General features: G+C 32.5%; 6 protein-coding genes and 1 long non-coding RNA gene across 10 annotated transcripts; 3 read left to right on the forward strand and 4 right to left on the reverse strand.

Moving 5' to 3' along the window:
• The first annotated feature begins 16,416 nt into the window (after positions 1-16,416).
• LOC107897435 (transcription initiation factor TFIID subunit 12b) lies at positions 16,417-27,024 on the forward strand. Of its 3 annotated transcripts, XM_041079681.1 has the most exons (13): positions 16,418-17,164; positions 17,963-18,169; positions 19,471-20,061; positions 20,166-20,240; positions 21,897-21,975; positions 22,514-22,575; positions 22,859-22,894; positions 22,980-23,227; positions 23,849-23,922; positions 25,593-25,660; positions 25,731-25,793; positions 26,557-26,668; positions 26,757-27,024. In XM_041079681.1, exons 1-8 carry the CDS (start codon positions 16,490-16,492, stop codon positions 23,157-23,159), a joined length of 1,905 nt encoding a protein of 634 aa, XP_040935615.1. In that variant the 5' UTR covers positions 16,418-16,489; the 3' UTR covers positions 23,160-23,227; positions 23,849-23,922; positions 25,593-25,660; positions 25,731-25,793; positions 26,557-26,668; positions 26,757-27,024. The 3 variants fall into 3 exon arrangements, with proteins under 3 accessions (XP_040935613.1, XP_040935615.1, XP_040935614.1); XM_041079680.1 differs by having other exon boundaries at positions 26,557-27,024; XM_041079679.1 differs by lacking the exons at positions 25,593-25,660; positions 25,731-25,793; positions 26,557-26,668; positions 26,757-27,024 and having other exon boundaries at positions 16,417-17,164; positions 23,849-24,167.
• Positions 27,025-27,032: 8 nt separating this feature from the next.
• LOC107897434 (growth-regulating factor 5) lies at positions 27,033-28,804 on the reverse strand. 2 transcript variants are annotated; one of them, XM_016822886.2, is made up of 4 exons: positions 28,493-28,804; positions 27,908-28,355; positions 27,495-27,802; positions 27,033-27,391 (listed from the first exon to the last, which is right to left on the reverse strand). In XM_016822886.2, exons 1-4 carry the CDS (start codon positions 28,668-28,670, stop codon positions 27,384-27,386), a joined length of 942 nt encoding a protein of 313 aa, XP_016678375.1. In that variant the 5' UTR covers positions 28,671-28,804; the 3' UTR covers positions 27,033-27,383. The 2 variants fall into 2 exon arrangements, with proteins under 2 accessions (XP_016678375.1, XP_016678374.1); XM_016822885.2 differs by having other exon boundaries at positions 27,908-28,358; positions 28,493-28,802.
• A 6,344-nt stretch (positions 28,805-35,148) lies between these two features.
• Positions 35,149-37,000, forward strand: LOC107897432 (protein NODULATION SIGNALING PATHWAY 1). The gene has a single exon (XM_016822882.2). It carries the CDS (start codon positions 35,235-35,237, stop codon positions 36,870-36,872), a length of 1,638 nt encoding a protein of 545 aa, XP_016678371.1. The 5' UTR covers positions 35,149-35,234; the 3' UTR covers positions 36,873-37,000.
• A 427-nt stretch (positions 37,001-37,427) lies between these two features.
• LOC107897433 (E3 ubiquitin-protein ligase SPL2) lies at positions 37,428-39,857 on the reverse strand. The gene is made up of 6 exons (XM_016822884.2): positions 39,347-39,857; positions 39,149-39,250; positions 38,823-38,993; positions 38,564-38,685; positions 38,113-38,232; positions 37,428-37,931 (listed from the first exon to the last, which is right to left on the reverse strand). The coding sequence occupies exons 1-6, from the start codon at positions 39,701-39,703 to the stop codon at positions 37,643-37,645; spliced, it is 1,161 nt and encodes a 386-aa protein (XP_016678373.1). The 5' UTR covers positions 39,704-39,857; the 3' UTR covers positions 37,428-37,642.
• Positions 39,858-44,225: 4,368 nt separating this feature from the next.
• On the forward strand, positions 44,226-45,446 carry LOC107897431 (transcription initiation factor TFIID subunit 9). Its single transcript, XM_016822881.2, has 3 exons — positions 44,226-44,434; positions 44,564-44,837; positions 45,027-45,446. Exons 2-3 carry the CDS (start codon positions 44,580-44,582, stop codon positions 45,294-45,296), a joined length of 528 nt encoding a protein of 175 aa, XP_016678370.1. The 5' UTR covers positions 44,226-44,434; positions 44,564-44,579; the 3' UTR covers positions 45,297-45,446.
• Positions 45,447-45,716: 270 nt separating this feature from the next.
• Positions 45,717-49,765, reverse strand: LOC107897430 (probable GTP diphosphokinase RSH2, chloroplastic). Its single transcript, XM_016822880.2, has 6 exons — positions 48,516-49,765; positions 48,245-48,430; positions 47,250-47,710; positions 46,754-46,912; positions 46,313-46,664; positions 45,717-46,206 (listed from the first exon to the last, which is right to left on the reverse strand). The coding sequence occupies exons 1-6, from the start codon at positions 49,230-49,232 to the stop codon at positions 45,898-45,900; spliced, it is 2,184 nt and encodes a 727-aa protein (XP_016678369.1). The 5' UTR covers positions 49,233-49,765; the 3' UTR covers positions 45,717-45,897.
• Positions 49,766-59,293: 9,528 nt separating this feature from the next.
• LOC107896116 (uncharacterized) lies at positions 59,294-60,489 on the reverse strand. The gene is made up of 3 exons (XR_001683600.2): positions 60,192-60,489; positions 59,690-59,787; positions 59,294-59,586 (listed from the first exon to the last, which is right to left on the reverse strand). It is a non-coding gene; the product is annotated as an uncharacterized lncRNA (long non-coding RNA).
• Positions 60,490-71,501: the final 11,012 nt, after the last annotated feature.

Here is a 71,501-nt window from a genome sequence, read left to right on the forward strand (position 1 = left end):
ACCATCGTTTAATAATTTACATATCTAAAACATTAGGAAGAAAATTTAGCCCAGTTAGTTTACTTAACAATTTAATTTTAGTTTATAAACAAATTATATTTGAATTTGCACTAATAATTTTTACTCAATTAGATTAGTAATTGCTTAACTTGTAATTAACTTAATAAACACATTTACCCACTTGGTAATCCCTTGGGTTCGATTCCTGGGAATATTTTATGTTCCATCGAAACTATAAATATTAAAATCAACACCATATGCTTGTAGTTAAAACCTCTCTTCAAAATATTTTTTCCGAAATCATTTGTTTTAATGGGCATGAGCACGGATAGTCAAGTTGTTGGTGCCGTTTTTAGGGATTGCGATGGTGTAAATGTGCAATCAAGTTAGCTACCTTTGAGGCAATATTAGTCCAAAGACAAAGAAATTATATAGTGCTTTTTTTTATTTCATTGTATAGTGTTCTATTTTTGTGATTTTATTTAGTTTAATCATGTTTAATAATAATGGATATAGGTGGTTGAAAGACCAATACAATTATAAAGATCAATCGAGTTCAACGAATTGAGATTCGACAAACCATTGGAGTTATGATGGTGATTACTGATGGTAAAAGTATTTATACGAGCATCCTTATGGTTCATATAGATATGCATCCGAGATAGGTTGCTACAATCAAGGGTGGTCAGATAATTATCTAGAACAAGATTCATATTCTTCATATTACTATCTAGAAAGTAATATAGAGAGTGATGAGTACATGGAAAATCCATCCCTTGTCACACGGGCTGGAATGTTAGAGGAGAGCATGTATTCATTACAAGATGATTTATCTTCCAAGTCCAAGATGGTGGAGCAAATATTGAAAGCCGTCCAACGCAGAACTATATGAACACTTCGACAGAAGAGGTCGAGCATGATGTTCCCGAGCTTAAGGACGAAGATCAATCTACCGTTATTGAGAATGATAAGTTGAACATTAGTGTTCAACAAGAGTTCGGAGTTGAAGACCGTGATGAGATTGTGAGCAACAAAGAAGATGTTTTCACTCCAATTGACATAGGAGTAGGATTAGGAATAGGAGTAGAAGTAAAGTTAGATGTAGATGTAGATAAAGAGCTAAACCGGGAACTAAGTGAAGGTGTAGAAGAGCTAACACATTTTTCAACTATTATTGAAGAGAAGCCAACTGACGAACCTAACAAACATATCTACATTCAGTTAGAAACAGAAAGTAAAGCTTCGGCCCAGTCTAACCATATTAATTTTTTTATAAAAAAATTTAAAAATATATATAATACACCAAATACACTAAAAATATTAAAATAAAATTTTCCCAATAAATTGAAACCACATTAAAAAAAGTCTTTATACTGAAATAAGAATGAGATAAGTGCAATTTAACAAACAAATACCTCTAAAATAGTATCAAAATTAACAATAAAATAAGTATTATACAATATCCAAACATTAACAACAAAATAGTACCAACATAATAGTAAAATGGTACTAAAATAGTGCCAAAAAGTACGAAAATAATAGGATTTTTTTATTTCAAATTCTGGTCGAGTTGGGCCCAAGCGAAGAAAACCTTACCCGAGGCCTGACTCATTTTCTAAACGGGCCTTGCCCAAATCTTCCCATTTTTTAAACAGGCTTTCGGACCGGGCCATTGATAACTTTATAGAATGCGTACCCACCTTATTAGTGCATTTATGTCCCATCATCATAAAGCATAAAGATATAACTTACCCATTTTCTTTTACTCACCCGAGCATGAAAAAAATTGTATTTGTATCACCATGACGCATCCATAAAACCTTTGCCTACTATTTCCAAAAGACTTCATTTCCAGGAAACAATGAATTTAGCTTCAAAACCTCATTGTCATTATTCCTTACAGAACGCGCCCTGGACAGATGATCCTTTAAAGCCTTGATATGTGTAATACCCCATACCCGTACCTGAGACCGGGATAGGATACGAGGCATTACCGAAATTTTCAGAATAATTTCAATTAATTTATATTGTTTAGTATTCATTTTCATGTTTCATGTAACATCCTTTTCATATATTCAATTCAAAATATCATATAAAATACGATACAATACTTAAATTTTCATATTTACATGCTCATTCAGGGTATCCGAACCTACCTGACTAAATTGCAGAAATACCAAGATTTAGGGGCATATTAGTAATTTACCATTTTCCCAAATTTCACCCAATCTTAAATTGATAATTTCATTCAATTTATTAATTTAGATAATAAAACAATTTATTCCCTTCAATTTAGTCATTTTTGACATTTTTACAAAATTGTCCCCTAAAATTTTACTTTTATTCAATTTAGTCCATGAGCTTAAAACATGCAAATTAGCCATGCTAACTGAATATTCATATATATTTTTCCTCCTCCTCCTCTCCATTCCACATCCTTAATGTATATAACATTCTTGTAAGTACGATTTCACAATTTACTTATTAATGCTCACATCAATCTGTTCACACGAGTCATAGTCACTCAATTATTTATAATTCGAGCTACAGAGCTCAAAATTAAGATCCGTAAATTTTACCTAAAACTAGACTCACATATCATTCCACCATAAAATTTTAAGAATTTTTGGTTTAGCCAATTAGTACAGTTTATTCATTTAAGTTTCCCCTATTTCACTATCCAACAGTTCTGACCTCTCTTCACTAAAAATTAATTATATCATAGTACAAAACTCGGATAATGTTCCCATTGATTTCTATTGAAAATAGACTCATTAAGGATTCTAAGTATATAAATTTGAGACTCTAATTAATTTTCTCCAATTTTTGGTGATTTTCCAAAGTCAAAACAGGGGAACCCGAATTCATTCTAACCTTGTCTCACAAAATTCATTATATCTCATAATTTACAAATCCATTGCTTACACCGTTTCTTCTATGAAAAACTAGACTCAATAAGCTTTAATTTTATATTTTATTCATCTTCTAATTAGATTGATACAATTTATGGTGATTTTTCAAAGTTAGTCTACTTCTGCTGTCCAATATTGTTTTAGTTCAAGATGTTTATTACCATTTTTCCTCTAAATTTCAAAGGTCATATAATTCAGTCCTTGCTCAATTAGCCCATCTATTAAGCTAATTTTTCTCAATTAACATTTTATTCCATCATTATAAACTATTACACAACCTTTGAAAATCATCATTTTAACACTAAACCTTAATTCACAACTTTTTCACAATTAGGTCCTAAAATCAATTTCTATTGAAATTACTTGATAAAATCATCAAACAACAAAATCAAAGCTTCAAATTCATTTTATTTCATCATAAACATCCAAAACTTATCATTGATATCTTTTAATTTTGTTCATAAAATAAAAAACTAATGAGTTAAACACTTGGACCTAATTGTAAAAGTCACAAAAACATAAAAATCTCAAAGAAAAGGGTAAGAATTGAACTCACATATGTCAAAGTATGAAAAACCAGCAGCTTTCAGACCTCCCATGGCGTTTTTGCTGAAGAAAAATGATGATATCTCTAGATTTTTCAAATTTGTCTTGTTTTATATGTTTAATTTGCAAAATTTCCCATTTTGCCCTTGTTTCTCCTTGTCTTGTCTTTTTTGCTGATTTTCTTGCCCAACCGTCCAGCCCATACAATTTGGGTCCAATTGCCTTTTAAATCCCTCCTTTTTAATCACTTAAACTATTTAATCACAATTTAATAAATTTTGCACTATTTTAATTTAGTCCTTTTTAATTAATTGACTAACCAAACGTTAAAAATTTCTAACAAAACTTTAATACTAACTTAATAACACTCCATAAATATTTATAAAAATATTTATGGCTCGGTTTATAAATCCGAGGTCTCGATACCTCATTTTCAACCAAATTTACCTGATTAATTCTTTTAAAATCGTAAAATTTACTAATTAAAAATAATTCTTTTAAGTTCGCGCTTGGCCTATAATTATTATTTGTTAAAATTTCTAAACTTACTCGTCAGATTTAGTGATCTCGAATCACTGTTTCCGACACCACTGAAAAATTTGGCTGTTACAATATGGAAGCTAAAATTACCCTTAACGTGATTTTCCATTGAGAGAGAGAAGCGATATAGTTACTTAACTTAGTAGAAACAATTCCATTCAAAACTTTCGACCAAGCTTCAGTAACAACATCAAAGAAATTGGTTTTGCTAAGCCAAGAAATTTCAAACTTGAACCGATGAGCCTTGATTGTTGAGAACTTAACTCTAGCCACCAATTTGGTAAGAGAATGATCCAAAGTAGGACATACAAGGTTAAAAAGCTTATGAAATAAATAACATTGCACCCAAGCATCATTCGTAAAAGCCTGATCGAACTATTCCATGATAAATGAACTGGCCCCCTACCCCACTTCCAAGTAAAAGTCAGCCCAATTAGAGGAATCTTTAATAAATTACAATTCAAAATTGTATAACTTACAATCTGAAATACAAATTTGAAATCCATCAAACCATGATATGGGATAATCAATGCCATTTTTACTATCATTAACTAACAACAAAAAATTATTAAAATTTCTAAAACACATCCATGGAAAGGAGTTAAGTGAAGCCAAATATTGAAGCAAAGACCAATAATCACATTTTTTTGTTTAATTGTAGAAAATCGTAAAAAATAAGTGAGTCTCCATTGAAACCCATCGTCTAACTCAATAACAACATCAATGTGATTTTGAGGATATCCAGAAATAGAGACATCAACAGTAGAATTCTAAAAAAAAACCTAAGCTACCACTACAACCAAGACGGTCCATACATAAGCAAGAGTCAAATTGTAAAAAAAATGCATAATTCTTCAATTTAATTGTAATTTACTAAAGTTTCAAAAAAACAAAATACTAGATTTATTTGATTGGACAAGCTCTATGAGAGTAGGTACTACACGGGGATTACCTAGTCCCTACAAGTTCCAGGCAATACAAATCATGGCTTTTAATGGGTCTCTTCTAGGAAACCATCTGATACAGAAGATTGAGTAAATGTAAAGATGTCCAAAATATTAACAGGTTGGGTCAAACTATTTGAACTAGGCCTAGGTCGATTCTTCTGCATCCATAACTTTGCTTTCTTTAGCATGTTATTCATATCCTAGAAGCCATCTTAACCAATCGACAACCTAGTCATTTGCTATTCACCCGTAACTTTTTGGCCTCATTCGTTAAACTCACCAGTCATTTAAAAGTTTACTATTTTAGATAATTAATATATCTGTTTTGGATGCAAGATTCGTTTCCTTCACCCTTGGATTCTTGTGACTCGACCTGATTTGTCATCCCATGATTATCTTTCCATCTAAAATCATGCCTCCATTAGAGTGACCTTTTCTTATTCCAACACTGGACCTCAGTTCGTATCTTTTCCAGCCACCCCCTTACAAGCTCCCATTCTGGTTAATCAAGTAATTGATTTTCAGCTTGAATCACTATGACCTATTATCGTGCACAAACAACATACAAGGGAAAGCCTCTTGTAACTAAATTTGACATTAAAAAAAAACCCCTGCTTTCTCAATTTCTTTTTGCTCATCAATAGTTGATGAATGTCTAAACGAACACAAATCCTCATAAAATTACTAAATACATTCATTCTACTACTAGCATCATAATCTAAAAAAGAGCCCATAACATTAACTAGATTCCTTATCAAAGGTTTTGATGTAAACCTAGATGGCAGATCATGAACTTGGAACCAAAAATCTGCATAATGAAAATTGAAATCCTCAAAATTCTTCCCATAAACCAGCTTATGAATAAAGAGACAACAATTGTTAAATGACCACAATTCGCTTGTTTCAAATCCACCACATGGAAAAATTGAATCAACTATAACCCATTCCCATTAATTAGCTTGATGCTAGTGTCACGAGCCAAAGTGCAAAGCTCGTGACCATGGTACAAGATGCGTCCCATAGAGGTCTATTGATAAGATGGGGAACATTAGCCCATGTGGATTGGCCCGATTCAAAGAACTGTTGGAGAAGCCTATCAGATTGAAGCCTCGTTTGCCCGAAAATAAATATATGACAACTTAGGTTATTTTGGTAACTAATCTTAGAATATTGATAGGAATCATATATTGTAAATATTAGATTAGATTTGATATGACATATCTTGTAAATCCCTAAAATCAAGGGATATGGTTAATCTCGTCTATCGATGTAACTTAATCTTGTCCGTCAATTTTAGGGGAGCTCAAATATAATTAGAGAGCCCCCTCACTTGTAAATCATGGATTGTTTCACTATTCTTAAAAGTAATAGAATATTGAGAGCATTTGCTCAAACACATTGCGTGCGTTCTTGTCTGTGACTTTCTGTTATTTTATTGTGGCTTTCTTTGTTTTCTTATGGCTTCTTTTGGCATAGTTTGCTTCCGCTATACAAATTGGTGCCTTGGAAGTATTATAAAGGAATTCTCATTTAAGTAAAGGCTGACTTAGGCGAATTTGGACGAACGGATCACCTAAGGCCACACGGATTGCGAGACGAAAGATCTAGCCTCTTGACAAGTGATATCAGAGCTATTAGTTCGAAGGCACTGTTGGGATGTTGAAAGAAGTTGTCGGTCAGAGTAAGCCAATGGAGACCCATGAAAGGGCCAAAAAAGTGAGTCAGTCGAGGGATTTGTTGTCAAGTTTGGAAGATCGAGTCATCACATTCGAAGAGTTTATGGGTGACATCAGGGAGAAGATCAACGATGTCGATGATAGAACCACTGATGGGTTACAAATGATGAAGGAGCAGCTCAGGGAATATGTGTGGGATACTATCGGTTCCTCGGAGAATAAGCTAGCTGGAAAAGATAATGCTCTCGAGTCTATGGTGACAACTTTGAAGGAAGATATCAATGAGCTTAAAGGAGAGCTCAAGATTTTCAAGGCTGTTGTAGGTAATGGAATGTTGACTTTAAAGTCGAAGCAATGAGCAATGGATGTGCCTAAACTGGAAGCGTTTAAGGGGGCAAGGTCCGCAAGTGAAGTGGGCAACTTTCTTTGGGCTATGGAGCAATACTTTCATGCGATGAGAATTGATGATGATGCCACAAAGGTAAATACTATTACTATGCATTTCACTGACATTGCTTTATTATGGTGGCGACGTAGGTCCATAAATGTAAGACGTGGTGGGACTGAGATTGGGACTTGAGAGGAGTTCCAAAAGGAATTCAAAGCATAGTTTTACCCAAAGTATGCGGAGGATGAAGCTCGAGTAAAGTTATAGAGGCTTACGCAACGAAGCACGGTTAGGGAGTATGTACAGGAGTTCAGTGAACTCATGCTCCAGATTTTAGATTTGAGCAAGAATGAAGCATTTTTCTCCTTCACGAATAGGTTGAAACCATGGGCAAAACAAGAGTTGCATCACCGATGAGTTCAAGAACTTACCAACACCATGATGGTAGTGGAGTTCTTAGTGGAACTTATTCCGAGAATATACAGGTTTGAATCTTTTAAGCCCAACGGGAGGGGCAATGGTGGGTATCATGAGGAAGATAAAAAGAGACATAGCGACGATGGAAATGGTAATAGTAACGATGGTGGCAATGGAAAACCACGAAAAGGGAAGTGGAGCCTTAACAGCCCGAAAGAGAAGAAGGGAAAGTTGAGATGCTACCTTTGTAAGGGACCGCATATGAAGAGGGACTACCCAAAGGTATCTTCGATTTCTGCTATCAAGAGGAATGATGAGTGGGAAGAGGCAGGGCCTCTTGAGGGAAAGACATCGAGAGAGTTTGGTGAATAATGTAACCTATTTGTTTGGTGAATAATGTAACCTATTTTGTTGAATAGTTAGTGACATTGATTGTTTGGTGAATAATGTAACCTATTTGTTGACCGAAAGAATGTTTAAAATATTTAATGTTACAGAGAGATCTGGATTTAGGACAGCAAAGGTGGCTTGAACCGTCGAAAGAATTTGAGTTAGAAACTGATTTTCATCCAGGGAAAAATGATTACAGTCATAGATATATTGAGCAGGAAACCTTTTTGTGTTTTACGAGTGATGAATACACGATTGATCTAATCAAATAATAGACAGATATTAGCTGTGTTAAAAGCATTCAGCAAATTTGTGAAGTTCATAAATGTATCAGTGAATTGCAAGTTAAAAAGGGATTCAACGTAAATTGACTCATGATTTAGAAATTTTAGATTGGAACCGATGATTGTTTGTTGTTTCATGATAGAGTTCGTGTACTGAGAATTCTAGAGATTATGCAACAATTGTTACATATGGCACACAGTGGCAATTATTTGTTCATTCGATGAGTAATAAGATGTACAATAATCTAAGACAGTTGTATTGGTGAATGAGTTTGAAACGTGATATTTCTAACTTTTTATCCAAATGTCTGATCTATCAACAAGATAATGCTGATCATCAAGTGTTTTTTAAACTATTATAGCATGTGTTGTTATCCGAGTGGTAATGAAATATAATTTCGATGAATTTTCTAAAAGACATATGTTATCTGAACTATTGTTAACTATTTGAAGAAGTCTGCATATTTTATCTATATACGTACGAATTTCTCTTTTGATAGATTAGCTGAGCAATTCATATCAGAGATTCTCAGATCACACAACGTGCCAGACTCCATTATTTTGGGTAGAGTCCTGAATTCTATATTGTGATTTGATATAAAACTACAATAAGCTTTAGATAAATGGTTTCAATATAGCATCGCATTACATTCTTCAACAGATGGCTAATCTGATGGAGAGATTCAGATTCACAAGGTAATGTTTCGTTATTGTGTTTTAAAATTTGAAAGCAACAGAGAAAGACATTTACTGTTAGATAAGTTTGCGTATAATAATAGTTATGAAATGAGTATTAAGATAGCATTGTATGAGTATAGTATGGTTGCAATTACTGAACTCAAGTTTTATTGAATCGAAATTTTGATAAAAAGAATTACGGTGTCGATGTGATTAGAAAAACTAAAGAGAAATGAAAGTAATTCATGACAGTCTAAAAGCAATTTCAGAGTGGCAGAAAACATTTGCAGGCTTGATACATAAAAGCTTTGAATTTCAGTTAGAAAACTGAGTATTTGTGAAAGTATTATAGTGGGAATAGAATTTCTCAATTTAGCTATAAAGAGAAGTTGAGTTCGTGTTTTATCAGGCTGTATGAGATTATTGAGAGAATGAGACCGTATGATATTACTGTCAGAACTTAAGAAGATCCATAATGTGTTTCTTTTATATATATGATGTGATGATACATATAAGATCCTTTATCTATAGTATCTCTTTCAGAAGTAGAAATTCAGCTTGTTATGACGTATAGCAAAGAACAGATTAGAATTTTAGCTCGTGAGATTGAAAAGTTCAGAAATCAGAGGCTATGTGAGAAATTGATGAGGCTAGTGAGAGCAAATTACTAATCTATTCTCTGATAAGATTTTCGGGGACGAAAATCCCTAAGGGGGGAAGAGTTGTAACAACCCGTTTTTAAGGTTAATCAGAATAGTGGTTTTGGGACCACAATCCGAAGTCAAAATATTTGTTTTATTATTTTATTAAGTTTTGCAGTAAGATAGAATGTTCGTGTGAAAATTTCAAAAATAAATTCTACCGTTTGAATGGTTAATTCGGTAAAAAGGACTAAATCGTGTAAAGCATAAAAGTTGAATTCTATAAGTTAAATGTATTAAATGGCTATGAAATTAAATAATAGGAGTCTTTAAGTGGTAATTATCCCATAAATGTTGATAATGGAATTCTATGGCTTGGTATTCTTAAAATTTATGATGTTATTAAATGTTAGTTTTGTAAATTGGTTAATAAAGATTAAATAAATAAAATCAAAGTCATTATTTTGTATCCATCATCTTCTTCAACCGTTTCTAACCTAGAAAAGCCATGGCTACATTCGACCAAGCTTTAGAGCTTGATAGGTGAGTGGTTTTTGCCCGGTTTTTAATAAATTCTACGTTTTTGAGATCGTTGCAGCTTATCTAGCTAGCCCGTATCTCCGTTTTTGAGACTGTTATAGATTTTGAATGATGCCATTTTTGAATGCTTGGTTATTTATATGTTTTATGATAATTTATTAGTGTTTGAAGCTAGATATACAAGTTTTATAAAGTGACTTTTGACAAAAAGTGCGAATTAAGAATTAAATTGAGAAAAGTATAAAATTCATGGTTAGATGTATGAATAAACTAAAAATATGGGCTACTAGTAGTATGGGTAAAATTCGGCTAGCGTGGGCTTGTCCTTAATTGCATGAATTTGCAATTTTATGTGATAAGGACTAAATTACAAAAATGTGTAATAATAGGGGTAAAAGTGTAATTTTACCAAAATGTGTAAATTATGTTAAATTGAATGAATTAATGATTAAATAAGTAAATTTTGTTATTATATAGATTGAGAAAAATGAGATTTGGATCTAGAACGAGGGAAAATAAAGTATCGGACTAGTCGATCCGTTCCATCATTTTAACGATGGAAGTAAGGTTGTATACTAATAAATGTATTTAAATTGTGTTACAAATGCTTATTTATTATTGAATTGAATTGAAATATATATATGCTTATTTGTCATTGAACTGCTATGAATGTCAAATGAGCAACTACGAGCTAGAATCGATAGAGTTATGACATCCGAAAGTCCCATATGAACCTTAGGAATAGTATAGGATACAAATTTCATGACATTTAGATTATCGAGATGAGATTATATGTAAGACCATGTCTGAGACATTGGCATTGTATTGTGATTACGTGTAAGACCATGTCTGGGACATTGACATCGTTATATGATTTCGTGTAGGACCATGTCTGGGACATTGGGATCGATATGAGATAACATGTAAGACCATATCTAGGATATGGTATTGTATGAACTTTATGTGATATCCGAGTATCCTTAGCAATTCCGAAGGGTTCAACGGGCATAGTCAAGACGAGAATGAAAATACAATCAAATTAAGTGATACAGGTACATACAGAACCTATATGAGAATCAAATGAAGGTAATTTGGTAAGTTCTTAGTGTATCATGTATATGAAATGAGAAAGATTTACGTATAAGTATGTTTCATGCCAAAATGTATTTATTTGGCTATAATGATGTATGAAATGAATGATATGTTAGATATGAGTTATAGTTGTTTTAACTAAATATACATATGGCACATAGTGTGCGAAACACTGTTATTTGATGATATTTCACATAATTCACTTGGCTAAAGAAAAGGTGATGAATATTGAATTGGATAAAGTTTATATATATAATAACTTATGCATATAAAAATATGAATGAATTGAAAAGAAGTATTCAAACTGTACGTGTTTTGAATGAATAAACTCATGAAGATCTTGATTAACTATGTGCATGAATTCGAGATAGAATGGTGAAATCATATAAATTATATCATGTTTTGAATAATTGTTTAAAATGCGTTTATTTAATAATATGAGTTTATCACCATACGAGCTTACTAAACTTTATAGCTTACTTTGTTTTCTTTCCAATGTTTATAGAATTTCAGAGATTTGCTCGAGGTAGAAGCCATCGAAGATCTCATCACACTATCCAGCTATGGTTTGGTACTTAAAAGCTTTGTGATATTGGTTATGTGGCATGTATAGGCTTAAGTATTTTTTATAAAGGTTTTGGTGATGTATTTGGCCATTTTATATGGCTTATTAATGACTTATGTTTGATGTGTAATTTGCCTTGTGTAATGGCATAATTTGGTATGGTTGGTGATGGTTCAAGATGATCATTTGGTCATTTGGTATATGTTGAGAATTTACTTATGAAAAGCATGAATTTGGACTTAATAAATGAATGCTTAATAGATGATTTATGAGTCAAGCTTTGTGTGTGATTGATGGTAGTAAAATTACATATTGAAATAGGTTGTATTGATGAGTATGATATGTACTTTGGTATATGATTGAATAGGTGAGTATTGAGGAATGAATCATGCTAGTTGGTATGTGTTTGAATGTACAAATAGTATTGATTTGAGTAGTGAAATGGTTGAAGATGAAATGGCATGATTTGTATATGAATTGGCATGTTTTGGTTTCCTATAAGTGTATTAAAATGGTATGAAATGATGTGATTTAGGTATGCTTGAGGAGAGTGAGAAACGTGGCTTAAACTAAGCCTAATTTCACCCCACACGGTTGAGTCACACACCTTGTAACTTAGTAAAACAAGTCAGAGAGTTACACGGCTTTGACACACGGGCGTGCCAACTGACCGTGTGTAACACGTGGGCTAGCACATGGGCGTGTGGCTGGCCGTGTGGCCAAGTTAGTAGACCCTCCAGATTTCACACGGTCGTGGCATACGAGCGTGACTTCGGCCGTGTGATGCAAGTCAGTATGTATGCCCTGTTTCCACATGGCCTGTGACACATGTGTGTCTGGTGGTTGTGTGAGGCACACAGCCTGTTCACATGGGCGTGTGATCCCTGTATGCATGAAAATTTTTCTATGTTTCCCAAAGTTTTCAAATGTTATTGGTTTAATCCCGAATCTTTTCCAAGCATGTTTAAAGGTCTTGTAGAGCCTTGTAAAGGACAATATGATTATGTTAGATTAATGTGTATGTGATATTGAATTCATGTATGTGAAATGTATGTTGTATGCTGTAATTGATCTGTAATGCCTCATAGCCTTATTCCGGCGACGGATTCGGGTTAGGGGTGTTACATACTCACCATAGATTTGTTAGCTTAGTTAATAATCCATGACTTATTCAGCCATTATTTCAATCCATTTGCATTATTTCTAGTAAAAAGGAAGAAAGTTAGTTTGATATTTTTATTTGTTAATTTAGATACAGCTCAAATCTTATTTTACTTGAATTTGCACTAATAGTTTCCGACTCCATTAGAATAGTAATTGTTTAACTTGTAATTGATTTGATAAACATATTTACCACTTTGACAATCTCTTAAGTTCAATCCTTGAAATACTTGAAGTGTTCTATTGTAACACTTATAAATATTAAATCTAATCTATCACACTTCAGTAAAACTACTAAATATTTAAGTACAATAATGTTGGTTCATAGCTCAGGTGCACGCACGTCGAAGCGCAACCAACAGACAAACAATATGTGCATTCTAAAACAAAGAGACAAACTAGAAATATTTAATTTATTTTCCTACACTTAAAAGAAGACGTATGTCAACATTTGAATCTTACTCTTAGAGTCTAAATTTTCAATTGCAATAAAAGAAATATAAAAAGAATAAGTAAAAAAAGGAGTTGTTTTACATATTAGAAATAAAAGAAAAGAATGACAACAACAAAATATGAACCCTAATATTCAGTATGACAAGTAGAAATTTAACCACATATCCCCAGTGATGTTGGCAACAAAAGTTGAGATATACAACAGTCCGAGTGTACTGATATCCACAAAGAACTTAATTGGTTTTTTAATTATTCTCGAAATTTATTTAACATTTTAGCCTTAAAAAATTAACTTGAAATGAATTTACATGTTAGTTGAAACTAATGCACCAAAATCCCTAAACCTTCAATTTTACCATTTCAGTTCAAGCTTAAACTTTTTCATAAAGATATATTTTTACATAAACTTTCATAAAGTGCCCTGACAAACCAAAAAAGTTTAGCACGCCATCGGCCCATAACACATATAAATAGTTCACTAAAAATTGCATGCTGTCTGAAAAAAGGAAGAAAAGAACATATACAAATATTCTAAAATATATAGATTAAATTCTGCCATTAGTCCCAGTATTTTATGAAAGTTTGGGATTTAGTCTTTGTAGTTCAAATTGGTCATTTTCAGTCATTGTACTTTTAAATTTTTAAAATTTTAGTCATCACCAAATGATAACTATTAAATTCATTAAGTTAAATTATGGTGTTTCCAAAATTTGATGTGGCAAAATATTATTTTGTGTGCAATACTATGTCAACTTGTTATTTCTATATATTACTCCCTAAAAAAATTACATTTAATGGACTAATGATTTTTATTTTTGTTTAGACTAAAATTTCAAAGTTCGAACAGGATAAGGACTTAGAAGGATCCAATTGAAGAATACGGGCTAAATTTACAACTGTATGCATAGTATAAGACTAGTATTTGAATTTGACCAAATAAATTTAACTGCTATTATTTGGGTAAATACTAAAATTTAACTCAAAAAGTACAAGGACTTGAATTCACCTATTCGAAATTGATGAAATTAATATACATAGACTAAATCAACAACTTTAGTAAAGTACAATAACTAATAACATAATTTAACCATAGACATAGCATGTTTTGCCTTTTGGAGTAATGTTGAAGTTGAACTTTTGCGTGTGAATTAACCAAATTTCCCACTAAGAAATTTTTTTTATGATCTCTTCTTAGGTCGAAGCCGAGCTCTCAACTGCTTTGTGTTTTGGATTTTGTATCCAATTTTAGAAAACAATTTTTAAGAAAAATAGGAAATTATGCAAGTAAACAAATTTCATTTGTGAAAAATATTTTTTTTAAATAGCTATTATTTCTAATTCATCATAAAACACGAAAAATAAATACAAAAAAATTACTGTATTTAGTATTTGCGTTGCTTAATTTTTTAAAGTATCAAATTTAGATACTTCCATCTTTTCAAGGTGTTTGATAACTAGTCAAATTCGATGTATTTTTAATAACAGGTGGAATAACAGGATTTCAACTTGTATTACTTGGCTTTAATTACTAATTTACGATTAATGAAATATTATAATAAATAATTATAGTGTATTTAATATTGTTGATGTAGTATATTTATGTTTTCAATTTTATTTATTTAAATCACAATTTAATCTAATTTTTTATTTTAATATCATACATATTTCATGTTATTATGATTAATTAAATTTAAATCATATGTTTTATTATTTATTGCATATTAATTTTAAACACACATGTATGTTTTAAATTAAATTAAATTTAATGTTTATCTTTAGATTAAATTTAATATTAAAATAATTAAATTTTATTTTAGTTGAACTCTCTAAACTCTCATTATATAAAAAGAGCATTCCATATTCGTGGTATGTGAATTCCATCTAGCCATTCAAGTTTATATGTTTCGCATCCCAAAACTACTATCACTCGATAGGGTCCTTTCCAAGTAGCTGACAACTTTCTTCTTTGTCCAATTGGTTAATTAGTTTCTACATTTTGCATCACTAAGTCTCCACCTAGTATTGCCTATTGTGAACTCTTGAATTGTTGGATTGTACCACTTGTTGAGCTCGTATTTTCATCCAGATAGATGCTTGTTCCCTTACTTCGTCTAGGAAATCAAGTTTCTTTCGGAGCTTTGCTTCATTGGTTTGATCTGCATAACAAACTACCCAATGTGTGTCTAGGCCAATTTTTGGTGGTATCACAGTTTCGGTGCTAAACATAAGATTAAAGAGGGTTTCTTTTGTCCTTGAGTGTGATGTGGTTCGCAAAGATCAAATGATACCTAGCAGCTCATCAATCCATCTGCTTTTTGCATTTTCTACCTTATTTTTTAGTCAATAGAGGATTTTCTTCATGGTGGCTTCTGCTTGACCATCTGCCTCATTCTTAATAATTATATACACAAGAAGCCTAATCTTATTGCCTTACAAAATGCACCAGTTTGTCAGCAATTAGGATTGTCCGCTATCATTACCAAGGAAAAAGGTCATTTTGGAGTTGGTGGTGCATTTACCATCGTCAAATTTGATCGTGTAATCATAAAACAAAAAAGTGATTGTTACACTAGTTGGGATCTCACCTTATTGAAGCTATATAAAAAGTATAAGTATTAAAATGAAAGATGAGTTTTCACTCCATCTAATTTGATCCTATTCTAGTAACACTAGACATATTATTAAATATTGATAGAATCTAAGTTTAGTGACTAAAATGGATATAATTGTCAAAATTATAAACTAATGAAAAAATATAAATATTAAAATTAACCTAATTACTAAATTCATGGGACAAAATTAACATTTCCCTCTAATTCAATAACTTAATTAGAATGAATGTATTAAAATTGGGGAGGAAGGGACGGGTTGTGGAGTGTAACTAACCTAGATAAAGGTCGTAAAGATTCGTGTCTAAATTCGGAAATTGGAGCAGTGAAAGCGAACGAGATTCATGCAACATTCCACAAAAACGACAGTGCCTTAGATACCTTAGAGTTAGTCACACACAAAAACCTTTGCTACTTCAATGTTATACAGTACTTTAGACCCATGTTTTTGACTTTTGACTGCTTCTGTCACCCAATCAATTCCTTTTCTTTTTTTCCCTTACGTGTACGCTCCAGATTCATTCTCTTCGTACACGTCTTTTCTTTTTCTTTTTTTTTTAATAGGAAACGGAATTCCAATTTCACCTTGAATTAGCAATTTCAACTTGACGCAGAAACCATTAAAAATCACCCAAAAAAGAAACCCGGGAATGGCCGAAACGACTGCTGCTGTTGCTACTACTACATCTTCTACGCAATCTCCGAATCCCATGATGATGGACCCTTCACAACCGTCATCATCGGCGATGCCTACACCTGCACCGCCGCCTCCCACGGCGGCGACTACGACTTCAAGAACGTTAACGCCTGCACCTTCAACGAATTCCTCAATTCTTCCTCAAAACAACAACAATCCTTCTCCTTCTCCTTCCATTGACCCTTCTTCACTGCAAAATCAACAGCAGCAGCAGCAGCAAATCTCGCAAATTTTGTCTCCACCTCTTCCCCAACAACAACAACAGCAGCAGCGGCAACAGCAAACACAGCCAAACGTTGCAGCTTTATCAAATTTCCAAATCCAGCAATCCCTTCAAAGATCTCCATCTATTTCACGCCTTAACCAACTCCAACAACACCAACAACAGAGCCAGCAGCAGCAGCAGCAACAACACCAGTCTCAATACAATAATGTTTTAAGGCAAGGGTTATATGGGCAAATGAATTTTGGTGCGTCAACTTCAGTTCAAGCTAACCAGCAACAGAACCAGCAGAATCAACAGATGGGCAATCCCAATTTATCAAGGTCAGCTTTGATTGGGCAAGGTGGTCATTTGCTCGGTGGTGCAGCAGCTCAGCTTAGTTTGCAGTCTGCGCTTTTAGCTTCGGTATGAATCTTTTTAGAGACTATTCTGGGAAAAAAATTAAAATTTCTAGCTTTTGAAGGCATTTTCTTTTCGTTTATTCAGTGATTAGAAGTAAGAAATTTAATGAATTTGTTGCTATTGAAATCAACATCTTTTTGCTTGGAAGTGGGGAAGTAGTTTAGAATTATGCAGTTGCTATTTTGATTACTAGTTTGACCTTGAATTGGATGACTTATTGATGCTAAATCGTTTCTTCCTCTGATGATTGTTTTTTCTTGGATATAATTTTCAAATTTGGATGCAAGTTCCATATTGATTTTCTGAACAAATTTCAAGGTGCAATTTGCATTTTAAAGCGTTTTTTTTTTGTCTTCTTTTGCTTTTCCTTGGCATTATGTTAGTTAATGTACTTGAGATTTTATTGTCAGCGAAAGTTGGGCTTAATTGATGATTGATGTTTACTGTTGGTTACCGTCATGAATCTTGGTAACTCAAGTTTAAGTGGTGCTCGCGAGTGGTTTCCTTGCTTATTGATGGTTACAAATGCACTATTTCTACTCCTTCAGAATTTTGGAGTAGCTAATGGGTCCAGAGCAATTTAAATTATGTTTTAGTCTTTTAACCAGCTAAAGTTATATGATTATGTTGATGTCTTGGAATAAACTTAGTTTTCATTTTAAATTTGTAGTAATGAAAATTTTAATGGTAATAATCTAACCATTGCAGAGTGTATTACCAGATAGGGCTTAATAGAGAAAGTTCTAACTAGTTTCATGTTTATCTTGCTTATTCTAAACTCAAATGAGTTTTTTGATGTAGCCGAGGCAAAAAGCTGGAATGGTGCAAGGATCTCAGTTTCATCCTGGAAATCCAACTGGGCAATCTTTGCCAGGGATGCAGGCAATGGGGATGATGAATTTGGGCTCACAACTAAGGGCTAATGGAGCTCTTTATGCACAACAGCGGATAAATCAGGGACAGATGAGGCAGCAGTTATCACAACAAACTCAACTGACATCTCCTCAGGTATTGTCTCTTCTGATAATAATGTATTGACCATTTTCCCTTTAGTGAGTAGAGAAACTAATGCTTTTTCTCTTTCATTTTCTTTGTTCTTTATTAAGTCATTGTCGTTGGTAGGTGGCATGCATTTTGTTTATCTAATGACATGAAGGTTAAATTCCACACTTGTATAAAGATTTACTATTTATTTTAGTAAAAGAATCTTTGTGATGTAATTTTGAGACTTCAATTCGCTTCACAAGATTAGTCTTTTTGCATCATGGTGGTCTTTACTTTTGGAAAACATTTCTTTTCTATTCTTAATATCTGCTCAACTTGGATCAAGAAAAATTCTAATTATGTGTTCTTGTAACTGGAGAATTTCAGATTTAGGTTGTTTATACTTTCTGAAATATGTACATGAATAAAACCTAAGAAGTGAAACAGAAATTGTTTCATCTCCTTGGATACCACCATGACAACAATTTTTTGAGGTTATTCCAAATTGGGTTTTAGTAACTGTTAGCAAAGTTCCACTATTGTATATATTAATAGTAACTATGTTTAAATTCTCACGGCAAACAAGATTTTTCTTTTGGTCTAGACTTTAGACCTTGGAGGTAATTTGAACGACCTATGAGACATACTCCTTCACTTTTTTTTAATGGAAAATGAGATCTTCAGTTGTAACTTACAAAAACGGGATTGTTATGACCTTTCATAACATTCATCTGAACTTTCTTTCCCTTTACATGCAAAGATAATTGAATGTGTAAGTAAAGGTGCATGGGCTTCATCATTTTTGAATATCTTGGCTGCTGGTGAAGACTTGGAAATGAATGCTATAATTTTGAAGTTAAATAGCCATTCATATTGTTTGATACACTTCTTTCTATTGTAATTTGGCAGAATTAGAATCTTATCTAAGATGTTTTAACAGCTTTTACATTTTCTGCAAAGAGATTTGGGTGTTGATAAATGATTGCACATCTTTTGGTGTATGATTAATGATTATTTGTGTTTGATTCCCTCAAAATGCTTTTATTGGAGATGACCTAAATTTCTTAGGCTATACTGGGGAAATGCAAGATTACCTATGGCATCCTATTTTAACTGCTAATAAGCTAAAATAAAACCAAATATGTTAGAGTATCCCTTTAATTGCCTTTTATTTTTGGACCTGTCTTGTTATGCCATTGCCTCATTTTGTGAAAAATTTCCGTGTGTAAGCAATATTTAAGTGGTTCTATGATGAAGTTTCAAAATGTCTTCAATTAATTTGCGCGCGTTACCTCAGTATGCAATATCCACTCTGTAAACTACAGGTTCAAAGCTTACCAAGAACTTCTCAAGCCTTCATCAACTCTCAGTTATCAGGGCTGGCTCAGAATGGACAGGCAGGTATGATGCAGAACTCTCTCTTGCAGCAACAGTGGTTGAAGCAAATGCCGTCCATGTCTGGCCCAGGCTCACCCTCACTCCGCCTTCAGAGGCAATCACATGTCCTCTTGCAACAGCAACTGGCATCTTCTTCTCAGTTGCACCAGAATCCTATGTCCTTGAACACTCAACAGTTGTCTCAGCTCGTACAACAGCAATCACAAATGGGGCATCCTCAAATGCAGCAGCCACAGCAACATCAGCAGCAGCAGCAACAGCAACTACTGCAACAACAGCAGCTACAGCAACATGCTCAACAACAATTACAACCACAACAACCACCATTGCATCAACCCCAACAGCAGCAGTCTCCTAGGATGTCTGGACCAGCAGGCCAGAAAACTCTCAGTTTGACAGGATCACAGCCTGATGCAACTGCATCCGGTACAACCACACCTAGGGGAAGTTCGAGCCAAGGAACTGAGGCGACCAATCAACTTCTTGGAAAGAGAAAGATACAGGATCTGGTTTCACAGGTTTTTCCTGCCTTTAACTTTTTGTTTTTTCATTCTTATTTCTTAGTTCAGATGGTTTTCTTCTTTTGTGGTGAACTGTGACGTTATCTTTTGGCTGTGCTTAGGTTGATTCGCAAGGTAAGCTTGAACCAGAAGTTGAAGATCTACTTTTGGAGATTGCTGATGACTTCATAGATTCTGTAAGGCTCTACTTTAAGGCTTTATATTTGCCTTTCTTCGTTTAGGGTCATGGCTTGGGTATATGCATCTGTCATTCATAGTTTTTAGTTTCTAGTGGTCTTAACATCAAATCATAAAATAAATAATGCCAGAGGCTCAGCTGTTGTAAGTATAGATGACACAGAATTGGAGCAAAGAAAGCGGAAGAAAGATCAAATTCAAGTTGTTCGACTCGAAAAGGAAAGATTTGGATCTGATCCGAAAATGAGAAATAAACAAATTTAGTAATAAAGAGATTGAAAACAATAAAAGAAGAAATTTAAGAAAAAATCAAAAAATAAAAAACATAAATAAATTAGAAATACAAATTAAAAAAAAAGTGAAAAAATATTCAAAATAATAATTAAATAGTGAAAATATAGATTAAAGTAAAGTGGAAGATGGAATGATAAACCGATGGATATGATGGATAGAAGGATAAATGTCCAATTGAACCATTTGAGATATAAATCCTAACAAACTCAATTAATAGCTCTAATCAATCCATCAAGAAAATAACTCAATTAATGGCTCTAATCAACCCTCCATAATCCTTGACAAATTGAAAGGTGAAAATGAATCAAGAAAAAAACTACTAAAAATCACAAGAAAGGAATCTTGCATAATAAACAAATTTCTAGAGTTGAAAATTTTATTAATGAAAAACAATTGTCCAAATTGTGTATAATGCAAAGGCTTATATATAGGTTAGCTGAGCAAATCTAAACTAAACTTTCTTGTTGACATAAAACTCCTAAATAACTTAAAATACTTAATAATTATAAAAAAATTCGGAATAATAAAATAATAAAATAATAAGAGCTGATAAATACAATATTGAGCTCATATATAATAAAAATTAATTCTAAAGCCTGAACCCAATATCATTTAAACTCGAATTAAAAGTCTGAAACTCGTAATTCTCTATCATAACTCATCCAGAAAGTCTGCTCGCGCAATCTTCATTAGAACAGTCATAACTTGAGCTCCCGAACTCAAAATCGAGTGATTCAAAGTGCGTTTCGAAGCTAAGAGATAAATTTTTGAACACCATGAAGACATCTTAACCAAGAAATGTCTGGATCCCATCCAAAATGTAGTCGCAAGACTGATGATTTCCCAAACTTGAAAATTGGTAGCTTCTATAAATGGAATTTAATAAATTTCACCCCATCTATGCATGTATTGATAGACATGGTTAGCCTTGGGGTATTGTTGACATTAAATGTAGCTTGAATATTTTTGGAACATCCTTTAAGAACTCCATGAATCTCTTCCTGCAATATTTTGTGCTTAGCCTGAAGAGAAAATGTTTGGGCTCAAAGTGGATGGATTGGGAGATATTGAGTTTATCTAAGTTATTTTATTTCTATGAATAGTTATAGTACGGAAATAGTGTTTCAATTTGTAACTTTGTAATCAAATTTTAGCTTTTCTATCAGTTAGTGGCAGCTAGCCATTACTCACAGCTATACAATTTAACTGTCCATATGCACTGTTGTCTTATTCTTTTTCCTTTTCAGTCTTTCTTCTTATTCTTCTCTGTGCCCTCCTTAGTCCTTCCATTCAGTACGTTCATCAGCTGTTAAGTAATAATCTTCTTTGTTTAGAGCTTACACCTTTTCACTTGTTTTCAGGTGACTACATTTGCATGCAGTTTGGCTAAGCATAGGAAATCGTCAACATTAGAGTCCAGGGATCTCTTGCTACAGTTAGGTTTGTGCTTCACTATTTCGCATTTAGTTGGAAGAGTTATGTGTTGATGTTGTGATATTTGGTTACTGTTCTTACGTTTTATTAGATGGGGTAAATTTTGGAATATCTAGGTTTTGCATGTTTTGAGGTTGCCATACATAACATGTCATATAAGCTATTGTTTGCCGTGATGAACCTTTGTTCTCTGATTTCTCTTTTTTGCATAATTATGCAAAGTTACTTTGTGTTTTCATATAAGTCAGAAATCACAAGCTTAAGCTTACACTTACAAGTTACAACTATATACATCGTGTTGCTGGTGGTCAGTAGAATTTCAGATAGATACTATAATCCATGCTTAATCTTTTCCTTCCAAGAGTTGCTTCCAATGCACTCTTATGTAAATTTTGATAAATTATGTATTACTTTACTTCCAATAGTGCAGCATGACAAAAGAGTTTAGATGTCGAGGCCCCATAAGATAGCCTATTTTAGTTTCTTCATACTTTAAGTGAAGCCAATGGAGCTATAATGGATGTTATACATGGGATATTTGCAGAGAGAAACTGGAAATTGCCTGTTCCTGGATTTTCAAGTGAAGAGCGGAATCAAACAAGTCCAGTAAGCATTTCTGTTTGTTGTTTATGAGATAGAATTGTCCTCAATGTATGTGAATTCCAATTTCTTTTTCAGGGTTAGGAACTCTTAGTTCAACACCTTTCTTTGGTAGTCAAAATATAGTTTCTGGATATTTGTCTTTCACATTTTACTTTGCCCGTTAGATTGAAACCTTTTGAACTATCTTCTCTGGCGCACTTTTTGCTTTATATGAAAGACTTTGTTTATTTGCAAAAGAAGAAAGAATACAATTGACGATGCTGAATTTTCTTTTTAAAACATGCAGTTATCAAGTGACCTGCACAAGAAGCGTCTTGATATGGTGAGTGAAATTTTTGACAAAAGCATAAAGTATGTCTTACTCTCCTACAGCATTAAAACTTCTTTTATGCAAATTACTTGATTAGGTACGAGCGCTTATGGAATCATCACAGCCTGAAACAAATACAAATAATCCTAAAGAAATGATACGGCAAGGGCTTGGTAACCCAGTCAGTGCGAACCATTTATCGAGACCTTCGCCAGGTTCTGAGCAGTTGGTTTCACAAGCAGCTGGTTCACTAATGCTGCAGCAAATAACTCGGTAATAACCGACAGAATTTGTCATTCATAATGCGGACCCAATTCAACCTGCCTGTCTATCTGGATATCATAGGTGAGTAATGTGATTCACTTTAACTAATGGTTTGGTGTCTCCTCTTCCATTTGCCAGTCTCCAAATAGGTATAATGTATATTGCTATGATGCTATACATGTTACTATTTCCAATGGAGCTATGACTGAAGGAAAAATACAGGCATGGTATGATAGAAAATGGGCTTGTCTTGCCTCTATCTTTCCCGGGATTCTTAAGCCTAGTTCAATTGTCTTGTCTCAATTAACTCATTGAGTAGTGATTCTAATTGAATGAGTGGTTAAGCTCATTCAACCAGTCAAATGGGCTAAACTCTGATTTTCTTTCGAATGAGGGGATTTGGCTTATCAGCTGGCCCTACTCGTCTTTACTCACAATTGTGACAACCTGCTTGAAGCAGTATTAGTAAACTCATTACAATGTCATCTTTTTAGTCTAATGAACCAGATAGAGATTAATTCTGAATCATGTCTAGCTGCTGATCTTCCCTAAAGACATGGTTCGATGCTGTCTTAAATCATACTACGTCAGTTCAATTCTGTCTTAAATCCTACGATGATGTCCTTAAATATTCTTGTCGATATAGTCAATTATTATAATCATTCATTTCGTAACTAGCCTTGTGAACTGCCTTGTTTGCAGGTTATAATATATAGTTAAAACTGAAGCTTTTAAGCTGTAGTGGATTGACAAAAAGAAAAGGTTGTAATTACTTGGTAAGTATCAGAGACATGATGGAAGTACAACTGTTAGAATTGATTTACACCATTTGATCATCTAATTTATCATTTCTATTCATGATTTCTGTTGGTAACTGGGTTTAGGTTAGTTTTCATGATTGTAGTTGATCCCTCATTTGGGTTTTAGACAATATATATATAGGTTGTCAAAAGCACATTGATTCAGTGATTGAGTTTCCATCTATTGGATTCAAAAGAAGAAACGGTTTTTTTTTTTGGTCTCCGACCTTTAGTTATCTGGTAATCACATTGGTCCTGATTAAATCCAAGTTAAGCCAAGTCAAACTCCTAAATGGGGAGCTAAAGTTCTTTCAATGTTGTTTTCTTTATTTATGGGACTCAAACTTGAAACTTTGAAAATGTTAAAAAAAATATTAAGCTTGTTAATAAAAAACGATATTATTTAATCACGTGTTATTCTTAACGTGAAAATATCGAATTTTAAAAAAATTACTCTTGTACGGTCATTTTATTTTGAATAAGGATTTTTATGCAAAATGATACCTGTCGGTAATTATCAGTTAGTAAAAAAACCATTCGAACAGTAAAAAATATTTTTTCTTGATGATTAATTGTTGAAAGTCCTGGCGGGAAGCCAACAGTAACCTCCAAAATTATCATCACTCAAAGAACATTAACTTATTTATTTAAGAAGAAATCATTTAAGTTTAATAAAATGTGATAATCAAACTATACAAGTATCGCAGTAGAAACCCAACAGTTTGCAGAAATCCAATAGTAATTCAAGGTTTGTTTTATTTAGGGATGTTAATGGGTAGGACGGGCAGATTTTTACCGCAATTCTATTTCGACTCTTAAAAAAATTCTGTTTCGAACCTGAACCAAAATTTAATTGGAGATTAAATTATTCGTTGTCTGGATAGTCCTTTAAGAAGGTGAGCTCATAAGTGATCTTATTTATTCAAGCATCTTCTAAATTTACCATATGTCTTGTCACGAATGGAAGTATGACACATATCATACAAGACAAAAACGGCTTGAAGTTATAAAATCAGGCATCTTCTAATTATGTTTTGAATGGCATTGTTATTAGTTCTAATTACACTATGTACACTGTAATCGGGAGATCCTTTTTGCTTTGGCAATTTGGGCTTTCTCATTGAACTCTGAGTTTCCTGACTTAATTGCTTTGAGAAACAACTGGTATTCGGATATGGTATTTTAGAATTCGAACTTGTCCAGATGAATGGCTTCAACAGTATTTAAAGCAATTGCTAACCTGATGAACTTGTTTTGATGGCGCACTAGGTAGTTTAGCTTGCGCAAAAGTAAGTTGCAATTTTTTTTTATACATTTTCTAAACTGTCCATCAACCTCCAAATCCTAATAATTATATTGGAGGAATATTACACAGACTCAAACCCCAACTTTCAGGAAGCTGCTGCAACAGCAGCAGTATTCAATCGGCATAAGTTGTACGGGTTTTAGTTGGTGGTGCAATTGGAGTTTTGTGATTGTGCTTCACTTGAAACACTCTTAGATTATGTTCTTGAGTATACTTTAGTCCAATCTTTCAGGTTTTCTGTGTGAAAATAGTATACACTATCCATTTTTTGAGCTATATTTTCTCATTCAAACTCTTCTTGCATGTAATGGTGGTCATAAAATGTAATGCATCTCCACAGATACCCGGAACTGACCTATTTGCTAAAGTAATCGATTTTCTACGTTGGCACTGCACTCGGATACCTTGGTAATCTATTTTCATCTATACTTCAATCTGTTGCTTGCAAAGTACTAATTTCTTAGCTCTTGTTTTGTAGTTAGTGTATGTCAACAGCGCCTTCTCACCGAACGCAGATGAATTGGTGATTGACCTATTTAATGTAAGTTGTACTACTTAGATACTTCCTCTTGCTGATGTTAGTCTTAGGATTAACTCTTTTAGAGTCTTTATAGATTCTTTAAAGAGGGAACTGACTTGCATATTTACTTTCATGACTAGCTTTTTCTCCCTGTAAACACAAACCAGAATAGGAAATAGCAAAGATATTTATCTTTAGACTGTATTCTTTTATGTGAATATGTCATCATCAAAGACGCAAGATGGTTTTCATTTAGACATGACAATGACAAAAATCAATCTACCTCCTACTTCAGGGCATTAAGTTGGGCATATATCATATGCTTTTTCTAGATTTTTGTGCCTTAATGTATAGAGATAATTGTTTATCAACTCTGCAACCATTACCTTTTATCTGAAATTGACATTTGGGCCCATAATGGCAGAATCGAATGAATTTTCACATGAAATGGTCCATTATTTTACAGGCTCAGTAGATTGGTCTGAGTATTCTGACAGAAATGGTCATTGCATTGAAAATAGATTCTCTTACACATTACATCAATTGTATTCAGTATCCACCATTTCTACATATCACCTATTGGACAATGGAATTGAGATGATGAGAGTTTTTCTTCACTTCTTGCATGATCACTGAAAAATGAAATGAATTCTTTTTCTTAAGTGGATGCCACCCCATTACTTGCTTGCATCTCCTGACAAATTTTCAAAATACACAAACTACAGAAATTTCATTGTTGATGTTTATCTGTTACTATAACCAGATCTGCGTTTGCATTTTTCAGAATTTTGGTTTTGATGGTAAACTGGTGTTTAATTATGCCTGTTCTATGGCATGGGGCTAAGTCTTGAGACTATGGGATCTGCTGAGAGTCTGATATAAAAGCTGTCAGCAATGTAAAATATACTCACTCATTTGTTTCCTAAAATTCTTCATTATGCATAGTGTTTTCAGAACCATCCTTTTTAATATTGCCTTTTCCAGCTTTATCTCTGAAACAAGGGTTCTTCTGTAGCGGATACTACTTTCACACAAGGAAGGCAATATTATTGATGGTACTCAAAATCAGCTTATGTTAATGGTTCAACTCATTATAGTTGGTTTGTAATTCAAGCCAAAGGGTTTCTGTTTGTAATTTTATTTAATATTTATCTATTGCTAGCTTATCTTGGTTTCAGGAAAAGTTTTTAGCAATAATTGTTATAAATTTCAGTGCTGGGAATATATGATGAGCAATACAATGTCCATGGCATACAGTGCTTAGAAACAAAGTTCTGATTTCACATGCTTTATGGGCCATAAAGCAATGGAATTTATTTTATAATACAAAGCAGAAACCTAAAAGGAAATATCTTACTTCATAAGGGCGATTCTGTAGTCAAAGAAACGAAGTATTACATATTCGAAACATGTTTCCTCCAGGGAAGAAGATAAAAAGTAGGTTATCAGAGTGGGTGACAGCAACAAATAGATAAATCTTCCACTGGCCCTACATTGTTTGGTTTTTCACAACTTTTTCAGAACAAAGCAATCCTAGCCACAATTTCAACAGCTAAGGTATTGAAATTGACCCTTCATTCAAGTGCTTTTATTGATTCCATTATTGGGACCTCAACTATCTGCAGGAACCAAAAAGATCCGGTGTGAGCAAATGGACAAACAAACATTTGTACTAGATGTGAAAAAAACCAAAAATGATGGGTGAAATTGAAAAAAAATTGCCTGATTGGACCCTGGAATTGGATGCAAGATCAAGCCAAGAACCATTGTTGTTCCCTTGTGTCCAATCCCCTAAAAATTGGTGGACTGGTTTTTGAGTTCCTTCATCCTTTTCTAACTTGATTGGCTTAGCTGACTTGATATCAGTACCTAAAACGAAGCATTGCTGCCCCTGCTTTGAACCATTGTTGTCACCAAAGCTTTGGACCATTGTCAGTGGCTGATAAGAATCAGATACAACTCTTACACTCGCTGAAGCTTCGGGGAAGAAAGATCTTTCATCAACACCTTCCCTTGTTCCATGAACATACCTATTTATAAAGAACAAAACAACTTTTTACTGGTATTACAGAATGATGGCCAAGTAAAGAAAAAGATTATTCAATTAATCTACTTTTAAGCTATAAAAAAGAAACCTGTAAAGTTTATCAGTCTGAGGGTAATCAATTCCAGTTCCAGAGTCTAGGAAATGATGAGATGGAACTGATAAGCCTGAACCATGAAGTCTCGTAGAAGAATGAGAATAAAGAAAGGGGTCGAAATGGGTGAAGTTTTCAGTAGCCATAGGAGAAAAAGAGAGAGAAGAACTTGAAGTGGGAAGGTTACTGTTGATTGATGGGAAAGATGGTGAAAGGATGGAAGCTGCTGCTGTTGTTGGTGGTGCTGGTGGTGCTGTTGATGATGATGAATTAGCTTCCACAGGCTTTCTTGAACGGTTCCTGCCTCTATGCATGTGCCTCTCACAGTACTTGGAGTCTGGGTAAGCTTCTTTGGAGCATCTCCATTTTTTTCCATCAGTTCTCCTGCACCTCCCCGGCTCTGGGTCTGGTTTTCTGCCAAAACCCACCTGAAAACAGCCCCACCCTGCTGCAACCACCACAAGGCACCATCATTTTAATTTTTTGACCAAAATCATTCAACAATAAAGGTGTAACTCACATACAAAAAGTAGTGCAACTCCAATTTGTTTTTTTGTTTTTTTTTTTTTTGCAGATACTTACTGGGTTGGTGAGGGAAGAGGTGTGAAGCCAAAGAAGAATCAAAGCTTGTTTTGACAGAATAAAGGAGTTGAGGTGGGATAGGAACTCCTGAAACCATGTATTTGAAGATGAGAGCTTGGTGTTCAAGCTCTTGCCATTGATTTGGAGTGAAAAGGTACTTATTTCTGGCACTAATCATGTTTAAAAGTTGAAAAAAACTAAAAACGAACCCCAAAAAAATTATTTTATCTTATGATTCTCTGATGGAACAATAAGAAGAACAAACAAGACCCAATCTAAAGAGCTCTCTGAAATAGGGGGGTTATTGCTTCTGCTTCTGCTGCTGTTGCTGCTTTTAATCTGTCTGACATCTTCACACACAAAAAATCTATAAAAGAAAAAGAACAAATACAGAAATACCAGTAATATTATGATATACATTATTAGTGTATAAAATTGATGTATTCATTGTTAATTATTAATATTATTTATTTTTAAGAATGATTATTGGGATATTGAGGATTTTTAATAAAATGTTATTCTGTGTTTCTACATTTATATATCGATGTATTAAGTATAAATTTATCGTATTATATTACTGTATATACGTAAAGGAAAGAAGGTGACTACTGAGTAATAGTACTGACTTCATGCACGCACATATGCCCTTTTGCTGTCTCCACCTCTTTTCTCCTTGAAATGGGTGCCCATCTCATTTTGCAAAGCTGCTAAATATTTATTATTTTTTTCTTTTTTAAGCGGGGGTTTGGTTGATAAAATCATATTATATAATATTTAAATTTTAAGTATTTTCATCATTTCGTAATTTTACTTTTAAATAATATTAAGATGTTGTGATATAAAAGGTGTTTAGTTCGTCGAATCTTAAACAACGTTTAGAATGTAAAATTATTTGTAGAATATAATTTTTTTATTTGATTGAAATGTAATATGTTTGGTTAATAGAATATATTATTATCTAGAAACAAATTTTATTAAAGTGTTTGTATTAAAAAAAAATTAATTTTGTAAGTTAAATATGTTTTAGTTTTAAATTGTTCATAAAATTATAATAATTTAGAAAATTCATTTTTTATTATATCATTTTATCATATAAATTCAATTCAACAATAATTTTTTAGTTTATTTTGGAGAATTTGATTTGCTTTTAATATAAAAAGAAAAAGTGAAAGTAAAATAATAAAATGGAGCTTTAAATTTTATGTTCTAATTAATATGATTTGGGGTTCCCAAAACCCAATTTGGGTTCTTTTATAAAAATGTTAATGTTTATGGCAATTTGGATTTTGTTTAATAATGTAAGTTATTATAGCTTTATTTGTAAATTTTGTAAAGTTATTTTCTTTATATGTTTTTTTTTTGGAAATAAAAGCCTCCACTTTTTATTATCTTACATAAAAGTTTAATAAATAAGGTTAAAATAGCCTACATTATTACCCAACAAAACCCAGATTGACATAAATATTAACAATTTAAAAGGAACTCAGACTATTTGGAAAATTATATTATGAATTTTAGTTTCACCTCTCTTTTCATATTAAATAAACTATCAGTTTAATGGCTGTTGAATTGAATTCATATGATAAAATTAAAGTGTAATAAAATGAATTTCTCAATTTATTATTTTTTAAGAAAAATTTAAGATTAAAAAATGTTAAACTTATAGAAAAAAAACTAAAAATTATATAATAAAGACAATTTAGTAATATTTGCTTTTAGGTAATATTACATTTAATCAACTAATCACATGAAGCTTAAATTATAGTTAAATAAACTAAATAAATTAATCTTATATTCCATCCGTAATCTTACATTTCTATAATCTTATTACAAGACATAATTTAATATTTGGTAAACCAAATACACCCTTAAAACATAAGAATTAATCTTCACTATAGTTGTTGGATCCGGACTAGCTGATCGAATCATTTAGACCAAGAACTGCTTGGTATAATGATTCGAACAAAAAGATTGAATCGATTGCACAATGAATCACTTCGAATCAAGTGTATATTATGCGTGCATAAAAAATTAGAAGTATTATAAGAGAAAATAAATGTTAAAATTTATCTTTAACTAACAAGTATCAATTATAACTGTAAGTTACATTACATTTTTAAGAGGAAGATTCGGGTTTAAATTTTAAAAATAATATTATTAAGAAAAACAATTATAAATATTGAAAGGATTAATATTCATGAAACGTAAAATGGATATGAAAAATATATTAATTTGAGTTAACGATTTTTTTGTTTTTTCTAATGAGAAAAGTTTTACCTTTCCTCAAATTCACTACTATTGATATGCTCCGAGATAAGATTATACTTTTTGAGTATAATTTCATTTGTTTTATGTCTGAGAATATTTGTGTTGAGGATTATTTCAACTTTGTTTATATGGAAGATTGTTAGTGAAAGGACATTTCTTCTCATTTTGCTTTGGATTGAGTTATGGTTAGGCTATGGATCCTAGTGTATATGTTGTTGTGCTCGGTCTTATGAACCACCTTAGGTTTGGGCCTACATGCTTTTATCGCTGGATGTTACTTGAGCTACATGTACGTTACAAGGGTTATGATGAGTCACGGAGTACGTGACAACCTTTCATTAGTTGTTGTGATTTTTGGCAAACGTGCAGCGGTGGTGCTCAAGTCATGCACGGAGTGGGTGTAGAGATCCCCATTTTTTCTGTAAATAATGAACTTTGTTTCCTTCTCCTTCACTTGATCGGGTTTCCAAATATCTTAAAAATATCCATTTTTGAAAATTTTATGGTGTTTTTCTTTTTTGGTTGCTTTTTTTAATTATGGTTTTTTGTGGCTTGAGGGTAGTGAGATTCCTATGGGTTTTTTCACGTTGCTTAGGTGAGTTTCTATTTTTGTAAGTCGAATACTGATTTTGCACTTTGAGTTGCTCCACGGCCGGGGGGGGGGGGGTGAGTGGTGGTGTCGTGTGGAAGAAGAGTAGGTGAGTTATTTGTCAACGACGATGCCTTTGATTCTTTGAATGTATGATGATGGAGGAAGAGATGAAGGTGTTTCTGGGAGATTATGAGTTCTTGGGGAGAATTTGTTGAGTGCGATTTTTATGCTTGTGTATGCCTTTGAGGTCGGATTCCACCTTCATTTGCACCCTGCGTTGCAACAATTGGTACAATCTTGTAGCGTTGCTTTATCCGACAACCCAAAAATCTATTTAAATTATACTAAACCCCTAACACTCGACTTCACAAACAACTTTCCGCCTCAAAAAATAGCAGATTAGCAACCCTTGGAGTAGAGGCTTATTCCGCCATATCCGCCAGTTAATGGACTGCTCAACCATTAGACTTGAAAATCACTTCCTTATACATCATATCCCACATTCAAAAGACATAACAATCCGTGTCATTTATGCATCGTTATATATTATTCTATGGCTTATAAATTTTATTATATTATATATTTTCTTCAGAACCTTCATATATATTATTATTTAAAAAAAAATAGTGGTTGAATCGGTGTTAACTAACTAAATCTTGGGACTAAAAACAAGGATGATCATGCATCCTGTGATATAAGCTTAAAAGTAAATTATAACCTCTATTCCTGGCGCCTGAGATTAGGCACTTATCGTACCCTTGATGCTCTTAGATGCCATTCATCCACATCTCCGGATTGCACTACAACAATTGCTTACATCTGTAAAATTGACAAGCTCGAAGGCACGAGCTAAGAAGATGCCAATGTGATATTTTCAACACTTGTGCATGCTAAAAGCATTGACCAAGGTCTTCTAGTTCCGATGGAATTGGTTCTACCCATCACTTGCCTAAAAAAGAGACAAAAAAACTTTAACGAAAAAAAACTAAACTTACACTACCACAGTTTTTGTAATTTCAAATGTTATAAAAAATGTTAATTTATTGTGTCTTAAAATGATATGACAAAAAATGCCACCCAAGTTTAAGAATACTCTTATTTTAGTTATTAAAAAAATAATAATCTCAACTTTGTTACCATTGTTTAAAAAAATTTAAAGTTGTAGCCATTCCGACATTAAAATAAATTTGGTCCCATAATTTAATGTTAATGTAACATTTCATCTTAGTTTTAAAATTTTTAATAAATTTAACCTTAAGCATCTATCTATTTTATCGGTTCGAGTCTTTGAGCTTATTAAGAGTTACTATCTTTATTATCATCCCAAAACTAAAATTATTCAAACTGGATTGAATTCGGAAGTGATCATAATACCAATCTAAAGAGAGACATTAAATAGATTAACCTACAATCCATATAAATTGATTGAATCAAACTAATAAAATTAATTGAATTAAATTTCTATTTTTTGAATTTTTAATAATTTATTTAATTAAATTAGTAATCGCTACAAACGATTCTACCACCTAACTTTGGGCCGACATAAACAACGAGAAGGATGAGCAACCTAAGGTCTATGCCTACCGTTATCCGATCTTTCTCACAATCCTTCACAGTTATGTAACATAAACTTTATGAAAATAATTCCAAGGCAACACATTTTGTGAAGGAAACAGTTTCTCAACATCTTTGCCTCAACGTTATATTTTGTTTCTCCGTCGTGTGTCGGAGTGGGAACACTTCCCGGTGCCGTTTAACCAACCTATTGGTGCCATGACACCTTTCTTCACCACCATTTTCGCCTTTTTAAGCTCCTTTTAAGGTAATAAAATTTATTTCGATCAAATTAAAATAAAAATGATGATGGAATTAACTATTATAGTAGTGAGATTGAATACGGTAACAGTGAGATTAAAATCAATAGTAAAATATGTATTTAGATTCAAATGCAACGGTGAGATGAAATTAAAATTAAAAAAAAAAATTAAGAAACTTAAATTAATATATATATCCATATATAATAAACAATTAAATTTTTTTATTTCTATTTATATAAATTAATAAATATAAATTAGAAGTATTTATGTTAAATAAAAATTAAGACATATTAAAAATATATTAAGTAATAAAAAAGATATATTAAAACTAATTAAATAAATTATAGGAATGTTAAATAATAAAGTAAAATAGAAGTGAGGGGTAAATTAGATTTTTTTTCTCTTGCCATTCAAATTCAAACTCAATTGGTTAAATTGGTTGGATAGTAAATCGATGACGATATCAATCTAGAAATTAATATTAAATTAACTAATTTAAGAATCAATATAAACCAATTGAATTGAACCAAAAAATCGACTGAATCAATAGTTGAATCGAATTTTTATTTTTCATGAATTTATAATAATTTTTTATACTAAAACGGAGAAACCGATTTGTTTAATTAACCATTACTTAATTAGATTCCAATCAACCGATCCTCCGGTGCAAATGGAGGCTCTAGTGTGTTTAAATTTTCAAGTGGAGTGAAATTTAAAGTCACTTTTGGTTAGTACCAATTCAAGTAAGAAGTAATTAAAGACAATATTTTTACTTCTCGGGATCTGGAATCAGATCGATAAGGTCAACGGGTGAATTCAAGTGATTTAAAATAAATAAATTATTTAAAACTTCTAAAAAATAAAAAATTATAAAAAATAATTTATTTATTTTTTAATTTAATTCAATCAATTTATTCGGATTTAATGATGATCGAAAGAGCATCATACCCAATCAATCCAATCAAGATAATATTGTTGAGTACCCAAAAATAACTAAAATTAAATTATTCAAAAAAAAAGTTCAGTCACCAAAGCATTTTTTAGGTTTAACTTTGCCTCCGTAATTACTTTAAAAATTAAATGTAAAATAACTTAAATTACTTTAATAGATGGAATATTTTGATGAAAGCTGTCGTTCCCTTTTTTTTAACAAATTTTAGCTTTAATCTCTTTATTTTTTTAAAATTATATAATAATAGTTAAATTTCAATATCTATATTTCATTCAAACTTCAAATTAAATTTTTATACTTTAATTTTGATATAATTTGACACCTTAATTTTTAAAATGTCATTAGTTAATTTAAATATTTTATTTTAATTAAAATATTAATTACAATGTTATTTTTTTTACTCGAATACTAAGTGGATATCTTTCTAATTTAAAAATGTCATGTCAGCACATTTAATAAAAGAACTTTAACAGCGTTAATAAATAAATTTTAAATTTTAAATTAAAAAATAAAGGAATTAAATTTTTAAAAATAAAAATATAGAGATTAAATTTTAAATGTAGAAAATATAATAAATCTTAATAAATTATATAACCTTTAGGTTTTTATTTTATAATTTAATCAGAAAAAAAATTATCAAACTTAATATAAAAAGTAAAAGCGGAATCAAATAATTTAATAATTTTAATAAAAAGCAGAAACAGAGTTTGCCGTCTCTCAATCTGTCATTTCACTTGTTGATATCAACAAATGGTGACATTGATCCAATAGAAAATGAAAAGCAAGACATAGACAAAGCTCCCAACATTTCTTACACCCTTAATTAAACAAATAAAAAACCTTAATTAATTACATTAAACCCAAACAAAGCATCGCATCTTCCAAATAAAACAGCACACCAGACACTTCAATATGCCCTTTACCGTCCACTTCCAAACCTGCATCACTGCCCCCACTAATTATTTTTTTATTTATGTTTTTAACGATGTCATGAATGAAAGACAAAAGTATAACCATCGTTTCTCTTTCATTTGGTCAATGATCATCAAACAAACTCCATATCTCTTCAACCCTTGTCTAAACTGAGTTTTTCTTCAAGCTAAGGATTCATATATGACACTTGAGGAATCAGCAGAACCAAATCCATCCCAAGATCATATCTTGGATTGGCTTGAGGATTCTGCATCATTACTTCCATCTTTCTTGGATGATCCGTACAGCCCAGGCGACATCAATGGCTGTCAATGGTGGGATCCCAATCATGATTTCGGTCAAGATCTTATTACCATAGGTGCTGCTGTAGCTTCTATTAATAGTCCTGCCATTGCAGCTGCTGTGAGTAATGTCGATGCCGGTCTCGTACAGTCCGATTCTGCCATTGTTAATCCTCCCGTGCCATTGAGTTCGTCCAAGCGAAGGAGACCCACTGATAGCATCGTTCCGAGGATGTCGAAGAAGAGCTCGAATGGTAAGAACGATGAAAACGAAGACGGTAAAGCGGGGGTTGAAGAGGTTATGGGCAATAAGAGGTCAGCTGGAAATAAGAAAAACAAGTCTTCAGGGAATAACGGTAATAACAAGGAAGGAAGATGGGCTGAACAGTTATTGAACCCTTGTGCATCAGCGATAACCACCGGTAACCTCACTCGTGCTCAGCATCTATTGTATGTTCTCAACGAGCTTGCCTCATCGACCGGAGATGCCAACCACCGGCTTGCGGATCATGGCCTACGGGCCTTGACGCACCACTTATCGTCATCCTCTGCCTCGACTGCGCCTGTTACTTTCGCTTCCACTGAGCCGAAGTTCTTTCAACGATCTTTACTCAAGTTCTATGAGGTTAGTCCTTGGTTTGCATTCCCTAATACCATAGCCAACGCTTCCATACTCCAAATTCTTGCTCAAGAGCCTGATAAGACCCGTAATCTACATATCCTGGACATCGGTGTATCTCATGGTGTTCAATGGCCTACGCTCCTTGAGGCGCTGTCTCGCCGTTCCGGAGGTCCCCCACCTGTGGTTCGCATCACCGTTGTGGCGGCCACAGCTGAAAATAATCAAATCACGGACACCCCTTTTTCTATTGGTCCACCCGGCCACGATTTCTATTCCCGACTTCCCGGTTTCGCCAAGTCCATGAACATCAATTTGCAGATAAATAGACTCGAGAACCACCCAATACAACACCTGAATGCACAAACTATCAACAACTCACATGGAGAGACCTTGATAGTTTGCGCACAGTTCAGACTTCATCATCTTAACCACAATAGGCCTGATCAAAGAACCGAGTTCTTGAAAGTACTACGAAGTTTAGAACCAAAAGGGGTGATTCTAAGCGAGAACAACATGGATTGCAGCTGCAGCAGCTGCGGAGATTTCGCAACCGGATTCTCACGGAGAGTAGAGTACCTATGGAAGTTTTTGGACTCAACAAGCTCAGCATTTAAAGGACGAGAGAGCGAAGAAAGAAGAGTAATGGAAGGAGAAGCAGCAAAGGCATTAACAAACCAAGGAGAGATGAACGAAGGGAAAGAGAAATGGTACGAGAGGATGCAAGGCGTGGGGTTTAGGGCAGAAGTGTTTGGAGAGGACGCCATTGACGGGGCTCGAGCATTGCTGAGGAAGTATGACAGTAACTGGGAGATGATAGTTGAAGAAAAAGAGGGTTGTATTGGGTTGTGGTGGAAAGGGCAGCCTGTATCATTTTGTTCATTGTGGAAGCTAGATGTCAAGGTAGAGGAAAGTTAAAAAAAAAAAAAAACAGTTCTCGATATTGCTTTGTTTTGCTTTTGTTTTTGCTTTTTCATTTTTCTCCATAATCTCTATGTAAATTCTTAAAAAGTATAAAACTATGTGTGAAGGATGGCTTGCAGTCAGTTTTGACAATTGGTATAATCTTAATCAAATTCAACTTGTGTGCAAACTAAGAAGCAATTCACTATTTGAATTTCACAGCTCAATCACAAACATATGAAATGCTCCCTCAAGCAAAGCTAATGATACCAGTTAAAGAATTGAGGTAGCATTATATCATCATAAACTTCCATCAAAATAGTAAACCAATAACTAAACATATTGCCATATTTTTCATCCGAACCGTAAACCGATGACTAACATATCATCATATTGTTTTGTTGAAGAACTTAGCACCAATCTCAGAGCTCTAAAATCATTTATAGGAATACGGAATTTTACATTTTGCTTCAGTTCTTCCCTAGGCATATACATCATAGAACGAAACTAAAATTCAAACAGTGTTAGAAGTCTTACCCTGAAAAAAGGATTATAGACAAGAATCTCCAGTTTGACTTAATTCCATTCATATCACTATAACCCCGCTATGGAGCTAAGCCAACTCCAGCCCTTTCAATGTTATGGAAGCCAATTAGCAATGCTATAGTTAATTAGTATCATAGGGAATGGTATAAACTGTACCTAAAGCTTTTTCATGACATCCTGGTGTCAATATCTTGTTCAATGATTACAAAAATTCAATACAGTAACCATGTTCTTGCTAATTAAGATGCGTATATTCGCACTGAACTTCGGATCACCATGCGGCAAACAGGGCACTTTGGCACCAATTCCCGTTCGACCGATACAGCACAATGTTGGCAACAAACCAGGTGTCCACATGGAATAAATGCAGATCGTCTTCTCCTCATCAAGCAAATCACACACAACTCTCCATCTGGAACATCACTTAACTCTTCATCCAAATCCATCTGCAAGGTGGAGTCATCAGTGGCAGCATTGGCTGCTTGCTGAAACCGTCTTAGCCTCCTTTCTTTCCATTTATTCCAGTTCCTGAAGGCAATTCATTAAAAGACATTATGTTTATCTTTAACAAAGTGAACAAGGCAAATGTGCATAACTGCTCTGTTTTTTTTTTGGACGGTCTGCATATTTTTATAGGAATAAACCAAATGAGCCTTTCAGCATTATGAGGAAGTGGGGAAAAAGGGATCATTAGACTAAAACAAAATACCTTACAAAAGCATAGCCAAGAATACCAATAGAAAGTGAACCAAGGACGACACCACTCCAGAACAGTATTTTTGTCTTGAAGGCAAGATCCAACAGCATCTGATCTTTTGTCATGTCAGTACTGCAGTTGCAAGCGCAAAGAGGTTTGTAAGACGACCAATTCAAGAAAGACAATCACATTTAAGGTTAATCTGGGCTATGGCCATTTTCTACTCCTTTTTCTTTTTATTCTTGCCAAGTAAATAACAAAATGCAACATGAAGGTTTAAGAAAAATAGGAAAGTAAATTACTAGCACTTAAAAGTATCAGGAAAGTCCTAATGGAAAAGCAATAATTTTGAGACTAAGCTACGCTCTCCTATTTCAGATTATGAGCATGCAAGCATGAAATTTCCAAGTCCTAAAAGTGAAAAATAAAAAGTTAAAATGAACTTCGTCTCTAGACCACTTACAGGAAATAGGGAAGCTCCTTGCATGCCTTAACTTCAGGCACTCCATTACTAAAACCGCAAATGCCAACAGCACTGATATCCTTTCCCACAGGAAGAATTTTCTCTTCATCAAGCAGACCAACCTTAAAAACAGGTAAAATTATTATTTCTCATACAGATGAGCTTAACAAATGATGCAACACTACAATCAATAAGCAAAGGAAATCTTCAAATTTTAGCTTCAAAGGTAGTGATAAAATCTCAAATTTTCTTAACTCACAGGGTATTCATGACCGAACAAAGCCTGAAGGAATGTATAAGGTGAAGCATTTATAGGATGCAATTGATGATAAACTGTAGTAAGAGGCAGGGGATGCTTGGAGCCATTCATGTTCACAATGACAAAATCAGATTGTGGCCATTGACCACCTTCAACCAAAATGAAAGGAACCTGCGGTACATTAAAATCGAAAACAGAACAAAATTCTAATGAACATAATAAACACTCCAAAAAGAAGTTCTAATTGAAAGCATAATACGACAAAAACAATTAAGCATTAAAGCAATCAATTCAGAATTAAGGGAAAATGGAAACTTTTAACTTACTGTTCTCATAGAAGTTGACTCTTTTTTATTCCAAGATCTCCCAATAATAGCACGTAAATCAGAAGTCCATCCAAACAATCCCCTCCATTCATGATAAATATACTTAATTTTGAAAAATAATAATAACAAAAAATTAGAACTTCAACAATTAGATTATATTAAAAAAAGAAAACAGTTCTTTATTGTTTAAGTCCTTACAGTTTGTGTTCTTTGGATGATAACAGCTTTATCACCAGACTCTTGAGAGACGAGAACGTTACTCTTAAGGCTCTTCAAGCTCCGTAAATCGGTAGCCGATCTAGCCTCGACGGCGCCGCGAATCACGACGATAGGCTCTTCGGGGGAATCCGACCTATCCTCTTCAAGGAGGGAACGGAGGTCGGCAACACGCAAGTACGGTGCACCACGAATTTTTCGTAGGGCAGTGGAGGTTGCCTTGAACCGGAAGATTGTGCGCAGGGCGGCATAGGCTAGGGCAGCACCTAAAACGGCGCCATCGAAAGAAAGCGCTAGTTGTGAGATTAAGGAGGCTACAGCTTGTTCATGTGAGGACATTTTGATAACTATTTACATCAGCGGCCACGTTATCGGCGTTAAAACGGAAGGCAACCGGCGACTGGAGAAGAGAGACTGATCGAGCGCACGAGAAATGACTGAGCGAAAGAGAAAGAGGTTTTTATTTTTTATTTTGGTTTATAATTAGATTACATAATTAGTTAATGTTAACCCATTATAAATATAAATAAGGAATAAACACGTTTTAATGCCATTCAATTTACATTTCTTTTTGCATGGATAATAATATTATCATCAGTTGAGTTAAGATTAGAGTTAGAGCTTTTCGAAAAATGGAATTAGGTAAAATAATAGGGAACATTTAGAAAATAAGTTAGGCATTAGTTACAGTTTTTTTTATCTTAACTCAGACCCTACTTAGCTTAAATTTAATTTTTTATTTTTATTTGTCTATTATTTTTTCATTGTTTTACTGTTATTTTTTACTGTTTTGCTGTTATTAACACTATTACGTGTTTTTATCTTGTTATTATTATTTGAATTTTATGTAACTCTTACTTTATGGTTAATTTTATTATTATTTTAGAGACATTTGTTTAAGTTGCTCCTATCTTAGTGTTCGCTACTATAACTAATTTTTTTAATTTATTTTTAATTTATTAAAAAACATTTATTTAATGTTTTTGGTGTTGTTGGCGTATTATATTTTTTAAAATTTTTAAATAAAAATTTTAAAAATATAATACGAGCGAGTTGAACCTGAACCTATCAATCAGGCCTAAAATTTTATTAGAATCTGATTTAAATCTAGCCTGATCATGAACAACTCTATTTTTTTATTTGTTAAAAGAACTCAAAAATAATACTACGTCTACTATAATTAACATAAAATCATAAAATGAGAAAAAAAAAGACACATGATTGTTGTTTAATATATTTGTAAAATTTATCTAAAAAATATCTTTGTGAAATTTTAAAAAAAATACTATTGAAACAAACAATTTATAATAATTATGTTAATACAGAAATATATATATTTATTATAATGATATCAAAATAAAACATCAGTTTCTATTTATTTATGTTATAAATACAATTTATCGACTTAAATGTTTAATTTTCTTTCAAATAATTAGTTAAAAGTGGTAAAATTAATAGAGAAATTTTATTTTATACTCATTAAATACTAAGAGTCATAACTTATTTGAAGCAATAAAAATATAAAACTTAATTTAAATTATTTACTAAAATTTAAGGGATTTTTTTGTAAATTGAAAAAATGTTGAAAAATTAAAATTAATTGTTTTTATATATTTAATTTGCTTGCGGAGAATAGCAATGTGACCGGATTGATAGATTGTACAAGACAATGGCTGTGTACTGATTTATTATTGTCGAACGATTTATTTATTTTTGTAATTTTTTTATCTTAGTTTAATTGGCATAAATATTTTAGCAGAGGAGATGAGTTTTAGTAGACTAAAATATATTATCTTACTATTTATAGGTTGATGAGGGACTATGAATAGTTCTAAACATTATGTCAAAAAGAATATGTATAATCAACCGTTAAAATAAAATTTATAGAAAATAGAACTTATCCTTCTAAGAGAAGTAAATTTCATTAAAATACCCAAGCCAACAGACACTCAAATTTAACTTCTTAATTTTCATCCAAAATAAAGAACAATCAAACCTATAAAAAAAAAGATAAATAATAAATTTAGAGTAATTTGCATAAAATAAAGCCGCTCGTGTTAAAAGATGAACTGTATTATTAGTTTACCTGTGAATTCAACTGATGGAAAAAGATTAAAAACAGGAACTAATATGAAGAAATCTTCGATCAACAACCTCCAATCTAAAATATCTAAACTACCATGGCAAAAAACATACCAAATGCATCGACTATCAATTTCTAAACAATATCATCTACATGCAACGACCTAGGCCAAGAAAAGGCTTCAGGAGCTGCAAGGATTTCGGCCATGAAAGTATCCAAATTACTCTTCATAGAACCTGAGATACAATGAACAAAGTCACCTCTGTCGTTCCTCACAATCGCTGCCCAACCCATAGTGATGCTGTGAGCAAAAATAGCACCATCAATATTGCATTTAAGTTTATCCCATGGCGACGTACACCAATGATAATATATGGGTAAAGATCAACTTAGTCTATTAATCATAATCCTTTGATTTAATTGTTTTTTATATTTAAAAATAGTTTATATATCAAAAAAACCCTTGAAAAATGTAAAAGAAAAAAAACCAATTAAATTTCTGTATTAAATTCGCACCCAGTTGAGTCTTTGACTTTAATTAAAATAATCAATTAAACTTCTCCATTAACAAATTCGTGGTTGACTACATTGTCTGCTAAAATAAATTGATAAACCAATCAGATAGTGATATATGACAACTTCTAATTTAATCTAATATACAAGCATTTGTTCAAGATAATTATTTCATATTCAATTTAAGTGCCAATAGTGACTTTCTTCATCATCAAGGGATTGGTGATGATCAATTTGTTGTTGACTGATGATCTTGCTGCTCAGTTTGACCAAAATATGTGGGACGTATCTGGTCTGAGAGTCAGGACATTAAAGCATTCGAGCTTGAACTTACCCATGCTGCACTCAAACAATCAGAGGAATGTTGTTATAAAAGGTCACTACGCTTCTTCACAAGGTTGTATCTTTCTTTCCCTTTGATCTTGGTCAGTTAATACAGGGGCAAGAGTTAAGTAGCTGATTTAGTTGTTGATTTGCCTGCTCATGGATTTTTTCTTTACTAAAGAAGATAGTTTTTTTTTTGTTGTTGTTGTTGAACATGAAGCTTGTTTTCACAACTTCTTTTCTATTAAGGGTATTTTGACACCTTAATCATTTCAGGAATTCACAATTAAATCCATGGATTAAAGAAGAGTGTTGAGTCTATTGTTTTTGCTTGATATATTGCTAAGATGTTGAAAAAGTTAGAGGGAAGGATTTTGAGTGTGAGTTATAATTATCGACTACAACTCCAATTACAATTTAAGGAAAAGTTGACAATATATTATAATTTGTTTTATTTGATTGGTATGTTTTGATTAAATATATTTGTACTCTTATTTGTTTATTTTTGAAGACTTTAGAGATTTTACCTGCAATAATTAAGTAAAACTAATTCAATTCAATCTTTTGATGTAGTCGAAATTTTTCTAAATAAAAAATTTGATCTTGATGATTAGAAAACTATTACTGAAAATATACTTTTTTAAGTATCTATTTTAAAGAAATTAGATATAGATATTGATTATAACTGAATATGAGAGATGTAACACTTTATTTATTTAATTAAGCATTGCTTTTATGTGCATAAATGGTTAGGGGCAATGTTTTAAAGAGAGAATAATATAATATAAGAGTGAAATCACAACTTTATAAATGAGTTAGATTACTCTTTAAGCAGTATCCCATAAACATAAGCAAATTTCAACATTGCCCAAACAAATTGATTATATCTAATTTTTTTAATTTTATAAATTATTTCACACCGTTGCAATTGAAAGAATATCTTGCAAGTCAACATCAATGAACTTTTGGTACACTCTTTTTCTTTCCTTCTGTTTTTTTCTTTTCATTTATTGGTTCACTTGGTTGTTTTTTTTTTTTTGACCTTTTTCATAAAAAATAGTTTTTTAATGAAACACAATTTTCATAAAAAACAAAAAAACTAATTTAAATTAACTTAAATTATTTTTTAATTTATAGAATAATATAATGTTATCGATATTATGAATCTATTATTAATATATAAGTATTCATTAATTTACTTACCACTTTCAATGGTTTTTTTTATTAAAAAATCAATTAAATGGTTTTCAGAATTTGTTATAAAAAAATAAACTATCAAAATTTTAAATTTCAATTAATTAAACTTTTTTAATAAATTATCAAATATAGTTTTAAGGATTAATATTTACTATAGTATTGACAATCTGTATCTCTTTTATGCTTAAGCCTTTTTTAGATCTAATTAATATCTAAATTTGAAAATTATGAATTAATTTAATATTTTTTTAAGTACATAACTAACACTGTTAAAATATGTTGATGTGGCACCGATGGCTAATAGTATGGTAACATATGACAATTTCATATTTTGAAACATGACAAACTTTTTTTTTATAAATTTTAAATATTTTTAAATTTTTTATTATATATCAAAATGTTAAACTATCACGTGTTATCATGTTATTAGTTATTGATATCACGTCAACATATTTCAATAGTATTTATCAAGGACCTAAAAAAATTTCAAATTAATTTATGATTTCTAAATTTAAATACGCTTAGGTACCAAACACAAATAAAAAAGAAGACAGGAGAAATCTTTTTAAAATCTTTATATAATTGAGTGGTAAAAAAATTGAATAAAATTTACATACATGATCTAATAAAATTTAAGGTAAATTTATTTTAAATTAAATAAGAGAATAACTCATTTTAACGGTTTCAAACTCACATGTCGGAAGGATTTAATCCGTAACTTTAAGCAATTTGTAAGTTTATATAAATTTTTTAAAATATCCTAAGAAAAAGTAATGATAAATTCTGCTAATTACTATCCATAAGACCCGACCCGAATAAGTCGTCGCCACCGCATCTTGTACCCAAACCCAGTCAGATTTCGAAGTTCTTTAAGGTTTTCGTTTCTCTCTTCCTCTCTCTCTCCTCTCCGGGAACTACTGAAATCCCTGCCTATAATCAATCTCTTAGCAAAGGTAATTTCACATATCGTTTCTCCACTTAGGGTTTCTTTTTCTTTTTTTGAATTTCGAACTTTTTTTCGTTAATTTTATTTGTTCGAAAGCTGAGAAATTAAGATTTAACTTTCTGATATGGGATTAAAGGGCCAAGCTATAGACAATGGCAGAAGGCGAAGAGGATCTGCCGAGGGATGCTAAGATTGTCAAGTCACTGCTTAAATCAATGGGCGTGGAGGACTATGAACCTCGCGTTATCCATCAATTTCTCGAGCTTTGGTATCGCTATGTCGTGGATGTGTTGACGGATGCGCAGGTGTACTCTGAACATGCCGGCAAGCAAACCATCGATTGCGATGATGTCAAACTTGCTATTCAATCTAAAGTCAATTTCAGCTTCTCGCAACCCCCACCCAGAGAGGTAGATACTTTTGCTTAAAAATGTTACCTTTTTACTACTTACATTTAACCAAATTGTTTAAATTCTATGGCTTTTAGATCAATTTTGTGCTGAAATATCATAAATCTTGTGCTTTCTTGAATGAATGCAATATATGAGTTAAAGATTTTTGTGAAATTGATTATATTATATTATATTTGTTGGTGTTAGGTGCTTTTGGAATTGGCAAGAAATAGGAATAAAGTTCCATTGCCAAAGGCAATACCAGGGCCTGGGATTCCCCTTCCTCCTGAGCAGGATACATTGATAAGTACAAACTACCAACTGGCTATCCCTAAGAAGCAACCGGCACAGGCGATGGAAGAGATGGAAGAGGATGAAGAAAGTGTTGAACCTAATTCCTCGCAAGAGCATAAGACCGATGCACCGCACCCAACGTCTCAAAGAGTATCGTTCCCTCTCACTAAGCGCTCTAAGTGAGGTTTCTGCTTTTGTAAGATGTTTCAATAATCCATTTAGGTAGGGTAATATATATGCTTGAAGATTTTATCATATTCATGAGAATGAAGGGTTGATTTTTCTCATGATTGGATGTAATGAATCGTTGTAATAGAATCAAGTTTCTGCTTCTCCTGTTAGTGTTAAAATGTTAAATGTTGTTCACTCCTAGTTCAGTCAGTTAACTCTTTGGCAATTTGAACACTGTTTCCCAATATGCTTATAAATTGAATGGGACTTGGCATTAGGGCACTGTTTAGAAACTTGGAGAACTCCAAAACCAGACACAAAACATCCAATTCTTTTACATGCTGTTGCCTTTTGTCGGACTTTGGTTTTTATTAAAAGGTTTAATAACATCATCTGAGAACAAATTAAAATAGAAAGCCTGACCAAATAAGGTAACTACTAAGAAATCAAATAGTTTAATTCATTGTTGAATCCAGTTAGTCAATGTTTCTTAGTAACAGAACCATATAGCTTTGTCCTGTACAAATATTTTTTCATTTATAGACAAGGAGAAACTGTTGCTTCTTTTTTGCCCCTTTTTGGGTTTAGCATAAAAGAAAGAATTGAAGAGGCGTCAACTTCTTGAAGCAACCATGTTACTAGCAGGAGGTCCAGTACTGGAAACACAGAGACCTCGGTTATACATGCGCTGTATCTCTTCCCTGTACTCTGTCAAAGACTTGTCTGGAATGGCTGGTGTTAGCTCCACCACATCACCCATCTTCAGCCCGCATGTAGCATCGCTTACCGGCTCATGGTTCAGCCTTGGCCTCAATTCTTCCTTCACTGGAAAACCATACGGAGACCATCTCGAGTTACCCCGCCCAGCTCTTTCCAGCAAATCCATCATTGTTGAGTTTGCCGGAAACTCTTGCACCGACATCTGCAACATTCATAGACCCATAAATATTCAGACCAAATTTCCAATCCCAAAGCATGACTACAGGCTCAACCTGAAAAAGCAATGAAGTGCTGTTTAAGAAACATACCTTATCATTTTCAATCATGATAACATAGACAGGTCCATCCTGGCTGCAGTGAGGCTTATAAGAGAACGGGCAATCATCCGAATGAGTAGGGAAGGTGCAGGGTGGCTTGACAGAATCAGTGTAGCATATTGATGATTGGTCCTTGCTCATTGTTTCACAGTGCCAAGTCACAACCCATCGAGCCCACTCAACCATCTGAAGTACAAATGAAGAGTACTTACAGTCACCCTCCTTGTATCTCCAGTGAGCTGCAAAGCCAAACTCAGCTTGCAGATGCATCTCCTTTGTTCGAATTTGAACTTCAAGTGGAACTGTACCTTCACTCGTCACCACCGTGTGCAAGGACTGATACCTGCAGATTAGAATGAAGTCAGAAGGAAGTTCAGCATTTTTTAAGATTCCATCTAAGAACGATACCAAACATGTTATGCCATAACATACCCATTAAATTTAGGGCGACTTATATAGTCCTTCAGCTTTCCGGGCACTTCAGACCATAACTGGTGAACTACTCTCAAAGCCTCATAACAGTCTTCCTCATTTTCAACAATGACTCGTAGTCCATGAATATCATGGATTTCATCCATTGCCAACTTTTTCCTGCAAAAGACAATATAATATCTAGTGTCAACAATGGCCTACTCCTTCACACTTCGCTTAATCAACTGTAGCCAAATTCTAGGAAAAAAATCCTGAAAGCCATTCCTAGTCTTCTGAAAAAAATATGACATTTTTAAACTAGGTGGACATGTAGACAACAGCATGTGTGTGCGTACACTTGTGCAAATGCTGTGTGAATGTCTCTCAATGTAAGTCATGAATAGGAGTCAAGGTGCATGTGAAAGAATCTCTCCATGTTCCTCTGCCTGCCATGGGTGCTTATGTGTGTATGAGATATATATTTATATATATAGAGAGAGAGAGAGAGATAACGTACTTCAACATCTTCGAATAGATGCTATATAAGCTTTTATGTCGTCCAGAGAGAACATGATAAGAAATATTTTTATCCTTGAGAGCTCTCTCGAGTTTCTCTATAGCAGAAGTGATCATTGCCTCATCAAAGGAATCCACAAGCCTAGATGAGAGTTCACTGTGCTGCTCCGGATTGAGATGCTTGAAACATAGATTCTCCAATTGCTCCTTCCAACTAGAGATTCCTAACCGATTGGCCAAAGGTGTAAATATTTCCAAAGTCTCCTTAGCAAACCTCTGTTGCTTGGGCAGAGGCAAAGCATCTAGTGTTAACATGTTATGCAACCGATCTGCCAATTTAATAAGAACAGCCCGTGCATCTGCCATGGCAAGGAACATGGTGTGAAGGCGATCTGCTTCAACAGTTTTGCTTGCCGTATTATTTTCTCGTGCTAGCTTACTCAGATGGCTAAGTTTAGAGACCTACATGGATGGCATAATTATAACATATTTAGAATATTAAAATCTCACAACTTCATTCAAAGGAACATTGATTGCTATAATGCAATAAAGGAATTTAAAACCAACCAAGTGGCATGAATGAATATGCTAGCTCTGCCTATAATGCTATAAACCGGAAAGCGAAGTTCAAACTAAAACTGCAAACTGATACATTAATTGAATTACCAAGATTATGAATAAAAACAACACATGCTGCAAAGACTATCAAACCACCTTGTATTTGGTCAGTATAACCTCATCCACAATCATTTATATGTAGCAACCATAATAAAGCTACAGCTATTTATAATCATATGCATGTTCGAGTCCTATAATATGACAAATTAACTAAATATGGCTTAGCAAGTAGTCTTTCATGCTTGCACCATTAGATTGCTAATTCAATATACCAAAATTTCCAAATTAATACAAGTCAATCCTAATAGTAAAAACGATTCGGGTTAGTAACAAAATCAACTATTAAAACAAGATACAAAAGAAATTAATGTCTCTTACCCCTTCAACTAGATCAGCAACCCCGGCACCGAATGTCCTAAAGATATAGTCATAGCTCAAGAATGCATCGTCAAGGGTGTCATGTAAAAGCCCTGCTGCAACCACCGTGGAGTTAGCACCAATGGATGCCAACAACACAGCTGTTTCTACACAATGCTGCAAATAAGGATCACCGCTCGCACGCATCTACAGACAAAGGACTTCATATTACACTTAAAACAATGATAGATAAGAAAGCTTAAAACTTAGCATTGATTTCTCTTTTTGTTACCTGTCCTCTATGGGCCTTCTCGGCTTCATAAAATGCTTTGACTACAATATCTTCGGAAAATATTTTGTGCCTCATTTGAGCGCCTAAAAGCAATTCCTTAGCATATGGATCTGAATCCACTTCCTCCATGAAATTATCCTCCATAGTGAAGGGTAATTCATCAACACAACTACCAGTTTGCACCTCAGAACTCGGGGAATCATAATGAACACAAGATCCCAATGCACCCCTAATGAATCCATTGAACAATCGATTTGTCCCAACACGAAATGAGCCCTGAAAGTTCGCATCCCCACCTTTTTCGCGAAGAATTCTCATAGGAGGGCTGCTGCTACTACACGAAACAGGGCCTTGAAACACCGATATTGGGCTCTGGTTGGTTTTCAAAGAGGACCCCCCGAATTTACTCGATGAGTAACAAAATGAACTGCTTAGTTCCTTCAAATCGTCTCCCCTATGGGACCCTAAATCCTCTGCCCCACCGCTAGAGAAGCTCGATTTTACCGTAGGCGAGGAGAAGAGGCATGACAGGCCACCCACAATAGGTCTCTGGGAAGAAGCGGAAGCCGTTGTCGAGGAAGTTGATGAAGATCTCGAATTCAAATCGAGATCGTAAGAAGCGTGAGAATTCATGCTGATCTGGTGAGGCGTGGAACAGACGGTGCTTGGTGTGCTTCTCGGTGGACTAGCGTAAAGAGCTATTGTTGAAACCGCCATGGCTTACGAACAACCCCAAAGATTGATCCCAAAAAGAAATGGTTTTTATATTTTGATTTTATGTCAAAAACCCAGAATTTTCCTTCAAAGAAACAACAATTTTTTCTCACAATTTCTCCAACGATAAAATTAATTTTGATTTACCCCTAAACTCCCACCCCTTTTTTCCCCCTACAATTGAAAGCCAATGAATTTGTTAAAAGGAGACCCAATTGAGGAATCCAACGAAATTTCTACCCGTATATTTATACCACCATATGTATAAACAAACAGAAATAGAAGAAAAAAAAATCAAAGAATCAAAAGGAACTGTTTGATCTTGAGCTACACTATTTACAAATATATAGAGAGGGGGGGGGGCAAATTTTCTACTAATAAATTGACAAATTAAAGAACACGAGGATTTTATTTTTTTTATTTTTGGAAATGAGGAGTCAACAAAGACGCTCAATTTTTGGAAATGAAAGCTTGAAATTGAAAGACAGAGAGAGAGAGAGCTTTCCTTTCTTCTTATTTGATTTTTCTTTCTTTTTCTCTGGTAACTCTTTGCAATGGAGTTTTATGGGGAATGGCTTTGCGACCATGAATAGGAATTATTAAATTACGTATGTACCCTTGGTGATTAACGGAATTAACTGGATAGGACAATTTCCAACCGCTCTGGATAATCTGGATTTTTGGTTAATTTAACTGCTTTCATTTTGTTTTAAAGGATATTTATCGTAAATAAATCATGAGAGGTCTAATTTTTCCAACAGTCCCTGTAATCTCTAAAAATTTTAATTTTAGTCCTCTTTCAGATAAATTCATTTTATAAAATTGTTAATTCCCTTTTGTTAAGTGAATTAATTTTAAATCAAATCTTTAATTATTAGAACCTCACATATTCAAATAAATGAAAACTTTTTAATAATGTTGTCAGCTAAATTTTATTTTTTAAATTAGTAAATAGACTAAAATTTTTAAATTTAAAAACAAAGGAATTAAAATTTTAAAGTCCAAGAACATGGAGAATGGGGCAAAAGCAAAACAATCATGAAAAAAAAATTCACATAATTTTTATATGCTTTTAAAATATATTTTAATGTCAAATAACTATAACTGGCCAATTGTGAATATTTAATTATTAACTACTATTTTGTTAAAATAATTAATTATGTTTAAACTACATTAAGTCCAAGAATTTAGGGAATTCAAAATTCCAAAATTATAGTGACCAATACCTGTTATGTATATTTAAAAATTATAATTGTATTTTTAGTTAAAACTAAACATTAAAAAAAGAGGAAAATGACAAAAAAAACAATAATTAAATTAAAAGTCGTTAAGCTAAGAATAGATTAAGAGAAAAAAGAAAACTAATCCTAGCTAGGGGACAACTTACCCCATATCTAGGAAGGGATTGGTTTCAAATTTTAGAAATTTTATTTTTGTTTTAAATAAAAAATAAAGTTTTAAGAAATAATTATTAAATGGTTTGAGAATTTGAAAAATTAAATTGTGAATTCATTTGAAATTTTAAATATTAGATAAAATCTGAACTAATAATAAAAGTAATTAATTTAAATTATTATGATTTATTTTTTATTTAAAGGATAATATAATCTAGAAGGTAAAATAATGTTTGATTAAATTAAGTGAAAAGTAGTCCTTAATCTATTTTTTTTAAAATTAATAAAATTATTTAAAAATTTTATTTCTAATGAATTGTCTTCTTCTAAAATTATCAAAGAAGCCACCTAATCTTATAAAAATTGGTTTTCTAATCATTTATGTTGGTATAAAACTATAAATAAAAGTATTGAATGAGTTTTTTAATTACAATTATTCAATTAGAAAATTAAAAAAAAACATTAAGAGTATAAATTAAAATTAGATATAATAATTTATTTGGTCCCTAATTGTAAAATTATTTTTAGTTTTTGAATTTATATTTTTTGTCCAATCACTTCAAAATAGAGGGAAGAGTCAATGTTTTTTAATTTTACTAACGTGACATACACATAGATTTTTACGTGGATGATACACAAACATTTTATTAATTTATTAAAATTTTAAAAATTCAAAAAAATATTTTTAAAAATCATAAATTATTTGAAAAAGTATAAAAATATTCTATAATATTTTTAAAATTTTAAAATTAATTAAGTACTAACATGTCATTCACATGTATGTTATGTAGGTTAACTTTTCCATCTATTTTTTAATAATTTAATAAAAATATAAATTTAAGAATTAAAAGAGACAAAATATAAAATGAAAAGCTAAAATAATTTCTTTTATAAAAAAAACACATGTTTATAAAAAATATATATTATTATATAAAAATAAAAATAAAATTGTTTTCTAATTTGCACTCACTAACAATTCCATTTGATGTTAAACCATAAATTTTAAGAGAGAAATTTATTCTTATCTCTTTGATTTGTTTTAGTGTTGGAATAGCAATGGCATTGGAACTCCAAATCTTATTGCTTTACAATAAAGCAAAGGAAATCAAAGATTGTACGACTTTAATATCACTAATACATACATACCTACATCATTTCTTTCTTCTTCTTCTTCTTTTTTTATTTTATTTTTATTTTTTTGTTTATTCGTGTTGTTGCTTTTGGTGCACAACTTGTAATCAATGTGGTCCTTTTTACGGATTTTTATTTTATTTTATTTTTTATGGGAATCTTTTTGTGGTGCATGATTGAATCAATTTTAAAAATCTAGATTCTAATTTCATTTATTTTATAATTTATTTATCATATCTCATTCTTTTAATAATATAGATTTTCGTATTGAGTAATAAAATATTTTTTTCTTAAATTTAATTTTATTAAATTGAGTTACAATCAAATCTAAATTTTATATTAAATCTGATAATAAAATTCAAAACCATTTTTATCTTTTTTTAACACTAAAAAAAATTTACTCTTTAAAAGATAAAGCATTTATAGTGAATAATTAAAAATTTTACATATTTATTTAGTTTATTTTAATCTAAAAATATTTTTTTCATATTAAAAGCTAAAAAAATAAACTTTTTTTGGAACTTTCTAGTCTTAAACTTTAGACAGCTACATTCTCAAATAACTCTACAGGGCAGGCCTAATTGGCAGAGTTTTGAGTATTAAAGTTCAAGATATGTAATTATATGTGTCTTTAAATCTGGTTATTTTAATGTTCTTATGTCTTAGTTAATTAATTAATTTTAAATTAAGTTATTTTAATTTATGTTGTAATAATTTAATTTTACACTTCAAATCGTGGTGAATTCCTCTCAAATTTCACTTTTTTCTCGTGCAATTTTTCCTTTTATCCATCTCTAATTACAATTTTTTTTATTTCTTTAATAATAATCAATGATTAAGAAAGGGCAGAAGGGGAAATCTAACTTAGATAATCGTGATAAATCTTTCAACCTTCGAAGAAGCTCGAGAATACACTCAAGTCCACGATAATGACTTCTTCCCTCTTTCTTTCCCTTCTCCCATTATGCGTTGTTTTTTTGTGTCAAAAACATAGGTTCCAAGCTGTTCGGTGGAGGCACGTGGCTTGTCACCAGCACCCGCCGTGGCCTTATGGTCAGCGTGTCGGGCCGCCACTTGTTAATTATGCAGACGACGGATTCGGTTGGATCTGGAATTCAGACGGGAAACGGTCACCGTCGTGACATCCTACCACTGGATGGTATCTCGTGTGTCGACTCAGCTCTTTCAAATTAGTGGCTTCCTTACAATGGTGTGGATCCTGTTTGAGCGGTGCGAAAAATAGGAGGAATCATGGACCGCTAATTTGTTGGTGGTGTTGTACTCATATGTGATTGTTGAATATTCTAGTTTTATTCAAAGTCAATCTGGCAAAGATACTCAACCTACTACCAGTATGTTCAAGTTAAATCAACTTTTTCATCTACAAGCAAAGGTTTCACTTATAGTTTTCTTAAGTTAAAAATATTTTTCAAATTAAATTTTTAAGCCAGTAAAAAAATAACTTGGTTCTAATTCACCATTAACTCAATTTAGCAAAGTACATTTAAGTGCATTTTTCTCTGACATAAAGACTTTAAAAGTTATGATAAAAGTATATATTGTGACAAAGAAAACATTGGTTTCATCTTTTTAAGTTATTTTCGATATTTTGGTAACTATTATACTCCATAACAATTTTCACATTCTCATTGAACCCACAAATCCTTGTATAGATCAAGATCATTAGAACTTTTTTCTAGAGTTAAATCATTACTATTTTCACGAGTTATTATATTGTAATTCTTGCCTTCACTACTATTTCCACCTTCACCGCAAATGTAATTATAAATATAATTATCATTGGAATTGTCACTACCACTTAAAATGGAACTATCAATACAGATTTGAGAACGAAGATAAGAGTCAATACAACTATTAATGTGAATATTCCAACCATAGTTAGTATCATTATCATACAAGTTAAAATGATAGTGGGGCTCATCAATTTTCGATCCATTATTCATATGACTAGAATTATGATAACTATAATAAAAAACTTTCTAGTTTGCTCAAAAAAGAATGATCATTGTTAAGCTCAAAAATTTGATTTTCACTATCAAATATATGGAACAATGGTCCTGATTACTATCCCTAAATAAAAATGTGTCATCAGAAATGAAATTCCGAATGCCTTTTGTAATAGGCTAATTTTGGCCTGGGCCCCAAAAAAATAATAACCGAATCCAAAAGATGCAATTGGTCGAAAACAAGCCAAAAAGGACCAAATTGAAAGACAATCATTAAATTGTGGTCAAATAAAAAAGATAGAGAAAGCCAAGGAATTACCAAAATTTGTTGACTTGGTAAAAGACTAAAACTAGGAAGATTTGATTTTTATTTTTTATTTTATTTTATTATTAAATTAGTTAAGCTATTTTTAGTAAACCACATGTATATAAATAGGTGTATTTTGTTCTTTGAAGGGAGAGACTTTGGATGAATTACTTTTGTATTTCTACTTCAATTTGAAATTGGATTATTCTCTTTTTTCCTGTTTCCATTTGAATTGAATTATTTTCTTTTCTCTTTCAATTACGTGAGAATTTTGTCAATTTCATTTCAATTTCTTTGTTTTTTCTAAATTCGTCTAATTGCTTTTAGCCCTTCTTTTTTTTATTGTTTTGCAATTAAGTTTTTTTTTGCCCTAAAATTTGTTTTGACTGCATTTTGGTCATCCTTGAAGCTGTGCGTTTTGGAGGGTGGAGATTATTTACCTTTTGGTCCCTCCTTGTTATTTGCATGTTCAAATTGGTCCATTTTCTTTTATTTATTTTCGATTTGCCCCAAAATTTTGCTTTAATGTTCAATTTAATCTTTTTTTTTATTTTCGTTATTTTATTATCAAATTAACTATTTTAATATATTATTGCTATTATTATTATGTTTCTATTTGTATTTATTTTTTTATTCTAATACTATTATTATTTATCTAATTATTATTTATCTATTTATATTTCTACTATTATTATATTTCTATTTATTATATTTTTATTTCTATTTATATACTAATATTATTTTCATTATTATTTTTCTCATATATGTTTTTTACTTTTGTTATTAACATTCTATTTATTTATTTATTTATTTATTTTACATTTTTTGTTATTATCTATTTTAACTTTTTATATAATGCTCATTTCAAATTTTTATACATTATTTATTTTAATATTTTCATATATTATGTATTTCAAACTTTTTTTCACACATTATATATTTTGAATTGTTTATATATTATTTTTAAAGAGTTTTATATATTATTTTATCTTGAATGGATACTAATTTTTTTAAAATTATTTTATACACTTTAGATCACTTTTATAATATCCATTTTAAATTCTTTTTATGTATCATTTGCTTAGAATTGTTTTATATTTTATTTTAGATTTTCTTACTTTGTCTTTATTTGTTATTTGTGATTCATTATTATAACATTTTGTTTATGAATTATTACTTTGCGTTGTACATTATTATTCCATCGCATTTTATTCGTTTAAAAGGTCATGTTTTAATATCGTTTAAGTTTTAAAATCATTTTATTCAAAAGTTTTCAAAATAAGGCAATACTCGGTATTTGGCATCTTTAAGAAGATTGTGCCCTAACTTACTGGATCCCGATTTTCCTCATTGAATCTAAGTAACCGAGTACCCCTTTTTCAATCAAAACGTATAAGTTTCAAATAAAAGCTTATTCTCAGGAATTTGAGGTGTTGTGTCCTAACTCACTGGAATGACATTTTGTATCTCGAGATAAGGATTTCTAAAAAAATAAAGGCAATGTTCTATATTTGGAAATTCGAGAAATCGTGCCCAATCGTGCTGGGTTTCGATTTACCGTTTGACCAGATAGCCAAATATCCTTTTGAAATTTCAAATGCATGAGTTTTGGAAATTATGAGATAATCTTGTACCTGGGGTTCGAAATGTTGTGTCCTACCGTACTGGATATGATATTTTGTTCATTCTGAACGAGAGAATCTCAATATCCAATTCAAGTTATCCAAACACTTTTAAAGGAATTGTATTTTAAAATCTTTTCAAGTTTTCAACATTAGGGCGTTAATTGATCAATACGGTACTAATTTTGGGCGTTGCGAGGGTGCTAATCCTTCCTCGCGCGTAACTGACTCCCGAATCCATTTTCTAGCTTTTTATAGACCAAAAAAGTTGTTTTAATAAACCAAAATGCTTTATTAAAATGATCGATCACAGGGTGACTCGATCACACCTAAACAAAAAGGATTGGTGGCGACTCCATCTTCGCTTTAAAGTCGACCCCCTTTTTTCAAAATAAAAATGGTTTCGACACCTTTGACGTTAACTAAATGATCAACCTTATTATAATAACTAGAGCTATCACTATAATCATGAATGTTTTTACTAATCTCTTACTGATAATATATATTTTTCCACACATTTTGACTTGTTAGTTAACTAACTAAATTACATTGTATTTATTATAAATTATTTGTACTAATTTTAACTAAAATACATAGTATTTTTATTAATTATTTATACTTGTGCAATGACCACTCAATGATGGCAATGAGTATATGTTTAATATTAAAAGAGAGAATAATCCAACAAATATTAATTATTAGTAATTGTATTGTCAAATACTTGCTCGGAGTAACATATCATATTAATTACATTAATATTTTTTTAATAATTAATATTCTTTTTAAAAAATTAAAACTATATAATCATATAATTACAATTAATAGGGAATATAATGATATAATTACACTTAATCAACCAATTGAAATTCTTTATAGTTATAAAAAGGTGTAATTACTAGCCTAGTAATCATACTTTTATCTAATTTACCTTGGGCTAAAAGATTGAAAACATTATTTTAAATGAATCCACCTTATTTCAAAGTTCAAACTCATATAAATGTATGAATTATTTTGTTTTAATTTTCAAGTTTCTATTATAGAAAAATAAACATCAAACATATATTTATTTAGGGATTGTATTTTTAATTTAGCAAAAAGTAGTTTTGTGGGGGAAAATAAAAAATATTTTCAAAGACTAAATAAAGACTTCTTTTCTTACTTTATAATATCATATTTAAAATAATTTTATCTTTTAAAAACAATTTTTTACAATAATGCTAAATCATCTTAAACCAAAATTTTCAAGAGTAACTTTCAAAAGTAATGCTAAATTTACTACTCTATATGTTAATTTTAGTCGTTGATTTAAAAATTTTATTTAAAATTTTATTTATATTTAAATAAAAAATGATGCTATATGTATAGTTTTATAAATTATATATTTGTAATTTTTTCTAAGAATAATTGTAAACTTTTAAAATTATTAATAAAAAATTTTAAATTTTTTTTACAAAATATTTATATCTTTTTATATTTTTTTTCCAAAATTAGTAAAGATGTTTTTGTATCGATTTACTTTATGCTAAGTCGGAGTTTTGGTGTCATTAAGTTTATTTACCCGAACCAATCGATAATTGTTTAAGAAAAATAAAGTGCATAAGTGGTAACCAAAATGGTAGCAAAACTGGGCATTTCTTATAGCACTATGTTAAACAACAACAAAAAAATAGGGGACAAGAAATTGTTTACTCAGTTCAGTTTCTTTACGTTTGTGAAGCTTAACTCAATGAGAAGAATTCACTATCTTTGAACTCAATACAACAAGTGACCTTAGTTCCATCACTCCCCAGTATAGTAACCTCAGTTTTGTATCCAAAAACTAAATCTTTCACCTCTAAGTTCTCCTGTTGAGAACTTAGATTGTAAAACCAAGAAACAAACAATTTTACTCTCTCAATTGCACTATTACAAAAATGTTCCTCATTGAACAAATAAGTGTCATAAACTTATACATGTCTTTCAATATATAGAAATTTTTCAAATTTGCTAACATACTAGAGATCAATTACAATTCAAATACCTATTAAACAACAACTAAAATAGCTAAACACAATATGCTAATAAAGACCAATATAAAGTGAACTATTGAGAGATATGTCTTCAATGCTTCCAATGCAGTCTCCACAAAGCAAGAGATTTGATATGTATGACCCAATCTAATCATCAAAGATTTGTTGTTCTACAAGATGGATCTTCAACTCAACTAATTTGGTTCAAAAGATTTCCAGCTTCAAATGAGGCAAGTTATGTTGCCTATCGAAGTGGCCACTTTCATTGGCACTTTGACAACCACTTAAAAAAACTTGCCCTAACAATAAAACATCTATCAAGGTTGAACAAGTCTTTCATATTTAGAACACGAATCTATCTTCACAAAGTAACCTTTGATCTATCTAAATCTCATCAAATCAATTTATCCGTAATATAAGGGCACAAAAGATCATAAAGTTAACTCAATCTTCTTGGATTGCATGCCTCACTATACTAGGTAAGTATATCACATAAGAATCCTCCAAAAGTATTTTTGCTTGATTCAATCTCTTCTACAATGATGAACACGAGGTTGGATGCACAAAAACCTCAAAAAATGCAAGCAAATAATCAAAATATTTCGGTCAAACATGCCAACAAATAAAGATAAATTATGTGTGGTGCAGTGATAGTGGAAGTGGCCACTTCCATTGGCATTTTGCGAGCCGTATCAAAAACTTGTCTCAATAATCTCCTCATTGGCATTTTTGACCAAAAAGCATGCAACCAATTCTTCAAGCAATGAATGTAATACTAGCATCATCAAAATCAAATTCCAACTCTCCCTTAAAACTTTGTTTATTCTTTTCCCTTTTTTAAGACAAAAATCTAAAAGAACTTTTAGCAAATGTAACCGAAGAAATTTCTCCATAAGCTAAAGTTTTGTCAACCACACAAAGTGATAACATGTATGTGACATCATGAATAAAGAAAACAAATAATAACAATAAGAATGAAAAATAAAAACTCCCTCTTAGTCATACCATCAACACACTCCCCTCAATAAAATGTTTCAGCAAGGGGTACAATCGATTCTAACTCATCAACAATTCCATATATAGGAGATGCAAGTAGTGGAACAACAAAACTCTTTACCACGAGATCTAGAAAGAAATATATTCATCTTGATTTTTCATAAGTTGTTACATTAGTTATCGCTTCAGGTTTTACTAGTACATCAATCAACTATTGATCTTTTTTCACTTATATTTATTTTTGATTGAATATTGGTTGAGTTGCAACTTGCTTTTTAACATTTCCCCTTCTTAGATCTTTCAATATCTTATAACAATGTGGTTTGATATGACCACCCATGCTACAATAATGGCATATAATCATTCTGTTCTTATGTTCCTTCATTCAATGTAATGGCCTCTCATTTTTTCTCTATACAAATTCTTGCTTCTGGCCTTGTACCTTATATTTTAGGTACCACTTTTTTGGTGCCCAACACGAAGATATGGAATGAGCCCTTAATTCATGCCTTATTTAATTAGGATGAGGGTAGCTGCATTATTTGTGTTTCTGTTTTGAGACTTATCAGGTGAATAAATACATTGGTTTGGCAGAGAGATAATAGAGAGTAGTATTCTATTAGAAATGGCTACATAACTCTACTTATTGAAGACTAATCTCCTAATACTAATAGCCAAAATAATTTAAGCCACGTGACTAGGAATTTCTACGTAAGACTATGGTAAATTATAGCGTCATCAAAGATTAAAATTACAACATGGAGACTTTTTTAACAATTATTTACCTACTCTTCACAATCTTTACATAAAAAAATAGTTGCTACTAATGTCATTTGCCCATGATGTAACTCCATACCAGAGATTACTACCCATGTTGTTAGAGATTGTGCCTTCACAAAGGGAGTTTGGGATGTTCTCGTGATAATATGGGCTGCAAATTTGAATGACATTGGGGATTGGTAAACTAATCTTTGGTTTTCCAAGAATAAATTACTTCATAAGAGAGTTTTGCAATCTATACAAAATGTTGTTACCTTTGTTCAAGCTTACATCCTTGAACTGGACACGTTGAGTGCTACAAATTCCGGCTCTTCATCGTTTCAATTGGGAAGGTGGTCTCTTCCGGTGAACCCTTTTGTTAAGGAAAACTTGATGTAAGTTTTAAAACAAACACAAAAAATCTAGTACTGGGTCACAGTTAGAAACTACAAGGCCCTTGTTATGGCATTGTGCGTACACGAGAACATAAATTTATGTAATTCATTTGTTGTTGAGGCCATCGCCTATATCCAAGCCTTCCAATTTGTAACGGGTTTGTGGTTTTTAACACGTTAAAATAGATGGAGACTCATTTTAAGTCATCAAGAAGTCTATTTCAACAAAAGAGAATAAATCTGAGATTAGTGCACATGTTATAGATAAGAAAGCAACGTCTCAAAGATTCTTGTAGTGTCAATTCAATATATTCAGAAAGCCTCAAACATTTCAACCCATCAACTAACAAAGGAGGGGTTTAATCAGAAATGAAGTACTTACTGAATGCTGGAAGTTATAGGGAGTGTGACGCTGTTTGTGGAAGCAAACCGTTAATGGGTTGACCCACCAAACTGAAGTTGAGAGTAAGTCAATTCTTGATGAACGAATTCTCTCAAAATCTTGAAGCTTCATTCCATGCATAGTGGTTGTCCTCTTAAACTATGAAATGTTTATGCTTCTATGGAAGATTTCAGGTTCCATTGAAAGGATTTGCTGATTTTTCTTTTCGGCAATGAACAAATGGGGTGAATAAGGTTATGGTTGTTGTTTTTCAAGTATTTTGTCTTCTGTTAGGTAGTTTTCGTTTCTGGCCAATTGAATGGCCTAGATTTTGGTGGTTTGTATTCCCAAGTCGTCGGGATGGATTTAGGGGCGTTGGGAGGTTGCATTTCTTAGAATTTTGTGATTTTTAAATTTTATATATAAATTATTATATATTTTAGATTTGGTATTAATATTGTACAACATTTGCCCTCTTTAATAAATTGTATTTCATATAATTCGCCCCCTTAGGTCATAAAGATATATTTTATATTAACAAAGTATTTTTAATTTTTTTAATTATATAACTTTAATAATAATAGTCATATATTAATGTATAATAGGTTTTGAAAGACTAAACCTAAGTCCAATATAGACTTTAAAGCTAAATTCCAAAATTAATTGATTTGACTTATACCTGTTTATTTAGGTTAATGGCTTTTTTGTATTTTAATTTGTATGTCTTGTTAATGAATTATCTTTCTCTGGCAAGGTGTTGACACTGCTGAAAGAAAAAGAAAAAATTTGATGTCGAGACTGAAAGCATAGATTAAAAAAATACAAATTATCTTCCTTTCGGCTCTTTACGCAAAAGACTTTTCAATAAATATTTTTGCATAAATTATGTTCTTTATTTATTTGACTTATTTTTTTTCTTTTTCCTAGTATGTTGTTGTTTAATATATTATTATAGTCTTCAGGTTTTTTTTATTAAATTATGGTCAACAAAAAGATCGAATATTTTTTCAAGAAAAATGTGTCAGAAAGCAATAATGACCAATTGGTTCTTAAACCTTCTGTTATTGGTGGAGAAAAATTAAAAATTAGATCTTCCCAAAATCTTGAGTTAGATATTAGTCTTCTCAATCCCAAACTCTTGAACGCAATATTGAGTCTTCCCAAGCTCTTGAACGAGAAGAATTGACACTTCTTCTTCTTCATCTTCAAGTATGGTTTGTTAATTTCAAATGTTTGATATTACTATAAAAAATTGCAATGGAAAGTTGAAATGTTCATTTTAAGCGTGATGTTTGAAATTAAAAAAATTAATTAATTTAGACTATTTAAATAATTAATAAGATTATACATGAAATATACATTTAAAAAAAATTTATAATTAGGGGAGGGGTATGGGATTGCTTGGGATTAAACCCAAATTCTCATGTCTACAAAATTATATTTTTGCCATTAGGTCAAGAGATTGTTGACACTTTTTAAATACTATAATAAATTATTTGTAAATGTTATGCTACATGAAATATTTAAATAATTTAATATAATAATACATAAAAATAAATTAATCTAAAATTTTTAGTACATTTTGAATAGTTAAGAATATATTGATAATTTTACTTTAAAAGTCCAAATGCAAAAGCCCGAAACACTTAAATCCCTATTTAAGTAGAAAAGTATTTTTTGACAAAAGTTTCAACCTTGAAATCCATCCCTACTTGTATTTAGGTAGAAACGTATTTTTTTATTGCAGTTTCGATCTTGAAAACCAAGTGTTTGGTATTACTTTTGGGTTGAAATCTATAATGTTTTAGATTGAAAATTTACAATTCCCATAGTATATAAATTTATCAAAATATCAAAATACATAAATATTTTCAAAATACTTTGTTTTAGAGATATCAACTCAAGTCCAATTGTATCCCCATAGTTTGAAGAATCTTTGAGATGGCCGCTACACTGTGAAATAGGGATAAGTTTTCGCAAAAAAAGGGAGAGCGAAATGAGTTTTCCTCTACCGGACATCATTGAGATAAGTTTTCTTTTTTAAATTTTATTATGATGAATATGCCCATTTTATTTTAGAATGTGCAGGATTGTGCGTCTGATAAATTTTTGAAGGGTTTTCGTGAGTGTAATAATCAATACTAGCCTGATATAATTAGTCTTCTTGAGCCAAGAATCAATGGGGTTAAAGTGAACACAATTATTGCTAAGTTAAGCTGGGATAAATAACATCGAGTGGAAGCAATGGGATTTTCTAGAGGCATCTGGATTGGTTGGAAGAATTCTATTGATTTAGAGGTGATCGGCAACCGTCCTCAATTCATTCTGGCTCGAATATGTTCCAAATATCACCATGATCCGGTCTTTGTTGCCTTTGTTTATGGGAGCCCTGATAAACAGAAAAAGAAAATTTTGTGGAATGATTTAAGTTGTACAGTTCCACGTGAGTATGTTCCTTGGATGGCCATTAGAGATTTCAATGCCATTCTCTCGTCAGATGATAAAAAAGATGGTCATGTCAAAAGTCGTAGATGCTAGTCCTTTGGTGACTTTATGGACAAAGCTTTTTTGCATGACTTGGGTTTTTAAGGTCCCCCGTTCACGTGGTATCATGGTAATCTTTCTGAAAGACTTGATAGGGCTGTGGGAAATGATGCTTGGATGTAATCTTTCCTAAATTGTTTAATTTCTCACTTTCCTAGAATCAAATATGATCATAGGCCTTTGCTTTTGAAGCTTCACTGTGATGGTAGTAATACTTCTATACGACCCTTCCCGTTTTTAGCTGAATGGTTATATCATCAGGATTTTTTTTATTTTGTTAAGAATAATTGGAGCTTCAAATGCAATATGACAAGTACAGTTGAAGAATTTATGGATAAACTCAAAGAGTGGAACAAATGTGTTTATGATCATATAAGTCAATGGAAGAGGTAGTTAATACACAAGCTTGCTAAGATTCAGCATGCTTTAGATCTTTCGAAGTCTAACTCTCTTTTTCAGCAAAAAGTGATCGTTCATGATGAACTTGAAAATATTCTCCATCATGATGAGATGCTTTGGAAGCAAAAGTCTAGATGTAAGTGGCTAAAATTGAGAGATCGCAATACTAGCTACTTTCACAGGCGCATGGTTTTGAGAAAAATTTTTAATAAAATCACCGCTTTGTGCAATGCCAATGGTGATTGGATTTTTGATCCTAAGGTTCTTAAAAGGGAAGCAGTTAACTTTTTCCAGAATCTTTATGGGGAAAATCCAGGTCCGTTAGGAACTCTACCTCCTAATGCTTTTCCAAGACTCAGTTCTGAAGATGTTGATTTACTTGAGAAAGGGGTTACGAATAAGGAAATTAGGGCTGTCCTTTTTGACATGGCTCCTTTAAAAGCCCCGGGTAATGATGGGTTTCAAACGGCTTTCTTTCAGAACCAATGGGATAATATAGGGGCTATTTTTGAGTGGGTTAAGAAGATTTTTGAGGTAGGAACCATTGAACCAAAGTTTAATAACACTCTCATTATATTAATCCCTAAAGTTCCAAACCCAAAAAATTTCTCAGAGTTTCATCTCATTAGTCTTTGCTCTGTGTTATATAAGCTAGTCATGAAGGTCATTGCAAATAGATTCAAGAGTATCTTTCCTAATATCATTGGCCAAGAATAAACAGGCTTCATTGCAGGGAGAAGTATTATTGATAACGTCATTATTGCTCAGGAAGTGTTGCATTCAATGAGATCTAAGAAGAAACTTTAGTGGATGGCTATCAAGATCAATTTTGGATGGCTGTTAAGATTGATTTGGAGAAGGCTTATGATAGAGTCAGATGGGATTTCGTGGAAGCTTCCCTCAATGCAGCAAGTATTCATTCTTACTTGGTCAAAGTCATTATGAATGCTATTTCATCTTCTTCTATGCAGGTTTTATGGAATGGTGTTCCTACTTAAAACTTTATGCTGGTTCGGGGTATTCGGCAAGGATGTTCTCTGTCACAATATCTATTTGTTTTGTGTATGGAATGGTTAGGTCATCGTTTTCATGCGGGTATCTCCTCAGGATAATGGAGTCCCATTCGATTATCTCGTACAGGGCTGAATCTCTCACATTTGTTTTTTGCAGATGATTTGGTAATTTTCAGTCGAGTAGATTTGTCTCGTAATGGAATCCTTAAGAACTTTCTAAGGAATTTTTGTGAGTTATCAGGACATAAGGTTAATGTCAAAAAAATTAATGTTTTTTTCTCCACAAGTGTGAATACGTCTTTAAGGAGTGAGATCAATAGCATTCTTGGCTTTTAAGAATTAATGATTTGTGTTACTATCTCGGGGTTCCACTTTTTCACAAAAGGATAACCAATAGTATTCTTAATTTTTTAGTGGAAAGAGTTCGAAGTCGGCTTTTTAGTTGGGATACGAAATGGCTTTCTTTTGCTGGTAGGGTTACCTTAACACATTCGGTGCTTCTGGCTATTCTGAGTTACCTCATGCTATCAACTCTAATCCCTAAAGGAATTTGTGATTTTATCGAAGAATTAGCTAGGAAATTGGTTTTGGTAGGGTGGAATAACATTTGCTAGCCTAAGTTACATAGAGGTCTCGACGTTTGGAGGATCAAAGTAAAGCTTTCATGATGAAAATTGGATATAGTCTTATTATTAAGACTGAAGCTTTATGGGTTCAAATTCTTAGAGCTATGTATGGTATTCAAGAAGGAATGCCAGATTCCATCATACAGAATAGGTGTTCTTATATATGGAAAGTAGTTACTAAATGTTGGCATTTATTACGCAGTAATATGATCTGGTCTATTGGTAATTCAGGTCTATCCGTGTTGAAAGGATAACTGGGTTCCAAATGTCGGATCCCTCAACCAGTATATACCGGACTAAGTCAACATTGCTTCTCAAAGTAAAGTTAATGAGATGGTAATGGATAATAGTGATTGGAATCTTGATCTCTTCAGATTGTGGTTGCCAGAAGAAGTGGTCAGTCGAATCATCAGCATTCCTCCTCTTTTAGACTCAGTCAGGCCTGATATTCTTTCTTGGTCTAGAACTATGACTGGTGTTTTTCTATCAAAAGTGCTTACTTTTTGCTTAAGGAGGAGTCTTGAAATCCAAAGGATGTGAACTAGAATACTGTTTGGAAAATTCCAGGGCCCAATGAGTTAAACAGTTTATCTGGTTGGTTCTTAAGCAGTGTCTTTTAACTAATTTCGAAAGGGTTAGAAGAGGTATTGCGTAAGATGCTTCGTGTCATCTTTGTGGTTATTCAATAGAGGATATTTTTCATACCCTTTGGGATTGTTCTTATGCGAAAGAAATTTGGAAACAAGTCATCCCTTCCAATCATTTGGATAGTTTCTTCGTTGGTAATATTTCTGAGTAGCTGCTCTCGAATTTGCATTTTCAACCTTCCGTTGGTACAAATATCTTCTTTGGCGCATTTGGAAAAACTGAAACTCGATCATTTTCCAAGAAAATTCTATGAGTACTAAGGACATCATCAATACATCTTATATTTGGGCGAATCATTTTTCCTCTTAGCAGATTACAGCATCTATTCATCAGAATTTAGGTAAGTGTTTCTACCTTAATACTGACGGTGTTGTTCACTCTGTGTCTGGTTTTTCTGCTACAGGAGGAGTTATATGTGATGGTAGAGGACAGTGGATCTTAGGGTACAATCGACCTTTAGGGAAATGTAGTTCTCCTTTAGAAACAAGGTTATGTTGAGGTCATTATTCAATCTGATAACCTTGAAAATGTTATCTCTATTTGTGGTAGCAAGCTTGATGGTCCAAAAAGCTCTCTAATAAGGAGGATTCAACAAATTCTAGCCTTTGAAGAGAAGTGGTCTTTAAATTATGTTCCAAGATAATCTAATCAGGTAGCTGATGCCTTAGCAAAAATTGCCTTAATGAGGAGCGAAACATTACATATGTTTGAAGATTCCCCTTTGGAGATTAAGGAGATAATGAAGGAAGACTGTACTCTCGATAATGTGTCTAGGAATTAATCTTTGTATTTCTTTGTTTTATTTACCAAAAAAAAGTTAAACTAATTATAATTAAGTTAATGAAACCTAGTTAATTAACCATTAATCTACCATATAAGATAAATTAAAGAAAGAAAAGTCATTTTTTTATTCATCTTTTTCTCTATCGTACAAAGAAAGGAAGAAACCTTTGGAAACATTTTAACATTTGATCCTTCAATTGGTAAGCAAATTAAGTTATTTTCTTGTAATTTTTATGTTTTTGAGGTCATGGGAGCTTGATTTAGCTAGCTCACGTGCCAATTTGTAAAATTGTTAAAGTTTTTATTGTTTATTTCTCGAATATATTGGTGTTAAATTGATAGGTTTTAAGCTTAGATGTGAAAAGGGATTAGATTATAATATTGAATTGTTAGTTTTTGTATAAAAGGAATAAAGTGTATAAATTGTGAATTTTATATGAAATTTCAGTAATAATAGATAGTAAGGAGTCCCTAAAGGATGTGATTGAGATTGATTTTGAAACCGAAGCTCAAAATTAAAAGATATTGTTAATTCAATTTTAAGGACTAAATTAAATAAAATAAAAAACTTAAGGGGCATTCAAAAAATGAAAGTAAATAGTTTCATGCATATCATAGAATGATATAAAAATATTTGGTATTGATGAATTGTCTAAAATAATTGTTTAGATCAAGAATTGGATCAAACTAAGGATAAACAGGGAAAATCTAAAATTGTCGAATAGCCCTTAAAGATTCAACTTGGTTGTTGTGTAGGAATATTCTGTAAATATTTTAGGAATATCTTGTAGATATTTTTTTATTAAAATCCCTTATTTTAAGGGATCATATCTCCTATTTAGTATCTTTCCTAACTTAGAGTTTCCTAAAGTAGTGTCATAGGTTGTATATAAAAACTCTGATTTATGTTCTATTTAGTATAAAATACTCTGATTTCTACATGGTATCAGCTTAGGTTACGATTTCTTTTTTAACCTAGACCATGTCCGAAACTCTTTCTCCTACTTTAGAGATTACTTCAAATCCAGAAAATTTTTCTGGTTCCGATGCTCCATCAGATTCGTCTGGTCTGACTATCACCTACCATCGATTGAATGGCAACAATTTTCTTGAATGGTCCCAATCGGTTAAGATTTTTCTTTTGAGCAGAGAAAGATTGGACTACGCTACTGGTGAAATCAAGAAGCCTGCTGTGACTGATGCTGGTTTTGCTAAGTGGATGCGTGACAATGGTCAGGTTATGACTTGGCTCCTTAATTCCATGACCCCGAGTATAAGCAGAAACTTTCTTCTTTACACCACAGCCGCTGAAATTTGGAGTGCAGTCCGCGAAACCTACTCTAGCACGGATAACATTGCTGAATTATATCATGTTGAAGATCAAGCAGCCACCCTTAAACAAGGAACCATGCCTGCTACTCTCTACTACAATACCCTTACTGCTCTTTGGCAACAATTAGATTTGTATGCACATTATGATTGGGTAGATCCAAGAGATGCTGTTCTTTATCAGCAAATTGTTACTCAACGAAGACTTTTTCAATTTCTCCAAGGCTTAAATAAGGACCTGGACGAGGTTCGCGGCAGGGTCCTGGCTATTTCTCCTCTTCCCTCCCTTCGAGAGGCTTTCTCTATGGTCAAGAAGGAAGAAAGCCGAAGGTGTGTGATGCTGTCTGATGAACCATATTCCACTTCTGAAAGATCTGCCTTACTGACCCATTAATCATCTCCCTCTTCCAAACGGGGGAGACCTTGGTGTGATCATTGCAAAAAGCCCGGCCACTCTAAGGAGAAGTGTTGGAAGCTTCATGGTAAGCCTCAGGACTGGAAGTCCAAGCACTCTCGAGATAATAAATCAAGCCTTGTCGTTGCCACCTCTGTCACTAGTTTCACTAAAGAACAGATTGCTGAACTTCAAAAACTATTTGGAAAGTTTCAAGGGTCTTGTGAGGGTAATCTGGCCATAAAAGATCCAGAAGGTAACCTTTCTTCTACTGCATTTTTCTCCTCCCAGTTGACTCCTAATTGGATCATCAATTCTTGTGCTACGGATCATATGACTCGTAACAAGGTATTATTTCACAATTTTTTCCATACCTTTGGTAAAGCTGTCAAAACGGCTGATGGTACCCTGTGCAAAATAGAGGGACATGGCACTGTTATTCTCAAAGAACAGATTGCACTTAAAAATGTTCTCTTTGTACCAAATCTGGCGTGCAATCTCATCTCTGTTAGTAAATTGTCCACAGACTTGCACTGCTCTGTAATTTTTAATGATCGTGATTGTACTTTGCAGGCACTGAACTCGAAGAAGATGATTGGTAAGGCCAACTTGCATAATGGTCTCTACATCCTCCCTACCTCTCCTAAAATCGAGATCTCCAAGTCATTTACCGCTTTAGGAAAAGTTGATACTGTTATGTTATGGCACTTTCGTTTAGGCCATCCTAGTTTCCAATACCTTGCAAAATTGTTTCCTGCTCTATTCATTAATAAAAGGCCTAATTCTTTTTCTTGCAAAGTTTGCTCTCTTGCTAAACATACTAAATCATCTTATTTTCCTTCTACATACAAGCCTTCTTACCCTTTTGCTTTGATCCATAGTGATATTTGGGGCCCTTCTCGGGTGAAGAATGCTGATAATTGTAAATGGTTTATCACTTTTATTGATGATCACAGTAGGATAACTTTGACTTATTTGCTGAAAGATAAATCTGAAACTGCTAGTGTTTTTGTGCAATTTTATAACATGGTTCTCACTCAATTTGGGTCTAAAATCCAGCTTTTTAAATCTGATAATGGCAGTGAATTTTTTGCTAGGTCTTTAGGTGATTTTTTTAAGGAAAAGGGTATAGTTCAGATTAGTTCTTGTGTTGGAACCCCACAGCAAAACGGCATTGCCGAAAGAAAAAATAGGCACCTTCTTGAAGTTACTCGTTCTCTTCTATTTACCACTAATGTTCCTAAATATTTGTGGGGGGAAGCCTTATTAACTGCCACATATTTAATCAACCGGATGCCTAGTAAGGTTTTAAAATTTCAAACGCCTCAATCTATATTTTTGCAGCACTTTCCTCATTTTAAGCCTATCTCCTCCATTCTGTCACTTAAAATTTTTGGTTGCACTGTTTTTATCCAAAATATTGCTCCTAATAAGTCCAAGTTAGATCCTAAGTCTTTAAAATGCGTATTGGTTGGGTATTCTTCACTTAAGAAGGGTTATAAATGCTATCATCCTCCTTCTAAACGATTCTTCACCACTATGGATATAACATTTTATGAGCAGGATTCCTATTTCACTCACGCTGAAATTCAGGGGGAAACATGGAGTGATTTTCAGCCACAACAGGTATCTCCTCCTAATCTTCATTCTCAACCTTCAGAATTGCCATTTTGTTCGCCATTACCTGCAGATCTGTCACCTGTGAATGCTCCCATTGATTCTCCTGTAGTACCTATGACTAATTCACCTACACCCACTTTAAACACTCTTCCTAAAAATACACCTACTCCAATTGATAGTCTTCAAAAAACACCACCACCCAAACAGCTTCGTGTCTACACAAGAAAAAGAAGACATATCCCTGAGACTGTTTTGCAATCTGATTCTTGCCGAGAATTGGATTTAGGTCCAGCTGCCGAAATGAAAGAAGAAATCAGTAAGTCCACTACTCTAGATGACTTTCCTATTGCTATTAGAAAAGGGGTTAGACAGTGCACCAAGCATCCTATTGAAAAATTTACTGGTTATAATTCATTGATGCCGTCTTTTCAAGCATTTACAGCAACTTTGGATAAAGAACAGGTTCCCACAAGCATAGCTGAAGCTCTAAATGATCCAAAATGGAGAAGGGCTGTTGAAGAGGAAATTTGTGCACTAGAGAAAAATGCTACTTGGACCATTACAGACCTTCCTCAAGGAAAAAAGGCTGTCGGCTGTAAATGGATCTTTGCTGTAAAGTATAACTCCAATGGCAGTATCCAACGATACAAAGCTAGACTAGTGGCCAGAGGTTTCACGCAAACATATGGGATAGACTTCACAGAAACTTTTGCACATGTGGCAAAGCTTAACATTATTCGAGTACTCCTAAGTTTGGCTGTAAATTGCGATTGGAAATTACACCAACTTGATGTAAAAAATGCATTTCTTAATGGCAAGCTTGAGGAAGAAGTCTATATGCAATTGCCACCTGGCTCAAAGTCTATTGAAGGTAGCAACAAGGTTTGCAAGCTCAACAAGTCTCTACACGGGTTAAAACAATCACCCAGAGCTTGGTTCGAGAGGTTCACTAAAGTCATTCTTCAAAATGGCTACAAGTAGTCCCTTGCCGATCATACGCTTTTCATCAAGGTAACTTCTACAAATAAGAAAGCTATCCTAATTGTGTATGTGGATGACATCATTCTTACTGGAGATGATGAGGAAGAGATTAGCAATTTGAAGAAGTTGTTAAACAGGGAATTCGAAACCAAGGACTTGGGAAAGCTAAGGTATTTCCTAGGAATGGAGGTGGCAAGATCAAAAAAAGGGCTTGTGATCAACCAGAGAAAGTATGTACTTGATTTACTCAAAGAAACTGGTTTTCTTGGCTGTAAGTCAGCTGATACACCAATGGAGGCAAACTTGAGATTCAATAAAGAAGATGAGTCCTTAGTAGACAGAGAGAAATTTCAAAGGTTAGTTGGGAAACTAACCTACTTATCCTTGACAAGGCCAGATATAGCTTTTCCCGTAAATGTGATAAGTCAACACATGACTAATCCTATTGAAGAGCATATGGCAGCAGCAAATAGAATTCTCAAGTACTTGAAGAAAACTCCAGGACACGACTTAATGTTTAAGAAGACACAAGACAGAATTGTTAAGATTTTTACAGACTCTAGTTGGGCTGGAGATATCACTGAAAGAAGATCTACTAGTGGGTACTGCACTTTTGTTTGGGGTAACCTTACAACTTGGAGAAGTAAGAAACAATCTGTTGTTTCAAGAAGTAGTGCTGAAGCTGAATTTAGAGCACTAGCTTTGGGGATATGTGAAGGAATTTGGCTACTTAAATTACTAAAAGAACTTGGCACAAATCAGGAGGATCACTTTGAAGTTTTGTGTGATAATCAATCTGCCATTCAAATTGCCAAGAACCCAGTTCAACATGACCGAACAAAGCATGTTGAAATTGATAGGCATTTTATTGCTGATCAAGTCAACAAAAAGACAGCCACTCTTTCTTACATTCCTTCAGAAGGACAGATTGCAGACATTCTTACCAAGGCTTTGCCAAAACCTGTGTTTAATA

The sequence above is a fragment of the Gossypium hirsutum genome, chromosome A10 (genome assembly GCF_007990345.1).
Source record: "Gossypium hirsutum isolate 1008001.06 chromosome A10, Gossypium_hirsutum_v2.1, whole genome shotgun sequence".
In the NCBI taxonomy this organism is placed as follows: Eukaryota; Viridiplantae; Streptophyta; class Magnoliopsida; order Malvales; family Malvaceae; genus Gossypium; species Gossypium hirsutum.

Excerpts from the sequence above, each read along its gene's own strand:
- LOC107897435 (XM_041079679.1), top strand. The coding sequence starts at position 16,490 with ATGGCCGAAACGACTGCTGCTGTTGCTACTACTACATCTTCTACGCAA. Across the intron at positions 20,062-20,165 it reads TACAGGATCTGGTTTCACAG|GTTGATTCGCAAGGTAAGCT; the intron begins GTTTTTCCTGCC and ends GGCTGTGCTTAG. Across the intron at positions 22,895-22,979 it reads ACAAGAAGCGTCTTGATATG|GTACGAGCGCTTATGGAATC; the intron begins GTGAGTGAAATT and ends TTACTTGATTAG.
- LOC107897434 (XM_016822885.2), bottom strand. The coding sequence starts at position 28,670 with ATGATTAGTGCCAGAAATAAGTACCTTTTCACTCCAAATCAATGGCAA. Across the intron at positions 28,359-28,492 it reads CCTCTTCCCTCACCAACCCA|CAGGGTGGGGCTGTTTTCAG; the intron begins GTAAGTATCTGC and ends TGGTGGTTGCAG. Across the intron at positions 27,803-27,907 it reads CAGACTGATAAACTTTACAG|GTATGTTCATGGAACAAGGG; the intron begins GTTTCTTTTTTA and ends CTTTATAAATAG.
- LOC107897432 (XM_016822882.2), top strand. The coding sequence starts at position 35,235 with ATGACACTTGAGGAATCAGCAGAACCAAATCCATCCCAAGATCATATC.
- LOC107897433 (XM_016822884.2), bottom strand. The coding sequence starts at position 39,703 with ATGTCCTCACATGAACAAGCTGTAGCCTCCTTAATCTCACAACTAGCG. Across the intron at positions 39,251-39,346 it reads TCATCCAAAGAACACAAACT|TATATTTATCATGAATGGAG; the intron begins GTAAGGACTTAA and ends TTCAAAATTAAG. Across the intron at positions 37,932-38,112 it reads CTTGGCTATGCTTTTGTAAG|GAACTGGAATAAATGGAAAG; the intron begins GTATTTTGTTTT and ends AATTGCCTTCAG.
- LOC107897431 (XM_016822881.2), top strand. The coding sequence starts at position 44,580 with ATGGCAGAAGGCGAAGAGGATCTGCCGAGGGATGCTAAGATTGTCAAG. Across the intron at positions 44,838-45,026 it reads CGCAACCCCCACCCAGAGAG|GTGCTTTTGGAATTGGCAAG; the intron begins GTAGATACTTTT and ends TGTTGGTGTTAG.
- LOC107897430 (XM_016822880.2), bottom strand. The coding sequence starts at position 49,232 with ATGGCGGTTTCAACAATAGCTCTTTACGCTAGTCCACCGAGAAGCACA. Across the intron at positions 48,431-48,515 it reads AGAAGGCCCATAGAGGACAG|ATGCGTGCGAGCGGTGATCC; the intron begins GTAACAAAAAGA and ends CTTTGTCTGTAG. Across the intron at positions 46,207-46,312 it reads TCATGATTGAAAATGATAAG|ATGTCGGTGCAAGAGTTTCC; the intron begins GTATGTTTCTTA and ends TGAATGTTGCAG.